General features: G+C 40.5%; 1 long non-coding RNA gene across 1 annotated transcript; it reads right to left on the reverse strand.

The window, feature by feature from the left end:
- Positions 1-12,840: 12,840 nt before the first annotated feature.
- Positions 12,841-56,314, reverse strand: LOC118674229. The gene is made up of 4 exons (XR_004973601.1): positions 56,227-56,314; positions 42,739-42,814; positions 41,877-42,057; positions 12,841-12,925 (listed from the first exon to the last, which is right to left on the reverse strand). It is a non-coding gene; the product is annotated as an uncharacterized LOC118674229 (long non-coding RNA).
- Positions 56,315-60,948: the final 4,634 nt, after the last annotated feature.

A 60,948-nucleotide genomic window follows, 5' to 3' on the forward strand; every position in this document is an offset into this window, starting at 1 on the left:
TGAAGGGTCCCAGGTTCGATTCCGGCCAAGGGCATGTACCTGGGTTGCAGGCACATCCCCAGTAAGAGATGTGCAGGAGACAGCTGATAGATGTTTCTTTCTCATCGATGTTTCTAACTCTCTATCTCTCTCCCTTCCTCTCTGTAAAAAAATCAATAAAATATAGAAAAAAAAAGGAAATGTTTTGAGCAATAGGATGATTTTTAAAAAGCCGCACATCTAAGACCTAATAAAAATCATGACCATCACTCCTGCTGAAATCTCTGCATTGATTTGGTGGTGCCCATTCAATGCTTTTAGTTGGACAAAGTGACAGAGGGAAAGAAGTGATGATTGAACCACAACATGGCTAAGCTTCTGTTGGGAAGTTGTACCTATCATTTCTACCCACATTTCATTGGTAAAAGAAAGTCTTATGAGCAACTGTGACATCAAAGAGACAGTCATCCATATGGACAGATGCAAAAAATCAAATGAAAATGAGTGGTATGTATAATCATAAGAAAGGACAGAAAATAATCCACCAGAGTAATAAGATCTGCCACAGTTGATTCCTTTGGTGACAAATATCTGTTCCCCCTTTTATATGCACAATATTTTCATCTCTTCTCGAAAGAAAACACCTTAAATCTCATCCAATCACATTTCAAACCTAAAGCATTGGATCTCAGACGGCTCCTCTAGATCCAAACATTTATGAAGTAACAAGCCAGGTTACTTGCCCCACGTGCCCAACATACAGTGGTGGAAGAGGAACAGGGAAAGTAACTACAATCTCCCATTTAGAAAGGGAAAGGATGGAAATCATACAGCAGTCACTGATTCACAGCAATTCTGAAATCTTTGTGGGATTACATGGTGAAGGCCCCCAATGGGTAGGGACTGTTCTTTGATTGGACTATTGTTCTGCTCACCAGGGTGACTTCAGAGTTCTTTGTTCTCCTTGGCTCTGGGAGGTCCCTCTCCCCCTGCCCCCATTATCCTCCTTGGCCACATCTGAAAGGAGCATTGAAAAATATGCTCTCTACTATGGCTCAGCCTACTTTCTATGGGAGACTGGGGGTTTTCAGGTCACTTTTGTCTCAAATCTATATATATATATAAAAGCCTAAGTGACCGAACAACAGAATGACCAGGATGACCAGAAAGACTGGTCGCTATGACGTGCACTGACCACCAGGGGGCAGACGCTCAACACAGGAGCTGCCCCCTGGTAGTCAGTGTGCTCCCACAGCGGGAGCGCCGCTCAGCTGGCCAACCTGTCCCGGCAGCCCATCAGCCCGGTGGCAGTCACTCCCTCCCTCAGTAGTCCTGCAGGTCCAATCTCTGGAGAATGGGCCAGGCACTGATGGACCAGCACCGCTGGCATGATCCTGACAGTGCTGCTGGCCTCCTGGAAGTTGGCCTTGGGCACCACGGCTGCTTCCATTCTCTAGATGCTCCACAAGGAAGAAACAATATAGAAGTGGCTGCCAGATGACTCCTGACAACCAGTGCGAATGTCAGCTGGACAAATCTGGATCCTGGGTCGGGAAGGGCAACCCACTGCCCACCTGGAGGGCTGATCGCATCCCGTTACCCCCTCCCCCTCGCCCCGTGGGGACCCCACCTGTGCATGAATTCATGCACCCAGCCTCTAGTAGTCATATAAAAAAAATAGACTGGTGGCTCTTTGGGAAGTGTTAAAATCTTTACAAGATTACACTTTCCAATTCAATGACCATAGAATGTCTTTTCATATATTCTGGTCTTTAATTATTTCAAAATGTTTCATTGATAGTATGTCTTCTTCAGAAACATAGATGGCTTTGTATCTATTTGATCCTAGTCAACTCTAAATGTCAATAAACAATTGCTCACTCCTTTTTGAGACATCTCTCCCTGTAGACCAGACTACAGATCTGAGTTCTGTGTTAGTCAATCATGGGCAACATCAGGGACCATAAAGTACCTCTATGTTTTGAACAGATTGTTAGAAATGGGGGTCTTATTGTATAAATAAAGATCATCTCCAAAACTAAGTGGAAAGTGGTTTTTCAACCAGGGGTAATTTTGTTCTCAAGGGGCATTTGGCAATATCTGAAGATATCTGAGTTGTCAGAACTGGGGACAGGGAGGAGGGTGGTGTTATTAGAATCCTATGAATAGAGGCCAGAAATGATGCTACACATCCAAGACACACAGCACATACCCTTTCCCGACTCTTCTCCCTCCCCCAGCAAAGAATTATTCAGTCTAAAATATTAACAGTGCCGAGGTTGGGAAACTATTCCTAACAGTATAATTGAAACGGAATTCCCATTAACCCTCCCCATAGCTCTCCAGAGTGAAAATGTAAAACATGTTTCTGTGTTTACCCTACCAGCCAAATGTATGTTCTGCAATTTTTTCTTTCCCAGAAGCAAAAAGTTGGATCAGAGAGAATATGAAAGCCCACTTGTTTTGATACTTGAAGGAATCACAATTTCTTTTTTTAAAAAAACACTTGCATTGTCTTTTTTTCTGATGTAATTTATTATTTTTTAAAATTGTTGACCACATCTCCATTCTCCCTCTTATTTGTTAAGATTCCTTACACAATATATATCTTTTGACCCCTTCCTGTATCTACCAAAAATTCTCTATCATGCTAAAACATGTTCTCAATGTACATGGATTTTATTTCTCCTTTTTAATTCTTAGTGCAAGCCTTTCTAGAGGTTCTTTTGGAAGGAAAGCAGAGCTGGGAGGTCGTGCTCTGGTTCATAATAATGTCTGACTTATCATTATTATTACTTAGTGCCTCTAAGAATGTTCCTCCTGTCATTAAGTCTTTGTGAATAAAGTCTATCAGGTTTCACACAAAATAGGGGATATTCTTGAGGGTGCAGGGGTTTCACGCTCAGCCCCTTAGAGTCCTCAAAGCATGAAGGAGGTATTTTACTAAAAATGTGCAGAATATTTCAGACAGAGATTAGTCCAACAAGAGATGGAACATAGCAAAAGGGAAATGATAGATGCAAAAATACCTATCAGGTCAGGTAGACTTGTTCCCGGAGAGGATCTAGATTCTAGAAAAGCTGGCTCAGTTTGACTTTAACCTGTGTCACTAATAGAACCCAAGCAAGATCTCAATGATTACAGTGAGAATCCACGCCTGACTATGACTAGATTATTCTAATATTCCAGGTGAAAAAATATAGAGAGAAATAAAGCAGTGTGACTTTTGTAAGCAGTGCGAGCTTTCTTGGCTAGTCTAAAATGTCTCTACCGCTTTCCCCAAAAAGGACAATTCTGCCTTCTAATAGAATTCCCGACAAGGCAGATCGTTTTATTAGATAGATGTTCTATTAACATTTTGCTTTCCTTCATTTCATACCATTTTCCATTTTATTCCTTTGTATCATGGTTGAAAAAATATATATGATTCTTATCTCTTCCTCAGGTTTTTCTTTTTTCCATTGTGACATCTGTGCATTAATCACTGTGGAGCCAAGCTGCAGGGACCTGATTCTTTCAATGGGAAGAAAGCATGCTGCGTGGAAAGCAAGCCAGCCTGTCGGTCAGATGCCTGGACGCTGGCCCGGAGTCTGCCCTTCTCTGACGAGTGTCCCAGGACAAGTCACTTCTCTAGTTCCAGCCCAATTAGGGTTTTACCCAAAGATCTCTAAGGGGTCACTTTCATCTCATATATTCTCTATGTCTAATCTTCTTTTGTATACATGAGAACAGTAGCATGGTAGCTAAATGTTTTCTTATTTTGCAACTGTCAATTAAGTATAGTGTGTGTGTGTGTGTGTGTGTGTGTGTGTGTGTGTGTCTGTATGTGTGTGTGTGTGGCAGTGGCAAAGGTAGGGGTGGAGAATAAGGAGAGACTGGACTAATAACCTTGGTAGACAATAAAAAAGCATAATAAGCTGTAAACATCACTTATGTTAAAGAAGATGTGCAGGTATTTAAATAACTTCTGTTAGAGGAAATATGTAAGCATTCACCATGGTTACAAAATAGCATTCTCAGAAATGCCATCACCTCCCTCCCCCAGGACTCTGCAGGCTCTGACCGGCTATGAGACATCCATGAAAACCCTGGTGCTTTTATAAAGCAGGACAAGGCTTTGAAGCTTCAGCTTTAAATCGCCCCAGCATCTCCCAGCTGTAATGAGGACAGCATTTCCCTAGTCAAAACATCCTGGCTCTATTTATAGGCATTCACTTCTCTGAATAATAAACAGAAGTAGCAGGCTATTCTTCTATCATTTTCCTTCAACTGCACTACTATTCAACACAATGCTGAAAATTTAAAAAAAAAAAAATTTCCAGAGCCACAATACATAACAGTGGGCTTAGTTAATTACCTTAGAGAAGACACCGTCCAATATATATTTGAATAGTCAAAGTCTTACAAGAATATTTGATTGACTTTTGTTTACCTGGGGTTTCCAATATCTCCCTCACTATTTCATGGAGGGGAAAAGGTTCCAATCCTTTAAATGATTCCAGAAATATCCAGTCTCCCGAGTTGAAGGAAGGCTGAATTCATCTGCTAGATAAACTCCCTTAGCTGATGTTGCTTTAAATAAGGAAGGCAGACAATACAGCATCCACAGAGATAGCCTCAATTCACTTCTATTCTTTTTCCAATGTAAGTCTGTATTAGGTTATTTAATGGACCACATTATTATATTCAGTAGGTACAGAATCTATACCCCCACATGGCTGGTTCTTAATTTCATCCTGCCAGTCTGTTTTAACTAAGATGTTTTCTCCTGTGCATATAATCTTCATTATCATAGAAGTTATTTTTAATTTATAATTAACATATTTTCCTTCTCATTATGGACGCCTTGATAGATTTAGACCCTCCAGACACATAGTTTATCTGGCGCGATGATAGCTGGTGTCCTGCAGTTCTCTGAATGTGCAGTAGGTGTCTATCTTAGCCTTTCCTTCACCCTTCCTCCTCCTCGTCCCTGACACTGTGATATAGTGCATAATTCCAAAATGGCAGCTTTTTGAAAATTCACCTTGATTATCAGACATTAAAAGTGACTCATCCCGCAGTGACTGTCTGGCAGAAGGGATGGGATCAGACAGCAAGACAATGAGGGGACTGGGCGCATTAGCGCACTAGATTACAGAGCCCATCAAAAATACCTTTGTTCTGTCAAAGATCTGATCATTTGCTGGTTGTGTGCTGCAGAGGAGAAAGAATGAGAAGGAAAAAATCCACGAAACAAACAAACAAAATCCATCCAAGAATTTAAATCCTCCTCAAATTGCTTTATTCTAAGAATGAAGAGAAGTGTCTGATCAACCATCTCAAGGGGAGGAAAAATGGGGATTGTGTTTCTGAAAAGGGAATCTATAGAACCCTTTCTTTTGGTGGCTATCCAATTTTCTACACTAGCTTTGTCCTTTGGGTTACGGTAAGAGAGAAATCAGCAAGGTATCAGAATTTGGTCTTGCCCATGGCTGCACTCAGCCTGATTTACAGCAGTACACTTAGAAGACAAAAGATTTCACAATTAGAACATTCATTTTCATTAGAAGCAAAGCTTCTGATTTCCATAATATATAATGCTAACCAAGACATGTGTGATGGGTGAAAGAGGAAAATATGTGTAAGGGCTATTTTTGATAAATACTTTATAAGCATCTAAAGTGGCACATGTAAAAAGGCAGTAGGAATCTTTGAAAAGATAGAGCATGTGAATTCTTGCACCGAGCATGTGTGTGCTTGTGTGCAAAAGGGAGGAGGGAGCTGGAGAGGGGGAGCCGAGAGCTGAGGGCGTTCATATTGAACCCTGTGTGGGTGCAGAGCTGGGTGAAATGTGTGCTGAGCTGTTGCATGACTGCAAAGCCTGGCCGGCTTGTCTGACTCTCCAAGGAGACAAAATACCCAAATGGGAGGTTGGTGGCTGGCTTTCTCCTTCTTCTTTTTCTTTTTCTCATTTTTATCATTTGCTTATGAACTCAGAGGAGCAGTTTATCAGTCCTGGAAAATGCCCCAAAGGGGCCCAGATCAAAGGCAGGCTTTGAATTGTATACTTAGGTGGATCTTCCTGCCAAATACATTAATGAGATTAAAACACAAATTCCATAAACAATTATTTTCCATCTGTTTAGCAATAGTATTAGCGATTCTATGCGCCATCGACAGCATCCCTTTAAAAAAAAATGTACCAAATGAGCCCAAATGCTCTTCTGCACCTGGATGCTGTATCATTTGGGGAAGATTTGGAAGGTCTTATCCGACATCAGGACTGGAGAGTGGCTACTGTCACCATACAGGCCATCTCTTGATAATAATGGTTGTATTTTAACTGACTGTCACTCAGCAGATGGAGTCATTAAAACAACTCATTGCCTCCCAGCAATTGTGCCCCATGCTTGGAGGTTTTTCATTTCTCTCCCCCACGTTCATATTTATTTGTCCTGTCAGGTACAGAAAACATATCCCTCTTTTAACCCCTCTTAATTACCCTAAAGGACTCTTCCTTTCTTGATGAAGGAAGACAGAGTCAGCAGGATAGTATGACCAGAGTGGCTCAGTAACAGTTACACATTCAGAGATCCATTCATATTTATTTGGATTCACAACACATACCCTGAGTAGAGAGAAAGAGAAATCTATAAGCTATAAAAATCCCTGGCTAAACCCAACCAAGAGATTAAAGGGGAGGGCAAAAGGGGAGGGCTCAGACCAATTTCCACACACCAGTACTCCTAGCACAGGGATGGATTCATGAAAGAGAGACCAGTGTGAGAGTTTTCATCGGTGGAATTTTAATGAGCCCTAAAGGTTAGGCTTCAACTTCGTTAACAAACAGCTCTAGAGATAATTTCCAATTTTCAGTGTTTATAGAATAGTGGTTCCTTAGTCCTAATCAAATTCTGAGACTGTCGGCAGCCTGTTTTGCATGTCCAGCTGATGCTGAAACACAAACCATCAGAAATTATTAAATGCATGCTCAAGATCAAATGTGGAAGAACTAAAAAGAGGAAGAAATTTTGCAAATTAAAATGATCGCATTGACCGCCTCTGATGAGATCAGTTCAGTCAAATGCAAAATACTTATTAAGAAGAAAACCTGCACAGATATTTTAGCTGTTAGAAGGGTAATGATTACCCTAATATTTAAATAGAGACAAAAAAGAGAGAGACTAAAGAAAAGAGGAAAGCTTTGTTCCCAGGAGTGAGAGACCAGAGTCTCTGTGACATGTGGGTTTTAAAAGTGTAGGAAAGAATACAGATGCAAAATTTACCAAAATTGACACTAGAGGATCAGTCTGTTTGCTGGGAATGTCCCCTCTCCCCTCCCTTTATCCCTGTTTCCTCTGCTTCCCTCTGTCTTCACTGAGCCCTTGCAAAATTGCCATAATTGTACCAGAAGGGGGAATGAATAATTTTTTTTTTTTTTTAGGATTCCAGCCACATAAAATAAGAGCAAACAGTAGTCAAACAAAGGGTAGAGAAGCCAAAGATTTGGCTTTTCTGCAAACTGACTGTAGTGTTGGATGGAAAGCCCACCGCTTGCCCTGAAAGGCTGACCAATCTAATGGCATGGGGACCAACAGCAGGTGCTTGGGCTGTGAATAGTAGGAGGAATATTCTTAAGCTTATTTAATGCTATGCTAAGTTTTATTTCCTCCAATGCAAGAAATCCCCTCTCACTCCCCAGGCTTGCCACTTCCCTTCCTGATTTGCAGAGGAATGAAAGGGATTAAAATGAAATGGCCTGAGGTTCTTCCACAGCCAGGGTACAGGAGGTTAAGGAGGGAAAGGCCCAGCTGAGTGATGCTTTGGTCAGTTTTTGGAATGTCAAAGGGCACAAAGGGTATGGGACTAGGGGCTGGCAGACCTGAGTTCCCATTCCTGATTTGCATCTTTTACTCCTTACTCCCCATGTAACCGTGGCAGGGGTGGTCAGACCCTCTGAGTTATAGTTTTCTCCCAGGATAAAAGGAATTTTCTCCCAGGTAATGTTAGAACTGAGAGGGATTATTTAGTCAATTTTCCTCATTTTACAGAGAAACAAATAAATACCAATAGCAGTGGTAATGAGAATAATAAGAGCTAAGAGCTTCAAGCATTTAGTAGGTGCTAGGCACTATTCTAAGCTCTTTACAGATATTATTCTATTTTCATAACAACCTCATTTGGTAGTAATATTTTTACTCCCATTTTATAGATAGGGAAACTGAGGTGTGGAGAGGTTTAGTATCCAAGGTGATAAAGCTGGTAGATGGTAGAGCTGGGTTTCAAACCCAGATAGCTTGGCTCCAGAGGTAATACTCTAATAAGCAGCAGAGTCCCCCTTTACCCTCTTTTGTTCAGAGTGCACCCAATTTCAGGAAAGGGGTACACTGCCTGCATTAGTGCTACACATGGTCCTCAAGTTTCCTTCAGCCAGATTTTCACAGGTGTGCTGCAGTCCTCCTGGGGTGCCCTGCTCTACATGGTACCCTTCCCAAAGTCACTAGCACTTGCACACCTTTTGTTAGCAATATGGATCACAACTGCTTCCCTGAGCAGAAATAAACTGCAGAAAGAGAGATGGTGGTAGAACAAACACTACCATTGCAATGGAGACACTCAACTCCAGATAAGTGTGGTAGAGCTCATTGATAAGACTGGCTGCAGAGTGGGACACCGATGCTCATTGGTGGAGAGAAGATACCAGTTTGCCACATCAGCTTTCATTAGCTAATATCACCTAGTGCCTGGGAAAAATATATTAATAGTATGTGGTAATGGACTATTGCTCAAAGGACAGTAGCATAAATATCAAATTATTGCTATGTGGAGAAGTGTCAAATAGGCTTATGTATCCTAAGCTCTAAAAAGTTTGATGGTCTGTAAGGACAGCTGGACAAGGCTGTTCAGGAAAACTCTCCTGTGTTTTCCTCGATCACACTCACAACACTTCTTAAACACTTCTGGCATCAGATGTGTGGGTTTCCCACATCAAACAATTCTTCAATCACAGCTGGGTGTCCTACAATTTAATTCAATTCTGAGAGTAACCAGAGTTAGCAAAGACCCCACAGGTTAAGGGCTCATTCCCATAAGACTGCCCCCACTTCAGACATCAGTCACAAGTGGTGTGTCCCCAGGTACCTGCAACTTCTGTTTGACTTGGCTACAAACTGAAGGTCCAGATGACCTCCTCTGTGGATCCATCAGGGAAACACATTTATGTAATAAAGAATAGCCTATCTAATAAAAGAGTAATATGCAAATTGACCATCACTCCAACACAAATGGCCGCCCCCATGTGGACAGACGATGGCTGCTACAAGATGGCCAGCAGGGGAGGGCAGTTGGGGCAATCAGGCCAGCAGGGGAGCAGTTAGGCATCGATCAGGCTAGCTGGGGAGTGGTTAGGGGCAATCAGGCAGGCAGACAGGTGAGTGGTTGGGAGCCAGCAGTCCTGGATTGTGAGAGGATGTCCGACTGCCCGTTTAGGCCCGATCTCAGTGGGACCGGGCCTAAACGGGCAGTCGGACATCCCTTGAGGGGTCCCAGATTGGAGAGGGTGCAGGCTGGGCTGAGGGACACACCGCCCCCATGAACAAATTTCATGCACTGGGCCTCTAGTAGATGTATAACCTAATGAAGAGATGTGATGAAGAAATGATAAAGAATATAGTTGTAACCAGATGAAGAGATGCATAGGGTGAGGTCTGGAAAGGTCCTGAACCTGGAGTTGGCATGTGCCACCTTCCTGGCACACAGAAGTGTTCACCAACGCAGAAGCAATCTAAACCCAATAGTTCTGTGTGTGTGTGTGTATGTGTGTGTATGTGTCTGTGTCTCTGTGTGTGTCTGTGTGTGTGTGTGTCTCTCTCTGTGTGTGTCTGTGTGTGTCTGTGTGAGTGTGTCTGTCTCTGTGTGTGTGTGTCTGTGTGTGTCTCTGTGTGTGTGTGTGTCTCTGTGTGTGTGTCTGTGTGTGTGTTTATGGAGGCTTCATCACCGGTCATTAACTCAGTGTCCAGCCCCTCTCCTCTTCCCAGAGGATGGTGCTGAAAGCTTCAAGCTTCTAATCAGAGCTTATTCTTTCTGGTGACCGGCCCACATCCTGAAATTGTCCAAAAGCCCACCAATTTGTGCCTCATTAGAACAAAAGATCCTCCTATCACCCAGGAAATTCCAAGGGATTTAGGAGTTCTGTGCAGGAACTGGGGGAAGAGACCAATATATATGTTTCCTATTATTTTACAAAGGTGCATATGGTTCTTGCTGATCTGGCCTCCACCTGCCATTTCAGCCACTTGTTTTATACCTTGATGTCCTCACACTGGCCATCCCTTCTTCTTAAGGTAACCAAGCCCCTAACCCCCACTTATTGCTCCCCCTTCTCTAGTTGTAAACACTGATCATCTTTCAAGATTCCCCCAACGTTACTTTCTCTTCGAAGCTTCCTGATTTCTAGGCATTTTCTGAAGTAAACATGGTTAGAGCACTCATCACACAGGATTATAATTAATTATTTATTCCTCTTTCTTCCCTTCTTAACCAGGGATCTTCTTGAAGACATATCTTGAAGATCCTCCTGAAACTATGTAGCATTATAGAAATACAAAGAAATACTAACAAGAGAAAGATGCCCACTATCTGACACCCTCCTACCGTGCAGGAATGAGCTTACTCCTTTCACAGGCAGGATGCTCAGGCACATAATGCAGGACAATGACAATGCTAGCAGGAAGCAGATTTCTTCCTCCCCATTTACCTGCCTGATGAAGAGGTAGGCACACAATTTCCCCAAGGCAGAAAGAGTGCCCTTAACTAATGTCATTCAATAGCAGTGATTTGGTTAGCTGAATAAGCACAGAACCTAAAGAATGCAGACTTAAGGAACGGTTTAATTTGTGGTACTAAGATATTTTATCAGGCGGCATGTAGTTAAGTGCCCTTAAACACAATCACGTAGCATTTTGTTTGGTCATCCCCATGTGGGAGCGCTCGAAGAGCCAGGAGAGAAAAGAAGCGTCCTCAGGGATTTTTTCCTTACAGTACAATTTTTACAAAAAGCTGAGTGTACAACTTGCAAAATAATAAGCTTGGGTGATAACACAAGCTTCAGCTACAATTATCCCAAAGAACAAGTCTGCTGCTCAAGCTTCTAACTTATCCTTGTGACTACAGAACAGTCCAAAATGTCACATTAGAGTTAAAGTGACTGCAGCCAATTAGGTAATTTCCACCAAATTGGGTCCATTAATATTTGGACATTATCTTGAGGGAGAAATAGGACTCCCCAGGTGCAATGTGGCTTGTGAAATATTAGTTTTGGACCATCACAAATCAAGATCCAAGGGTATGTTAAATTATTCAGCATTCTTGACCTCATTATTAAGTGACTTCATATAGGCTTTTGCTCATATTCATATAATCTTCGGCTCCAAGGAGCTTCATTGTGTTTCCTTCCCACAGCCATTTCCCTATTTCATCTTCTGTTTGCCTTCTCCACTCTTTATGTATTACAGATTTAGTGTATATCTCTTTTTATTTTTTCATCCTACTTAATTTTATAATTTAAAGGGCAAGGCATATGGTTTTGGTCGAGGAACACACAATAAGAACACTTGCTAATACAATGACACATATCAGAAATATGACTATTAGTTAGAATAGTTTGGTTCCTATACCTCTCTTTACTAGCACACAACCTCAGGTAATACAAAAATTTCCCAGCTTAACATCTTGCTTGGCCCACTGTGTGGAACAGAGAGCTGTGATTTGCAACATGTGGCTTTTTAAACGAGTCAGAACTTAACACCAAGTCTGCTTCTGGAAGTACTAGTATTCTAAAATGATAGCAATAATATTACTTTCTAAAATAAGGGGGGAAAGACAGAAAAACACCCCAGGAAGATCATGTACCAAAGATGTTCGTTAATTTCATTTTGTTCCAAAGATGCGTAGAACAATGGTTAGTTAATACTGACAGGCTAGTTAACACAACCAATAAATGTATTGGATTGTTAAAACTTTCAACCGGTGCTACTATAGGTTCTAGAGAACTTTAGCTAATGGCACAATTATCCTAAGAATATTAGCAGCAGATACCATTGAAATTTACGAGTTAAAATGCATCATTGTGGCAAAGCAATGGAATGGATCTAGAATGTGAACATCACGTCACCGAATTAGTGAACACCTGCCCCCCAAAAAGCTCTTACGATGGTGTTCCTTATGAGAGTAACAAAAGAAATTGGGGTAACATTAAGTACGGTTCTTCTTTCATATTGGTGTGTTTTTTCTATAATGTTGCTCAGTATTCAAATCATAACAAATACTTTGAAAGCAGAGACACAGAACTCCATTTCATCACACCCCAACTGGATGGGACCAGAGCAGGTGCATTCACTTTAAAGTGTTCATCCTTATAAATCAACTTCTGATTCACTCCAGAGTGAAGCTGTCAGCCCTTAGGTGCCCACTGACATTGAGAATTTTTAGCCACCTAAACCCAGACATTAAAATAATGTTTGAATTAGTTTAATCGAAGTGGCCTAGATTCTCATGCTCCCCAGGACACTGCTGTATCTCTTCAATGTGTGAGATGCATGGGAGGGCTGCACCTGGGCCAGGCTCACCGGAGTGCAGGGCAGGAAGGAGAATTTAGGTCAATTACCTTTTGAAGTGTGATCCCTTTAAATAGCTACTCAAGGCAGCATCTTGCTAACTGAGCTGTATATAATAAAAGTGACCTGTGCTGTTTCTTTAAATACAATGTTTTGGTTAAAAGTGATCCAAGTATTACATTTGTGCAAGAAAAAACAAAGATCAAGAGAAGTTTCAGCCATGTTCTTTCTGGAATCTACTAGGAAGGATTAGGTAGGTGGTTTACCTCTCTGAAAGCCTGGGCTTGAAAGTAGGTATCTTCATTTCAGAAAGTAGGTGCCTCTCCAAGCTGGGCCTTTGCTTTCTCCATCTGTAAGTTGAGAAGACAAGTAGTTTAGATGTCACCTCCAGACCTTTAGTAAATATATTAAGAAAAATTTTAAAAATGAAGTAGATGAATGTATAGGGGGTGGGATATAGAGGCAGAGAGCATTTGCTATGGATCCATTCTCCAAAGTTAAAAAAAATGTATTTTGTGTGTAGGTGTGTGTTTTCATTAGATTTTTTGACTTTTAAAATATATTTTTATTGATTTCAGAGAGGAAGGGAGAGGGAGAGAGAGATAGCAACATCAGTGTGAGAGAGAACCATTGATTGGATGCCTCTTGCATGTCCCACACTGGGGATTGAGCCTACAACCCGGGCATGTGCCCTGACCAGGAATCGAACTGTGACCTCCTACTTCATAGGCTGACACTCAACCACTGAGCCACACCAGCCGGGCTCCTTAGCTCTTGAAGAAGAAACAATTGCATAAATAAATTATGTGGTTAAAAAATTAAAAAAATATATATATATTTAGTGAAGAAAAATATGACAGTGCCTTTTAATTAATAAAATGATTTTATTGCTTTTACTATCATGGCAGGGCTTTAAAAAAACAAATATATCCAAAGCAACGTAATAAATATAGGGATGAATATATCTTTTAAAGATCTTTTTAAAAAAAGATGCAAAATTTCTAAACATTACCGAGAAAATTAATTGCTCTTACAGTTATAAAAATAATACACATTGATGGTAGAAAATTTGAATGCTATGGCGACATATACAGAAAATAAAAATTCCCATGAATTTTACTATTCAGAAATAACAACTTACTGAATTTCCTTCCAGTATATATGCATGCACACAAACACATGTGTGTACACACACACACTGAAAAAAGTTCTGAGGAAAATAGGTAGCTGCACCTCATTCATTCATTCATTCATTCAACTGGTTACAAGGCTTTGTATCCACCTACTTTCTCTTATTATATATTGAGTCAGCTAAAACATTTTTTTTAATAAAGTGAAAAAAGTAAGTTTCTTTCAGACCTACAAAGAACTATACCAGTGAAATGATAAGAACCTATTTTCTGTCATTGCCTTTCTTTCATCAGGCATATGGGTTATTAGAAAGTTAAGATGGCTTTCAAAGATGAATTAGTTACACGTTGAATTTCAACAAATATCCAACGGTGAGAGCAAAGCACACAATCCATTAAGCCCTGTGACTGTTCATTATGAAATTCTGAATTTTTAACCACCTAGAAATGTAATCCAAGCTCAGATTTATTTTTCATCCCTCAAGACTGCAAATGCTAAATAGAGCACGGGCCTCCTCTTAGGGCCTCGGTGATGACAAGTGGGCAGAGGAGGAAAGTGCCCTGTCCTTCCCCTGGGTCTGTAGTCGCCATACTTGCCCAGCACCATGTCTCACTCACCAAGGTTGCTGGTGGCTAGCAGAGAGAGCTATCGCTCTCTTTCCTGGGAAACTAGAAGGATGGCAGATCTAGCCCTTTGCACACCCCCCGCCCCCTCGACCCCCCGTTCACATACCCCAGGTCATATTCCCATAAACACAAGCCAAACAGTTGAGGGAAGGATTTGTTCTCCATGCATGGATGGGTGAAACGAGAGAAAATGGGGAGCAGAAGGAGAGATTTAGATTAAAAGTATTTTAAAATATCCCTGGATGTCCATTTCAAGGCCATTGAGGAAAAAGCAAGGCTTTGGGATCATTAATCTTTTCTTTATTCATCAACAAATACTTAATGAGATCCTACTATATTCTAGGCACAAGTCTAGTTGCCGAGGAAGCATTAAAGAACAAAACAGACAAAAATCAAGAGAAGCCTCACTTAGAAGTTGACATTTAAATCAAAAAGTGAGAAGATTAGAAAATGAGTCATCTAGCTATGAGAGGAGGGCATTACAGGCTGAAGGAAAAGCCAGTATCAAGGCCCTACAGTGGGAGCAGGCCTGCAGGGTTGGAAGAGAGAGAGAGAGAGAGAGAGAGAGAGAGAGAGAGAGAGAGAGAGAGAGAGAGAGAGAGAGAAATGAGATTCAAAATCTAAGGTGTAAGGAAGAATGTGAATGTATGACCTTTAGCATTATAAGGATTTTAGTTTTCTATTTTGATTTGAATCCTTATACCACCATTTGTCAAGGTCACAGGTTGGCTGAGTGACTCTGAACTTCTCCTTGTCTGTAAAATGGAAATCTCATTGACTGTACACAGGTATTTTGAAGGTTATAATGAAACTAAAGGCCCTGTGCATGAAACTTCACCAACCCCCTGCCGGCCTGATCGCCCCATGCAGCCTGGTGCTCAATTGTTTGGTTGTTCCTCACTACCCCTCTGCCGGCCTGGTCGCCCCATGCAGCCTGGTGCTCAATTGTTTGGTCGTTCCTCACTACCCCTCTGCCGGCCTGGTCGCCCCATGCAGCCTGGTGCTCAATTGTTTGGTTGTTCCTCACTACCCCCCTGCCGGCCTGGTCGCCCCATGCAGCCTGGTGCTCAATTGTTTGGTCGTTCCTCACTACCCCCCTGCCGGCCTGGTCGCCCCATGCAGCCTGGTGCTCAATTGTTTGGTTGTTCCTCACTACCCCTCTGCCGGCCTGGTCGCCCCATGCAGCCTGGTGCTCAATTGTTTGGTCGTTCCTCACTAACCCCCCTGCCAGCCTCGTTGTCCCACTCAGCCTGTTCGGTCATCCATTCGGTTGCGATGGCCCCTGGCTCTTTATATATATATATAGATAGATACCACCTGGCCAGCATGGCTCAGTGATTGAGCATCAACCAAGAGGTCACGGTTCGATTTCCGGTCAGGGCATAGGCCCGGGTTTTGGGCTCAATCCTCAGTGGGGTCATATACAAGGCAGCCAATCAATGATTCTCTCATCATTAATGTTTCTGTCTCTCTCTCCCTCTTCCTTTTTCTCCGAAATCAATAAAAATATATTAAAAAAAATGAAATACCAAGTATAATATCTGGCATGTGGTATGTTTGTAACAAATCTTGGTTCCTTTATTCCTCTGGAATCTACATCTATTTTATAAATGTATACATAAACATAAAAGTGTGATGTACTTGACCAATAGTTACCCAGAGGTAGGAATCCAGGTAGACTTTAACTTTGTAAATAAATAATAATTTCCTCCCTCACCCTCCAGAAAAAGAAAAGACACACTATCACCGACACAAACTAATGGCTTTGGAAGGTAGGTAGGGGATTCAAGTTGATCAAGGAACTAAATCTGGAATGTATCAGCCATTAGTGAGGACTGATATATACAGGTAAATCTCATTATTTCCCATTTTCATTGAGTGTCTCTTTCAGGGTTAGAAAAAATGATAGCTGTCCTTCTGAGGGACATCTGAACATTCAAACAATAGCAGATAAAATGGTCAGCTTGCAAACTTTTGAAAACACCACTGCCTGCAGGGTTTAAAGGGCCTCTCTGCGATATCAGTGTGCTCTGCGTTAACTTTTTTTTGTATGATGGTGGCAGTTTTTCTCTTATGTGGTGGTATCATTAGAGTTTCACTTCAGTTCACAGAAATCATTTTCAGCTAAGTTTCCACTCGAACTCAGTTGCTATAAAGTGGAACATCAGTGGGAAGGCAATTAGTTATCTAGTTATGATGACTTTACTTACTTAGTACATTTTTAGCAGAAGGAAAAATGACAAAAACCTAAAATAATTCCATAGAAATATACAAGTGACTTCTTCTATCCGCAGATCATTAGCACAGTGGACAGGATTTCAAAAAAGGCATCAACACCTATAACATCCTCTCCTGTTGTATTATTATTCAGTTGTCAAGAGTGAATAGGGCTACGAGGGACCATGTTACTAAAAGTTAGAGTGTTTAGTGTTGGAAGGCCTGAGACTATGGGAAGAACTGAAGATGGATGCCTCTTTGTAGGTCAACAGCAACTGCACCTAAGTTATAGCCAGGACAATTAGCTGTATCACCTTTGAATATTCTGCTGGTCAAAGGCACTTTTAGGAGCTTAAAAATTATTTGCCAAAGAACTCTCTAGGGGAACACTAGTGTCTGTTTGCTTGGTATGAACACTATCATATAAAGTTTGCTTTTAAGCACTAAAGCATTATTTGGTCGCTACCCTCTGGACTTAATTTGGGAGTTTACAAAAAGTCTGGATTAGAAAAAAAATCATTTCCATTTCCTTCTAACTTGTCCTATTACAAATCAAAGTTCAATACACACACACACACACAGTCCATTTTACCTTCTTCCAAATTATCTATAATAATCCTATAAAATAAAAGCATAATATGCAAATCGACCAAACAGCGGAACGACTGGTCGTTATGACACACACTGACCATGAGGGGGCAGATGCTCAATGCAGGAGCTGCCCACTGGTGGTCATTGCACTCCACAGGGGGAGCACCACTCAGCCAGAAGCTGGGCTCATGGCTGGTGAGCACAGTGGCGGTGGCGGGAACCTCTCCTGCCTCCGCTGAAGGTGGGAGGTAAGGAGCGAGGTGTCCCGGACTGTGAGAGGGATGTCTGCCTGCCAGCTTACAGATATCCCCTGAGGGGTCCCAGACTGAGAGAGGGCACAGGCTGGGCTGAGGGGGACCTCCCCCCGGCCAGTGCATGAATCCCATGCACCAGGCCTCTAGTAAAAGCATAATATGCTAATTAGACCAGACGTCCTTCCTTCTGGACAAAGTTGCAGCAGGCAGGGGCTGTGGCAGAGGCACCTGGCTGCGGTGGCAGCAGTAGGCAGGGGGCAGGGGCCAAGGCTCTTGCACGAATTTCGTGTATTGGACATCTAGCGCATATATATATATATATGTGTGTGTGTGTATATATATATATATATATATATATATGTATATGTGTGTATATATATATATATATATATATATATATATATATATATATGAAGTATGACTTTAAAAACCACACACACCATAATTTATAGCTCCAAATGAGAATTGGCCTTTCTGAAGTCATCTAAAGAGATAATTCATCTTTTTTTCACAGATACAGGTAAAAAATTTGGGAATTCTTCTCTGGGTAGTGTTTTCATGACCTCTGGGCATTATTTTGAATATTATCATTATCAGCAAATGTCATCACTTGACATTGACAGTAGATTGTATTTCTAAAAATAGCTAAAAATTAGTTGGAATCAAACTTCTGTAATAAGTAAGTCAAACTCTAGGTAGGACCATAAAGTAATGAGTTAATACTTTCTTTTAGGATGGCTTATAAATTGCCTTCCTTTTTCATAAAACAGATTTATTTGAAAATGATTCACAAAATTTACTCATTTAAAGTCTACAATTCAATGATTTTTGTTACATGCACTGATATGTGTAACCATCATCACAGGTAACTTAAAAAATATTTTCATAACCACCAAAGAGAAATCCTGTATACTTTAGCCATCACCCTTCTTCTTCCCTCTCACCCTACCTGGGGTCACTAAGCTGAAGTGTAACACTCATTTGACTATAAGAGTAAAGACTCAATGAATCAACCACATTAGTTTAAGGTGATTCTTTTGTCTTGTTTTTTGTTAATCCTCACCTGAGGATATTTCTTCCATTGATTTTTTTTTTGAAGTGACAGAGTGGGAGAGAAACATCGATGTGAGAGAGACACATCCATGTGAGAGGGCTGGGGATTGAGCCTATAACTGAGGTACGTGCCCTTGCTTGGAATTGAACCCGGGATCCTTCAGTCCAAGGGCTGATGCTCTAACCACGGAGAAAACCAGCTAAGGCTATTTGTTGTTCTACACTTAGTTTTTACAAAAAATATTTACACATGTATTGGACACCCATAGATCAGATTCTGCTTTGTATACAGTAGGGACTTACTAAGTAACTTAAGTATAGTGGCTATAGAATTTCATTGAGAGACGAGGTTAGAGGCAGCAAGTTGGAAGGTGGCGTACCCTGAAGCTCTGTGTGCACAGCACAGAGGTATGACTGACACAATGCGATTCATCTACAACAAGAATAGGGGAAGCTGGGGGAGATTATAGGGACCCTAAAGCTTCTCCTTTTCTCCAGTGGCTTGGCATTTCCACTGAGAATCTGAGGAACTGTAATCTGAGAATAAAACATGCTTTCTCAGATTTACCCGTGACCAGTCACACAAATACAGGCACAGGACCATTCCTTCTCTTTGTTTCAAGCTTGGATACAGATGAGCAAGTTGATGGACGGCTGTGTGGATTTGTGGTAGGAGGGGTAACCAAGCAGATAAATGAATAGGAGATAGTAGTGTCTTGATGGGAGAAAATGGACTAATACGTGGATAAAAGTATGGCTAGTAGTAAAGAGGACTTCTGCTTAGTGCAGCAATGCAGGCTACCAGCAAATAGTAATCCAATATATATCTTAATAGTCCAAGAGATTAGTCAGCCAAACCACAAAACCAGGTTCTGATGGAATACTTTTAAAACATCCAATTTCATCCACTCTGGCACCTCTGAAAGTTAAAAATTGCCTCACTGGGTTCAAGCAGCTCTGACTAATTTTCCCCATCCAGTTCCCTCCAGATCTTTGGTGTGGATCAACAGCCCAGGAGAAAAAAATGAGCGAGGGGTCACATGCATTCCTGGCAATCAATTACCCAAAGGCTTTAAAATGGGGACACAAAATGGTGGCGGCTTTCCCTAGGGCTGCCCTCGGAAGAAAGGACAATCCATGAGACAGGATAAAAACACACTGAAAGAAGAGGGAGTTTGGGACTGGCTTAGGGATTTTCTCACCCCTTTCTAGGGTCCTCTGTTAGAAAACAAAATAAAAACTATGCAATACAATTCCTTCCCTGCCTTTCTCTTGCTTGGAATTAAAAATCATCTACTGAAGACGTTCTCAGTTCAAAACCCAGTCAGGTGCTTTCCACTATCATGGAAGGCGTCCGAAGAATAAATTGCTCCTATCAGAAGGGAAGTATTTTAGTTCTGCCACAAGCAGTAAAATCTATGTGTATGTCTCTCCAAAGGCAACTCCATTTTTGCTGCTCTCCTCTCATTTTCTTTTTGATGCATAAAACCTGTAGACTGGAGCACTGTGATTGCATTGGCTCTGGAGCAGTGAAATTGTAAATATTCATTGGAATTCAAGTTAGCTCTCCCAGGTCTCTCCTAGGGCTGTGCAGCTATGCAAACCGCGGTGCTGCATTAGCGCACAGCCTGCAGGCCACCTACTTCCCCACAGCCCCTAGGACCCTTTCTGTAGAGTGAACTCATGCAGAGAGACTGGCCCTTAAACACCATTTCAATCTACTATTTCACTTGTTTTTCCTTAACTCCCCATGACTGCTGATCCTTACTAATTCTTTCAGTCCCAAATATGCATTAAAAAGAGAGCCATGTCTTTGACTAAAAACACAGAGTCTGAATGCTCTCACTGTGCATATGCTCAAGCTATTTAGGTTATTAATCAGATTCCAGCCATTTCATGAATATATATACAAATACACACACAAAGACAAACACGCATGCTCATATATAGATGCAGCAACTCTAGATGAAAACTAGAACAGATACCCACTCTAATTAGGATACAAAAGCACTCATGAGTTTATTCCACCTTTTTCCAAGTTAAAATCTGCAGGAATCAAAAGAAATTAATAGGGGATTGGGAATACAATAAAGAATGACTTATATATTTAGAACATAAAAATTCAGCCAGAAGGAAATTGTGTTCTCAATTGAAGGTGAAGGTTCAAGCCAGCCCCCCCGCCCCTATCCCCCAGACCACTCCCTGATATATCTTCTGAATGCCAGATGATTAGATTCCAACAGAATTCAGGGCACCTGCAATATTAACTTCAAAATAATCCAGGGAAGAAATCGATGCATAGAAAAATGACCTATAGAAAGCAATTTATAGAGGTATTTTTTTTTTTTTTTTAAAGAGAGAGAGAGATGTTATTAATGTTGAAACATTTCAATGCAAAAGAAAGTCTAGATTGAAAATCTTTGGATCTGGCCAACATTTAGATTTAATGAGGAAGTGAAAAATTACTTTTAGTAACAAAAATATAGGAATGGTCAAAATTTAATATCTACAAGGAAATTTTAAAATTTGATTTAACGAGGTGAGTTCATGAGCAAAAGGCACTCTGCTAGGCATTTCGAGGGACACAAAGATGAATGATATTTGTGTTCTATACCTTGAAGGGTTTAGAATTCAGCAGCAGAGAGAAGATGTGCAGAAATAGCCAGCTATAAAAGGGGCCAAAATACCGTTACCTTGAGGGGGGTGTTTAAAAGGGAATTATGAGCAACTTCTTGACAGAGGAAAATCAACCAACTCTGGAGCAGGAGAAGGCTCTGACAGATGGAGCTGGATGGAAGGAAATGCCCATCTCTGCAGAGAGGTGTTTGGATTGAATTGTGTCCCCCTCTCCCCCAAATATGTTGAAGTTCTAGTCACCAGAAGCCGGGAGCATGACTTAATTTGGAAATAGGGTTTACAGATGCAATCAAGTTAAGAGGAGGTTGTACTGGATTAAGGATAGCCCTAATTCAATGACTGGTATCCTTCTAAGAAGAGGGAAATTTGAACACATATACGCAGGGGAGAAATCCATGTGAAGACGGAGGCAGAGATTAAAGTGATGCATTTACAAGCTAAAGGAACACCAAGGATTGCTAGCAACCCAGAGGTTAGAAGAGGCTGGGAGGATTCTTCCCCCAGAGCAGTGGTTCTCAACCTTCCTAATGCTGCAACCCTTTGATACAGTTCCTCATGTTGTGGTGACCCCCAACCATAAAATTATTTTCGTTGCTACTTCATAACTGTCATTTTGCTACTGTTATGAATTGTAATGTAAATATCTGATATGCAGGATGTATTTTCATTGTTACAAATTGAACATAATTAAAGCATAGTGATTAATCACAAAAACAATATGCAATTATATATGTGTTTTTCGATGGTCTTAGGCGACCCCTGTGAAAGGGTCGTTTGACCCCAAAAGGGGTTGCAACCCACAGTGAGAACCGCTGCCCTAGAGCCTTCGGAGAGAATAGGGCCCTGCCAACACCTTGATTTTGTATTTCTAGCTTCCAGAACTGTGAAGAGAATAAATTTCTGTTGTTTTAAACCACCCACTATGTGGTGCTTTGTATGGAAGCCCTAGGTAACTAATACAAGAAGAAAGAAGACATGGCTTAGAGGTGGGAAGTGTAGAACTTATTCTAAAAGGTGAAGTTTGGCTTGGCTAGAGAGCAGTGTGTAAAGACCAATAGTAGGAATTATGTCTGGGAAAATGAGAGGACCTCCACGGCACAAAAAACTGGATTATCATGTCGCAATAGCGAACACCATTAACTGTTATTGCCTGAGCAGCCGCATTTCAGTCATGGAAAATTTCAACAAAAGAGTGCGTATGTGCCAGCAAAGCCATGGAGGCCATTTACCCGATATGCTATTCCATACATAACCTTATACTATATACTTTATGAATCAATACAAAATTTACAATTTTTAATTATAAACCTGTGTTTTCTATCAAAATTACTTCTTGTGTGAATTTTGGGACACCCTTTATGAGCATAAAGGGAAGAGTTGAAAATTGGGAGCACCTCTATTATGGGGTGGGAGTAGGAAGAGGCAAAGACAAATTAGAGGCAAGAGGGTAACCGAGATCAAACCAAGTCAAGGAAGCCTAGGAACATTATTAACATTATTTCATGAAAAAGATGGAGATCAATGACTTAAAATGCTGCAGGGAGATTGAGGAGGACAAGGACAAGTTCAAATGACTGGTATGGGAGGTCATTTTTAAAGGGTTTAGAAATGACTAAGGGGTTACAGGGGCTAATATGTATAGATCAGTGATGGTGAACCTATGACACACGTGTCAGAGGTGACACGCGAACTCATTTTTTTGGTTGATTTTTCTTTGGTAAATGGCATTTAAATATATAAAATAAATATCAAAAATATAAGTCTTTGTTTTACTATGGTTGCAAATATCAAAAAATTTCTATATGTGACACAGCACCAGAGTTAGGGTTTTTCAAAATGCTGACACGCCGAGTTCACTGATATAGATTATTCTTTTGATAAGTTTGATAATGAATAGAAAGAGAAAGATGAGGGAATTTTTTTGTTCTTGATGTTTTAAGAGAAAAATACACGAGCATATCTACATATATAAAAGGTTAATATGCTAAGTGTCCCTCCAACTGTCCGACCTGTTGCTATGAACACACTGATCACCAGGGGGCAGATGCTTAACACAGGAGCTGCCATGACGCGCACTAGTCATTTACAAAAAAATGGCACTGTGGACCTGGTGCCGACAAAGCAACACTCGGCTTCCCCCAAGTGGACACAGGCCCTGCCACTACTCTGAAGCGACACCCCACCAAATTACAGCCAACGCTGCTGAGACCCCATGGCACAAAATGTGGCCCACAGCCCAGCCCAGCCCGGAAACAGTTGCTGTGGGCACCAGGTAATGATGTCATGTAGCAACGCCCAGCTTCCTCTCCCTAGCCGACTGGCCTCCTTGCAGTTTCTTAGCCCAGGATCACGACTTGCTTTATAGCCAGGTGCAAACATTTTACACTTTAATTAAATGTCTGTGAGCCTTTTCCCATGCCTTATCTCATTTGATCCTCACTGAAGTCCTGGAGTAGGTAGATAGGAAACTCAGTAGAATCCTATTTTCTTTTCATTAGCCGGAAAATGGAGATTTAGAAAGTTTAGAAACTTGACCCAACTGAAAAGAAGTAAGAAATGGTGGACCTTGAAAATGACTTCAGGTTCCTCACTGTGCAGAATATAGTCAAACACTGATGCAGTTGAATATTTTACCCTTTGTTCTCCCTGTGTGATCTACAATAATAATCTGCTTCGTGTTGATATTTACTGCTGTATTGCTGACAATTACCTGAAAGAGAAGTTGGGGTGCTTCACTGGGCTGGAAAAAGTTTAGCTACACCAGAAAGCAAGTCTAATTAAGCAAGTTTATTCTATATATATAAAAGGCTAAGTTGACTTGCACATGCGCAATACATATAAAGCTCTCGCTGGCACTAATTGCATGGGTGTGTTTCCACCTGTCATTGTCAATTGTGAATTTGGTTGGCACTTCTATTATAGTGCACTGGGCCACTAGTTAATATATAAAAGGGAAGAAATCAAGGTTTGGGAGACTTGTAAAAAACAAAATAGAGTCGGGTAACTAATGGAGCACAGCTCTGGAAGGAAGAGGGATGGATTTAAATCAAGGCAGGGAGGGAGAAGAATTAATTAGTTTTGGAAAGGAGATGGGGCACTTTCTCCTCTGAAATAGGCAAAGAGATAATAGGAGGGTCATAAACCACTTGGATGTGGGAAAAGGAAGTTGGAGGAATTCATGTAGAGAATCTCATTTCAAGAAAGCAAAGCAGGTCAACTCCTGAGACACAGGTGTGGCTAAATGGGCTTCGAACTTGAGGGATAGGAAAGATGATCTTTAGGGAATATGATCGAGTGAATAAAAGAATTGCTGCTAGGCCTACTTGATGTGGTAGCAACAATGCTAATTGATAAAATTACTTTAATTGACAAGATGTAGCTTTCTCCAGCAAGGTCTAACAGCTTGAGAGATGCAGGCAGGTGGAAAAGCAGATGGTGAGGAGAGGCCAGTGTTGGTTACAGGCCAGGTAAGGGCAAGAAAACTCAACACTAAGGGATCCCAGTGTATAGTAAAGGCTATGTTAGAACCAGCATTTGAAAGACTTTTCGAGTGGCTGTCAATATCTTTGTGCTTCAAAGTAACCTAAAAATACTGACAGAATTAAGAATCAAGAAAAAAAATGAAGGGAAAGGAATGAAATTGTGTTCCTTTCTTCTTTTATGATTTCTTCTTTCTTCTAATTTATTCATTCAACACACCCTTGCTGAATGCCTCTCCATGTGAAGGCATGGGGCAAGAAGGCAGGTGTCAGCTCTGTAAGATAAGATCCCTATCCTTAATAGTCCGAAATAACAAAAACAATAAATACTTTGCTCACACTATCCTCCAGGAACTACCTAAGTGCCTGTTTACATAATAACTCAGTACTTCAACCCTCTCATGTAGGAACAATGATCATGTTTCATTTCACCAATGAGAACACTGAACTTCAGAGAAGTTAAAAGACTTGTCAAGGTCACACAGCTAGTTTCCCTCTGAGCTGGGATTTGAACTAAGTGAGTCTGGCTCCAGAGTTTGTGCCCTTAACCACACTATGCCATAAGGAATAAAAAGATTTTGAAATGGGTTATAAGGAGGATGCTTACATATTCCAATTAGTCTGAGATAGACTAACTAACTTAATGCCTGTTGTCCCAGCAAACATATTCTTTGTACTTCCTTTCAATAGAAGGCTTGGAGGGTAAATTATATGATCACTCTAATTATAAGAGAAAAGGAAAGATTGCTGGGCTCTTCTTCAAACAATTATTTTTGGCTCATGTGACGAATAGAGATAAAGGACTGGAAGGCTGAGAAAAATGAATGAAAGGCTGCCTCTTGTTATGATATACAGCCTCAAGACCTGAAAGACCAGCTTCTTTGATCCTTTTAGTAAGATCACAGCTCCCTCCCCATCCCTAGTGGTCTCTGTCCCTCTGAGCACTTTAACCCTACTGTTCTAAACGAAACGAGAAATACAGAAAGGTACATTCACCAACCTGCCACCAAATGGAGTTCCACACACATTCTTTAAGCGGTAATGGAAATTGAATGCACAAAACCCTACAGCAAATCTGTCCTCCCATTTCTCTCTTCCTTATCTCCTTTCCTTATCTTCACCCTCTGGGCCAGCACTCCACCATTCACTACAAGCCTCAGGAATAATAATACTAGGAGTCATACACTCATGCAGCCTCAGCCAGATGACAGACCATTTACAGCAATGTTGGCTGATTTGTGGTTGTTGGTAATGGTTTCACTTCCTTAGCTCCTTCTTATTGTTTTCAGCCTCCAGTGTGAAACAAGGAAATTGGTACCAGCCAACTGGATCTAGTACCCCAGGGGAAAAATGTGCTTGTCATTGCCAAATTAGTCACCTTGGAAGATGCAGAGATGTACACTTAATTCCCCGTGGATGAAAAATGTATCACTTAGTTTTCTAATGCTTACTGATGACAGGCACTTATGCAACATTGTGATTGGCTCTTACTCCATTTAAAATGCTGAAATGTGCAAAAATGATGGTAGTGTCTAGGCCACAGCAAGCAGAGAACCAACTCAGCAAACTGAACAGAAGACATCCGCCCAGGGTTTCCAATATCCTGCCGAGCAGCCATTGTTTTGTGAGGCTTTATTAGTGCCTGAGGTTTTAGTATGTTGACCCACAGGATTCTCTTATTATTTCTCTGACTGCTTTGCCTATTGTCTCCTCTGTCTGTCCTGTTTTTCCTTCCTCTGAACTCATTGGTGCAGTGAATTTATGCATTTATAGTGATTTCAATACAATTTAGATTACAAACGGTTTCAAATATATATTGAAGCTGCCCGAGGGCACTTTATCCCTTCTCCCTTCCTTACTTGATAAGCTCATCGTCTAATATGATTTCAATAACAGCTAACATTTATCATGTGTCAGGCGCAAAATTGATGCTTCTACAAGGTAAGTACTATTATTATCTTTGTCTTCCAGAGAGGGAGCTAATAAGTGGAAGAACTGAGATTTGAACCCAGGAAGTCTTGCTTTAGCATTTAAGGTATGCTCTTAGCCATCGCACTGTGACACCTATTCACAGTCAATACCATGGTTCCCACATTGTGACTAGATTATGCTAACAGCTTCCTAATATTTTTTTTCTGGCATTGGCTAAACTCCACACCATTTTTCACATGAAAGGTTTACTGTGTTGTCTACTGATTACTTTTAAAGTCCTCTATTAGTCTTCCAAAGTTTTCGCCTTGCTTTTCTGTCACCCAAGCCCATCCAAACTCCCAATTCCAGCTAAGGAAATTTGCTTGTCCTGTGCCAATCCAATTAGAACCACGTGGTGAGCAAACAGGACAGGTGTCATCTATGTTTGAGGCATACTTGCTCTGCCATTCACCCATAGTGTCCACCTTCCCTGTCCCTAGCTCATTTCTCAACTATGTCATCTTGAGTGATCCTTGAGATAAGATTTTCAGTTTCTGTCTAGATAGAACTTCTCTGATATGGAGGAAAGAAAATAATCAACTTAATTATCTGTATATTCGGTCACTTAATAAACATTCATTGATCAGCTCCTCTGTGCCTACACACCTAAAATGAGAAAAACTGTCTATGGAAGACACTGTGGAGTGGCCATCCCAAAGCTCCTCTCAATGCTTTTGTCTCTCTCAGCATCCCCCCCATAGAGGCTGGAAAAGCAAGTACTTTTCCACTCAACAGTATCTTCCATAGGCAGTAGGGTTGGTTTTGTGACTGGTCTGGCTGTGAGATGTAAGCAGACATATGCTGAAGGGGTAGGAGGGGGCTTCTGGGAAAACCTCTCATTTCCAGGTAGGAAGGAATAGGCAGAGGGCATCATCCTTCTTCCTTCTTCCATCCTCTTCCTTTTTTGAACATAGACATGATTACTGATGCCATAGCACCCATCTTACAACCAATAGGAAGCACAACCATGAATCTAAGCATCTTTGGTTCTGAGACACAGATAGAAAAGGCCTGACTCTTTGGTGAGACCTCTGAGTGCTGAATCAATGCCTGCAGTGACCTAGACTTCTTATGAGAGGGAAATAAAATCTATTTCTTTAGGCCACTATTGTTGTTTCTATTACTTGCAACTGATCAGAGTCCTGATGGGTATAAAGGTATTTTCTATATATTATAAATATATTAAACTCTATTATAACTGTTGGTTTCTGAAGCAATTTGTAATCAGCTCTTTATTCAAACTGTGCTTTCATTTGTATTTCTCATCTCTTTACTCAGGGTTTATGATCTTAACAGGGGTCAAAAGATTTTTTCTGTAAAAGGTCAATTAGTAAATATTTTAGGTTTTATACATCAGCTAATCTCTGTCACAACAACTCAGCTCTGCCATTGTATCATGAAAATACATACAGACAATACATAATTGAATGGATGTGTCTGGGCTCCAATAAAACTTTATTTATAAAAAATAGGCGTTGGCCCATGTGCTTGTGAACTCCTGCTCTTAATAAAGCCCAAATGAGAAAGTGAAAACAATTCCAAATTCCTGCAGGTTCACTCCAAGAGTATCAGTCAATTTTCTTTTTCTTCCGTGGAATACTTCATAAGTTCCTTATTGGGTGTGGAAATGTGAATCATCTGTGGTCAAAGTTTCTTTTTGTAATATGGAACAGAGGTTAGACAAAGCCAGTTTCAAAAATATGAATGTATTGTGAACACATTTTTATAATGTTCAATGGAGAGATACTTCTGAGCTGAGGAGTTTCCCTCTGACTAATAAGTTGATGGTCAATGTAATGTTTGGACATGCAAATATTGGCCAAATTCTCCCGAATTTAATCATGATATTCAAGTTGAAAAAAACCTAGAATTTTCCTTTGGGTGGGTTCAAAAACAAACCACGTCCTATGATCAATGTTACTCCTTTAAGAGTGAAATAGAATATCTTTAGTCCTTACATCTGTTTCTGGCATTTGGGAAGCAATTTTGGGTTCTCTAAATCTCCACTTTTAGAAATATAAAACTGCAAAGTAGCTGTGAAGCTCTGATTCACTATCAGTAAAGAGTCAGAAATAAAACTAATGTGATCCCAATTCCAGCGGACTTATTAGGAGAAAACACCCTTTGGGTATCTCCAAATCATTGCAAATACCATTTAGTTAGTCACAAGTACAAAAAAAGACTTGAAAATTATTTTCTACCCTGGTCAGTCTTTAAACAGAAGCCAAGGGGAATGAGAAGCTGTTGTGAACCTTCAAACTTCAACACGAAGCCTAAGAAAATAGATCTTTGTCATTGCCAGATTATGTGGAACTGAGACAAAAATCACCTGACCACTTCATTTTGCCAGAGAGTAAATGATACTTAATTCAACAAACATTTATAAGGTCCCTGCCACTTCTCAGCTACCATGATAGGTGTGGGGGAATGCGGAGGTGAATAGGTTCTCATGAAATTCACAGCCTATATGGAAAAGACCCATGAACAAATAAATTCTAATCGGAGGGATATGTGCAACTACAGAGGTATGTTCAAAGTTATGATGTAGCAGGAGGAAAGGCATGGTTAATTTATCTGGGGAGGTCAGGGAAGGCTAGTGGAAGGCGTGATTTCATGGTAGTGAGTGGGTGGTACCTGGGCCTGGGTAAACAAAAGTGAAAAGCAGACCTGGAAATAAAGGCTGCTGTCTTTAGTACTACTTAATGGTCATTGTTTTTGTCTTTTCTTCGAAACTGTCAAGTGGGACTTTCAACAAAGCAAGGGAACACCACTGGACCACCTCAGATGTCATGAAAAATGTTGACTTCCCACCAGAAGATCTGCATTCAAGTTCTAATTGTTCAACTAACAAGATTTGTGACCTTGGGCAAATTGGTTAACCCTTCAGAGACTCAGTTTTTACTTTTATAAAATGATGCAGTTGTACCCTTATGGAGGCACTCAAACTTTAAAAAATCTTGTATGGTCCCATCAATAATTAAAATCTGTCAATACAAACCAGTTTCCTTCCCACTCTGGTCCTTCCTTCCAACCTAAGACTGGTAGGAGCAAGCAAGGAAGCTTCTGTTCTAAGCATAACACTTCAACACCTATGGGCATTCTATTGCCATTTAAAAAAATAATTTGTACTTTTGTTTGTAGGATGTAAGAAATTTAGAGAAGAAAATTTTACCATAAATCCTAAATATTCCTAAAGCCTTGCAGCTCACTTGACCTACTTTGCTTCCTGCTGATTGAGAAGGCTTCTGGTGTTTTGCTCCATGCTTCTCTGGAACATTCAACATCATGGGCCTTACCTCGGTCATCTAACCTCTTCTAGTTCAGACAGCTCAGGCAGGGGAAGTGAAAGGGGAATAACATGTGCACTGGAGCTAATGAGAGCAGTTGTACAGTTGATTGTAAATACCAAAGGCTAAAGATGTGTATGTAGTAATCAAATAGCTTTCCCGTTGGGACAGCCAGAGGAGGAAGCAGCCAAGAGCCTTCAGGGAAAAAAGGCACAAGCTTGGGTCCTAAGCCTTTTGTTTGCACTGGATCGTTAGGGAAAAGAATTCCAGCACCACATCTGGCCACCAATGATTATACAGCAGCTACTGACTGAGGAACATAGGACAGAAGTTCTGGGTTTGACCCTAAGAACTGCCACTCCCTTAACTTCTGTGTAACCGGTTTATCCAAATGTAAAAACAGAAATAATGACTCTTGCTTCACAAGGTTGATGTGAGGATTTTGTATAGATGTTGCTTGATTTTGAACCATGGAAAAATATTCAAGAAGTAGTAGGGAATAGAGAATCCCCAGTTGGCTGACCATAGCTACTCTGGCAGTTAAGACCAGGTTTTCAGTTGTGATTTCATGCATATAGTTAATATTTACATATCTCTTATATAATATGTTATATATGACTATAAGATAATGTTATTTATATTATTCGTACATATTTATACATGCATATGCATTTATATAGGGTGGGGCAAAAGTAGGTTTACAGAAAACAGATTTTATTCTTGTATTATTATTTATTAATTATTATATTATTTTTCCATACAAACAATTGTAAACCTAATTTTGCCCCACAATATACACATATACTATAATGTAGTTATATATAAATAATTTTGGAGACTTCACTTAAGAAGAGATCAAAGGCTTGGTAAAAAGGATAATATATGCTATCCAACTGAGTCAAATTATTCAAAATCATTTCAGAATACCTAAATCAACAGGGAGGGAAAGCCCTGGCCAGCTACCTCAGTTGATAGATCATTGTCCTGATATGCAAGGAGAAGTAATATTTACTTTTCTTTCTTTTTTATTTTATTTTATTTATTTTTATTGCTTAAAGTATTACAAAGGGTATTACATATGTCTCCTTTTTTCCTCCACCCTTGACAATCCCCTGGCCCTCCCCAGTGTCTTATGTCCATTGGTTATGCTTATATGCATGCATACAAGTCCTTCAGTTGATCTCTTACCCCCCACCTTCTGCCCCCCTATACTTTCCTTTTTAAAGGAAGATAAAAATCCTTATTTAGTTTCGTGAGATTTGAAGGCCCCTTCCATCAGCTTCTCCACAACCCTGGCTCTCATTCCCCAAAGCAGTAAGAACAGAGTTCTCAGCCTCTACATTGATGATTTATCCCGGTCACAGAGGGGACACTTGGATAACTGAGGTTAACAGCTTTCTCGGTTTCATTTCAAAAAGACATTAGCATGGAGACTCTATGAAATGCTGATATGCCAAATACTGATTCATTCACCTGCAGAGTTCACTAGAAGGCAGGGACCTATTTGACAGGCAGGGCTGAGCTCCCAGCCTTTTCCTAAAGGGCAATCCCATAATTCATCTCCCAGTGCTAAATTACACCTGACACTTCACTGAAGACTTTAGGTGCACTCATACAACTGCAATAAGCCTAATGCAGAAGAAGAGGGTTGGAAATGACAAAGGTATTATTTTTGAAGATAATATAACTAATTCAATTGTGGGTGGAAATATCTGTGATGTAATACATTTCCAGGCATGGTTGAATTAAAGGCGGGAATTGAGCAGCTGTGTGTTTTGCTTTTGCCTAGAGGGGATGCAAATTAACCAAGGACACATCAGAAGTTGTCCCTGTCTTATGTATGATGTTCCATATTTTGCATCACTACCTAAATTACACACCCCTTGACATGTCCTTTGGGTTGGCCTATTCCCAAAGGAGAGCCAAGCTTTGCTATAATCTGGGCTTTCCATACTCTATTTCCTCCCAAATTTTCAAGAAAGCATATCATTAAAGAGCTGCTTGGAGAGTCTGGGCAATGGACACAAGCAGTATGTCTGCTTTGGTAAAGAGTGTCCCAGTAGCCCAGTGCTTTATCATGGTGGTTTACTTGTTATCATCATGGCTATACAGGCCTGAGGAGTAACTTGGTGAAAGAGAAGTAAAATCAACTTGACAAGTACATTCATCATGCTCCTATTCAAGACTTCTTCCACTCTTTCAGTGTGTGCAGGGGGTCATGGGCCATTTTATGTGATGCAGTGTGAAGGAACTAAGTGTGCAATGAGGTTTGGCCTGGCCAGAGCTCAGGGGAACTTAGGAGAAGTGAGGCTGGATGTTTTCTCCCTAAGTCAGGAAGTCCATTTGAGTATATGCTAGGTACTGGGGATTGCAGTGAATGGGCAAATACAAGGTCTTCTCTTAGGGAGCTTGTGGTCTAACTTGGGAGACCTGAACTTAATAGGAAGGACTAAGATGTGCACAGCTGGATAGTGCCAGCACCATTAGGTGGCTGATAACTGTTTGCCAAATGAAGAAATTATAATAGTAAAGTTGCTAAGCGATATTAAGTGCCCTCCCTGTCCCAGATTCCATGCTACACATGCTTCCCATTACCACATCTAACTCAGTAAAGGATAAACAGTCCAATTCAAGAACAGACCCTGGTATATGGATTCTGAGACAGTCTTTCATGGCATAAACATGGGAAACAGTGCTGTTTAGTGGAATGACCCCAAGACTCAGGTGTCCATAACCTTTGGGCTTTAGCATCAACTCTGTCATTTATTAATGATGTAGTCTTAGACAACTCTTTTATCTTCTCTAAACCTGCTTCCACATCTGTAATTGGGGATGATAATACCCCCTCACAGGGTGGCCAAGAGGACTGGATGGGATGATGAATCCAAAAGGACTATGATTGTAAATAAGATCATGTCCTCTGTAAAAGGAAAATCAAATTTTATCTAGTCCACTTTTTAAAGAGTTCATTCTGCTTCTAAGCAATGGAATTTTATATAGTTTCAAGAACATCAGAAAAAATAGTAAGGTTGTCATGGCAGTTATCATAGTGGTATTTGAGGACATTTATATCAGAAATTCATTCAAGGTGATTATTTATCCTGTACTTATCACACATTTGGGAAAATTACTGATACCCCAATGGTTATGCACTTAAGTAGACATAATTGAATTTTCTTTATAAATCAGCCACCTTTGCCCCTTCAGCATTTCTATGAATTCTTTAGAAGATTTCAAATTTGGAGCACACAGGAGCGTAACGTTTGATTTTAATGGGATAAATACCACCTATTCAATGACAGCATGGTTTTAAGTGCACTTTCCCCAATCAACATTTTAACTATTTTCCTAGTAATCCTTTTTTCTTTTAGTCTGGAAAAGGGATTAAGTATCACCTATGTTTAATTTTACTCTATCTTTATATATAACTCTTTTTGTGCTCTAATTGTATCTTGGTTTGTGACACCTCAAAGTATGTGAATCCTATAATTTACTTCCCTTACCCCAGATAAGTTCTGAGGTGGTTATATGATACCAAAGTGGGCATCGGTTCTCAGGGATGCGATGGCCACTGTCTCCCACCTAAATGTTCAGGACCACCATTTGTCATTACTCTTTGTTTATGGCCCTTCAGCCAATTTTCAGTATATGTGACTATGCACATATTCTACCCAATTTGAATTAATTTTGCAAGTGGAAATTCATGGAGCAGTGTATCAAATGCTTTAGTAAAATCCATATATATTACCTCTAGTGCATTCCCTTCATCCATTAATCTCGTAATGCGATTTAAAAGAGTGATCACATTTGTCGGGAATGATTTGTCCTTTGTCCATTTCCAAAGCTGCCTCCTGCACTTGGCTCCATTATCCTCCACATCTCAATTTTTCTCTCTTCACACCGGATTCATTATATTACTATGCACAGAAGTTATTTTAATAGACAATAAGTACTGGGAACACCCTTTTTCTGTATTGAAAATATTTACAATTTTCAAATACTCTTTAAAATGTAGATTATTGAAAACAATTTCTACTGATTATGAAATTTATAAGCGAATTGCTTTAATGTAATCTCTTTTATTTTAAGTTATGTTATGTTAATCTATTTGCCCTGATAGTTCTTGGTTTCTTTTAAAATAAGTTTTTGTTATGAAGTATAGTATGTTTAAGCTTTTCCTGTTCTGCTTGCTTGAATTGTGTTTCCAGAGCCATGTTTTCCTTTCTGCCTGGGAAAAAATATGTACTTCATTGCATAAACAGCAGATTCTTGATATACTACTATTCATTACTATGAATGCCTATGTTTATTGCAATAAAAATCTTAGCAAATGTTTCTCTATGTGTATCTAGATCAATTTTCCCGCCTGCTAAAAATATACCTCACCTTTTAGATTTAGGACGACTTTTCTCCTGAAGAGCTCAAGGATACCAAGTCAGTAAATTTAGGGTAATAGTTAACTCAAAAGTTGTTTCAAAGAGTAAGGAGAACAGAAACGAGAGGACTAACAAAAGAGAATAATAAAATTAGGAGGAAGCAGGTATACAATGGGTTAAAGAGCATTGCAATAAGTAACAGTCCTAGACACAAGAATACCAGTTAAGGCTATGCGGGGACTTCCTTTCAAAAGGTGAAGACTGGCTTAGCTGGTTCAAGCACCTGTCTAGTAGCAGAAGGCGAAGAGAATCAAATATGAATTGATGCTTTGAGATTAATTCTCTGAGCCATAGTTTCAGTGCAAAAGACTCCTCCCTACCATCATAGTCACTGTCCAATCTTTCTTCTTTGCTCCACCAACACTCCATTTAGGAATGGAGGCCTCAGAATACTGCCTTTTAAACTTTCTGCTTCAGAAGGTGAAGGGATGTAAATACAGAAACAAGAGTCAGGTACATAAATATATTTTGGCATCTGCTCCATGGACACTCACTAACAACCCTGATGAAATACCACTTCTAGGATATGTGCAGTGCATATGGGTCTTATTAAATGATGGGGTGAAATGAACTTTATCCAAGTCAAGATCTTAGGACTTTATATTAAATAAGATTCAATTTTGTAATCTAAATTTGTGGTTGATTAATATATTTTAATAAGATATTCTATAGGAGCACAATGAAAACCACTGAATTGCTGATCAACAACTTGTGTTCAACATATGCTCCTAGACAATAAAATGGCTATACATTTGCTTTCAATTTTATCTCCATTTTGATCTTGATCCTCTTCCTCCTGTAATAAACAAGTTCACTATAGATCAAAATCAACTTGTACCCAAGAAATATGCAACCTCACATTGATATGTGAATATCCATTCATTTGGATAGAAATGCCAAGTATTTATTACTGGGAAGGAAGAGATGCATATAAAATTAAGTCAATATGCATGAATAAATGCTAATTTTTATGTGACATTAATATTTAAGAAGTTGGGTGTATGTCTAAAAGGGGACCTTCCTGTGTATAAGCACCAATGCTACACAAAGCATTTGTACTGAGGACGTTAGAGGCTTTTATTATATTAGTGTTCTCTATTTCAAGAAAATCTTAAAAAATTAAAAAATCCTTACCCAAGGATATGCTTTTATTTCTTTTAGAGAAAGAGGAAGTGGGAGAGAGTGAGAGAAACATCAATGTGAGAGAGAAACATTGATCTCACACTCACCCTGACCGGGGATCGAACCCACAACCTAGGTATGTGCCCTGACTATATGTAGGTGTATGGGACAATGCTCCAACAACTGAGCCACCTGGCCAGAGCTCAACAAAATCTTCTTAATAATTATTTTCAAGGCCATAGGGCTTTAGAAAGAATTTACATATTTATGTATATCCCTTAGAATCAAAATAATCTTCATTGGCTTTATCAGTTAATTGATAAAGCCCTAAATCTCAAGATGTGAGGAAAGTACTCTATATCTATGCCCCTACTGCCTCTTTCCCCGTCTGTACTAATGAGAACCTAAAAAAAAAAAAAAAAAGAGAGAGAGACTGGGATATTATTATTATTAGGACCTTAATATAAAATTATGATTTTTTGGGAGGCTATAAATGGAGAGTTGCACTAAAAGGGAAGCAGAGCAGGGTCCACATGGCCATCTTTAGTGCCTGGGATATGAAGGTGCCATTGATGGGAAATGTGACTCAAGCAAACATTGAAGGTACTAACTTTAATTTTCTGCTAAATTTAATTTTCTGTGATTTATGGCTCCCTATTCTTTAAATTTTCCTTCCTCCTCATTTTCAATACCTAGTGAACCCCTGCTATGTATTAGATCAGTGATAGCGAACCTATGACACGCGTGTCAGAGGTGACATGCGAACTCATTTTTTTGGTTGATTTTTCTTTGGTAAATGGCATTTAAATATATAAAATAAATATCAAAAATATAAATCTTTGTTTTACTATGGTTGCAAAGATCAAAAGATTTCTATATGTGACACGGCACCAGAGTTAAGTTAGGGTTTTTCAAAATGCTGACACGCCGAGTTCAAAAGGTTCTTCATCACTGTACTGACACTGTGCTAGGTGGTGGAATATAAGTCATGACCCAAGACCTCAGGAATATACACTCTTTAGGAGGTACAGACAAGTACATTGATGCAGACCCTGTGCTGTGCTAAGTGTCAGGTTGGAGAGGTTGTGGGGGCCCTTGGGACACAGAAGAGTGGCAGCTAATTCCACCTGGGGAAATATTGCTTATGTTATTTAGAAGAAATGATGGTTCAGTTAAGTTTTGAAAAATGAGAAAGGAGCTAGAGTAGGGGTTCTTAACTTGGTATCCACTGATTCCCAAAGAGTCCATGGATATGTGTTTAGTGTGTCTGTGAACTTGGATGGGAAGAAAAATAATCTCACCTTTATCTTCACTAATACACATAAACATGTTAGCATTTCCTTCCATTTTAACCTTAGGAAACAAATCATAGTAATATTAACAGTACCAGTGACAATGTCACCAATAGGAGTCCCAGCTATTTTAATATTACATCCATATCACATATTGTAGGTAACCTAAAAATATCTCTTCTGCTCATCACTACCTTAAAATTACAGCATGTTATTAAGAAGTATACATTTTCACATCAGAAATTGGTTTTAGTATTTAGTTGATTTTGATATTTTAATAACTGAATTTCAATATAAATTGGTTTCCTTTATAATTCTATATATTCTGTTCCACACATTTAAAAGAATTATTTTGAGAAGATGTCCATAGGATTCAGGTCTATGGTAGACTGGCAATGGGATCCACAGCACAGAAAAGGTTAAGACCCTCTGAACTGATGAGAAGGTTGGGGGAAGGGGCGTAGTTATTTCAGAAGTGAAAAAGTTTATGCTTGACTTTAAGGACTACAATTGATACTTCTAATTAGACATAATGTTTCTTTAAAAGCAGATATTGGTAGGTATGAGGACTAAATATATGCACAATGATATTGTAAAATATAATATTATACTAGAGGCCCGGTGCATGAAATTCGTGCACGGCTGTGTGTGTGTGTGTGTGTGTGTGTGTGTGTGTCCCTCAGCCAGGCCTGCACCCTCTCCAATCTGGGACCCCTTGAGGGATTTCTGACTGCCCGTTTAGGCCTGATCCCACTGGGCTTAAACAGGCAGTCAGACATCCCTCTCACAATCCAGGACTGCTGGCTCCCAACTGCTCACCTGTTTGCCTGCCTGATTGCCCCTAACTGCTTCTGCCTGCCAGCCTGATCACCTCCTAACCACTCCTCTGCCAGCCTGATTGATGCCTAACTGCTCCCCTACCAGCCAGGTCGCCCCTACCTGCCCTCCCCTGCTGGCCCAGTCACCCCTAACTGCCCTCCCTTGCCAGCTGGGTTGCCCCTAACTGCCCTCCCCTGCAGGCCTGATCAGCCACAACTTCCCTCCCTTGTAGGCCTGGTCCCCCTTAACTGTCATCCCCTGCAGGCCTGGTCGCCCCCAACTGCCCTCCCCTGCCGGCCATCTTGTGCCCACATGGGGGTGGCCATCTTGTGTGTTGGAGTGATGGTCAATTTGCATATTACTCTTTTATTAGATAGGATACTCACTTTATTTTCACAGGGACATGTTCTTGGTGACCAAATTCATTTATTAGGCATATTAATAACTCAAAGAATTTTGGAGCCTAACAAAATGGCCTGTCATGTCATTGGATTCTGCAGCCATTTGTGGCATGCTAAAGGCCAAAGAAAGATGCCTAAAATACTTACATGCTATCTTTTCTTGCATGAGTAGAATTTAAGATCAACCAACACTGTCTTACTGGCATTTCAACGGTTGTGATAGTGCTGGACATGTAGAACATGCTGAAATTTTATCAAACATTAATGGAGGTAGCTGGTAGCTTTGGAAAAGCATTTGATTAGGAGTCAATAGGCTCAGGTTATAGACCAGTGATGGCAAACCTTTTGAGCTCGGCGTGTCAGCATTTTGAAAAACCCTAACTTAACTCTGGTGCCATGTCACATATAGAACTTTTTTGATATTTGCAACCATAGTAAAACAAAGATTTATATTTTTGATATTTATTTTATATATTTAAATGCCATTTACCAAAGAAAAATCAACCAAAAAAATGAGTTCGCGTGTCACCTCAGACACGCGTGGCATAGGTTCGCCATCACTGTTATAGACTCAAGTCTCACACTAATTAATGTGTCACCTTGTCCATGTTTATTACTGGCAAAATGGAGATAGTGACTCTTGCTCTAACTTATAAGTTTGCACTAAGGATTAAATGAATACGTCAAGATGTTCAGAAAACTTAATTTAAAACTTAATATATATATTATTAATAAAGATAACAGTGAAATATCAATATAATTACATTTTTATGTTATGACTATAAAAATAACAGTGAAATATTCTTATCTTTGCATTATAAAATACAGGGGTGGGCAAACATAGGTTTATAGTTGCATTGCGACATTCTTTTGAGTTAATGAAGCTATTGGAATAATCATAACCTGTATGTCTTTTTCTATACAAACAACTGTAAACCTACTTTTTCCCACCCCTGTATTTTGAATGTAAAAACTTTTGCATGCAAAAACTTTTAGACAAATGGGATTGAAAAATATACCTATTTTTCAATAGGTGTTGAAACTCTAACCAGTGTTTCTCAGTGGTTAGAGTTTGGCTTGTGCTCCGAAGGGTCGCAGGTTTGATTCCCAGTCAAGGGCATGCACTTGGGTTGCAGGTTCGATCTCTAACCTCAGTTGGGGTGTGTGCAGGAGGCAACCAATTAATCTCTCTCTCATATAAATGTTTCTCTCCTCTCTCTCTCTCTCTCTCTCTCTCTCTCTCTCTCTCTCTCTCTCTCCCCCCCTGCGCTTCCCTCCCTCCCCCCCCCCCGCTTGCTCCCTCCCTTCCACTCTCTTTAAAAAAAAATCAATGGAAAAAATATCTTGGGGTAAGGATTAACAATAACATATGTGTATATAGAATAAAAAAGACAAATGTAGCATATGAATATATCCATAACACAGGAATTAAATTTCTACAATACTGAAGACATTGAAGCTTGTTATCCTAAATCGTAGGTGATTCTATAATAAAACCATTTCCCTGTGGCTGGCAGCAAGCTTTCAAATAAGACTTGTAGAAATAGAAGCACAGGACAGCAATGAATTTATGTATGTGTTATTTAGATTTAGTGGCACTAAGATCACAAGAAAACACATTTATTAATGAAGTGCATTAAATTTTGAAATTTAGGTCACTTCCTCCAAATAAGCTTGTTCTTCAGATGAATCATGCAAGAAAATATTGCTAAATATTGCAAACAATGGGAGAAAGACACCAGTCAAGGTTTTTCTGCCTAAAAAATTGTTTTTTTAAAATTAATTATGCTTTTCATTATAACCTAGCAGAGAAGAAATTAAGTACCAGCCTGGGTTTTCCATTCTCTAGGTCAATGTTGAAAGTTTATTTCTACAGTAAAATATACCTTTCACATTCTGAGTGTCACCATATAAATCAAACAAAGAGAACTGCATTCCAATTCTTTCCATCACCACAGAAACATACAGTTACTAACCAGAACAGTCTTCCATTTTCAGCTTGAAGTGTTTTTCAGCCTCAAGTATGCTTAGAAACATTCTTAAGTCAAGGCTATTGTGATTATACCTGTTAGACTTTCATTCTATATAAATTATCAGAGCCAACTGGAGTCCAAAATACTGACCCTTAACTGCCAATTGGAATAGTCTCTAACCCTCAATCATTTTCTAACAGAGAAGAAAGCTAGATTTGAGTTCTAAAACTACCACCTCTGAATAAAAAGAAAAAAAACACAAAGCTTAATATGCATTTGGGAATGCATAGTTAATGCAATGGTAGAGAAATATGGGGTCACTACTCTAACCTGATTATATTAATTGCTTCTCAAGTACAGACACCTGCACAGAGATACACAGACATACATTTATTAACTCACACAAATGGCCCAGAGTGAATGAACAGTCTAAAACCAGGAGAAGCAAAACCCAATGAATTTTCCCCACATCCTACATACCCAATAACATACACACTAGACAAGTAAGATCCAGAAGTCCTTAAATAATTTTATAGGCATCAATTACAAATTAATGAAACCTGCTGAGGGCAGCAGGCAAAGACACACAGTTCAAGATGTAAGCACTGAAGCAAGGCAGACACTTGATTAAAAAAAGTCAGAAGTTCTAAAACTGAAAGACTGTATCCTGGATACCAAAGCAGATGATAGATTCAGGGGGAAAAGATTTGTATCCTGGACACCAAAGCCGATGATAGCTTTAGCGAGCACAGCAAATGATTTCAAAGACCATTCTTCCTAACAACTCAAATTTCTGAAAATTAAAGCTGATTGGTTTCAATCCCTTATAGGATTGTCCTTACAGTGGACAAAGCTTTGGCCAATGGTCTTGATCTGGCTGGCTGGCTTCAAGGGTTATGCCTGCAAACGAGTCCTCAGCATCCTTTCTTTTTCTATTCTCTAGGATAAGGGATGCTCTGTTCACTTCATGTGAGCTTATATTTATGAGGTGCTGAGAAACAGGAGTCTGGGGCCCTTCAAATTGTTCTCCTGGATTTAACACTGCTAGTGAGCCTGCAGTGTCTTGGCATTGGTTAAAACATTTGTGCGACAAAGCCTGTACGTTACTGGATCCAAACTGATGCCCCAATAAAAGCAAGAACAAAGCAACAACTAAAGAGGTCCCCATGCCCCCACCAAAAACAGCCCATTCCTTTCTGAGTCCAGGCTCCTGAATGCACATGAAACTGTGTAGCCTTGACCGGGGATGGGGGTGGGGGTGGGGGGAGTGGCACTCCCTCCTCTGCTGGAGGCTGCATTCAGAAAGAATGGATTTTCCCCAGCTTCTGGTAGTCAGCGGACATTGTGCCTGTCACTCAGAGGGTGAGCAAAATAGGGTTCAAAAGAGAGAACAGAGCGATGCAAGAGAGGGAGAAGCGTGTACAAATGAATTTCCCCCACATTGTAGACAGTACATACACTGATAGGAGGCTGATATCAAACCTTACCCTAGGATGGGCCACTCTCCCAAGCCTGTAAGAGGTGCCTAGGCTATTTTAATTATAAATATTTATATCCACAGAAGCAAATTCAGAAGGATTTATATCCCAGGGGAGCACAGATCAATAGATCTGAGCAAAACCTCATCTCCAAGCTGACCACTTAACACCGTTATCACTGATTAGAGCTGCACGGCCCTCTGGGAGGGTGTCGGTTCTTCTCTTGTCCTCTGAAGGTCCACCCCATTCTTGGCCCCAAGAGGAGATCGATAACAGGATGCAGGGATCGATACCCAGGACATCTGCCTGGCTGCAGCGGCTCACCTTAGGATCGGAGTTTGGTTAGCCCTCATCTATCCCCCAAACTCCCGTTCCTCCCTCACAACCCCTCCATTCTCCCAGATATGCTGGGGGCATCCTAATTTTGATCTTTAGCTCATTAACTGAAATCAGCAGAAATGCTGCCGACTCTCGGGTAAGAAAAGAAAGACTTGGTTATCATTTGCTTCACTTTCCAAAAGTGAGAAAACTTACCAGACCTCAAGGATTGGGTCATTCCCTGCCTCATGGCCCCTGGCACGCTTCCTGCGGCTGACCGTCCGGCCACCAAGTGCTGTTGGAGCCGCTGGAGCTGCTGGGTTTCTGTTCCAGGTCTGCCTGCGTCTCCCTATGCTTGGTCTGCAGTTGATAGATCCTCTGCTCCTGAAGCATCCAGCTATTGACCCGCCCAGGGAAAGAAAGAAAAAAATGGAAAAAAAATCAATTAATACTAAACAGCTTAACAAAACCCTGCATAGCACAGGCCTGAAGCTTACAGGGTAGGAGTTGGGGTGGTCTCAGTGGCAACAGTGGTTGTGGGGACAGGCTCAGCCAGCAAGAAAAGCTGATGTTCCAGGGACAGGAAGCCAATATGGTAGGCGTGATCACCCCCCCCCCCCATACACACACACACACACACACACACACACACACACACACACATGCAGCACAGTCTGACATACTCCCTAAGCTGGGAGCAAAGAGGACAGTGCAGGTACATGTTCATTGTGAGCTGAGAAGGGCGACACATTCACCAAAACAGAAGGGCTGCAACCAAACTCATAGAAGGGGTGGGTATTTTTCTGTGTCTCTTTCTTTCTTTCTTTCTTTCTTTCTTTCTTTCTTTCTTTCTTTCTTTCTTTCTTTCTTTCTTTCTTTCTTTCTTTCTTTCTATTTTTTGGTAGAGGGGGAGGAGTGGAAAGGGAGGAGATATTGTTTTGTTCTGAAAAGGTAATACCATTGACGTGTTGCAGGAGTGACCCCAGGCATTTCTTCGTGCGTCTCCCTCTCACATCACCACATGCAGACACACATGAAGCTTTTTTAAGGGGGACAAGAAAATGGGGGAGCACCATACCTCAGCTGCCAGGCCCTCTCTCTTCGGCAGGAGCTGGCTATGAAGACTCAGGATTTTTACATCTCGCTGTTCCAAGCTGTAAAGAGTTTACATAGGGAGGGAGCAAGGAAGGATCATGAATGTCAACCAATGAGCAATTAGCATGACAAGACTAAAGTATTGATCCACTAAAGCTCATTGCACTGCCGTAGCCCCCGAGGTAGACCGGCTCCCCTGTCACTAACTCCAATAGTGCATTTCAGAAGCCTGTAATGGAGGGCGGGTTACTTCTGTAGCCCCAGCCTCTTCTGGGGCAGAGTAGGGTGGCACCTTCATGTGCCCACCTGAGGCTCTCGGGGTAGTCCCCATGCCTACGCAGAAAGCTGCAGAGAAGAGCATGAAGAATGGAAAGATTTTGGCTGTCCTACTTCATTCATTTTTTAAAATACAGCTCCTTCCCGATGGCACTAGGCAGTTCTATGTATTGATTAGGCAAGGGCTAGGGCGAAATCCTGGCCTGACAGCTGGGGCTGGAACTAGCATGGTTTACCATTCTGTATGGTCAGGGGAAAAATGCCTTCTGTTGTACCAATTTCTGACTAACCAAATATATATTTCTGGGCACTTTTTACTCATTTTTGACATTAAAGGTCAAAATGGGAGGGGAAATGTGCTGTTTCACAAAAGAGGCACCATTATTCCTAAGTGTAAGGTATAATTCTTGATGTAAGTGTACATCAAGAGAGAAAATAATGGAGTCTGGGACCCACCAGACATGTTTAGGTGACACTAGCTGGGTGAGGTGTTACTCCTGTAAGTTTGCCATTGATTTCTTTCTTTTTACTTCAACCATATGCATACTAACTTTCTTCTACTTTTTTCCCTATCCATTCCATGCTTTCACACATTTACTTCTTATAATGCCTTTCCAATTTATTTCCATACCCTTCCATAAAGATCCACTCTCAGTGCATCTCCTCCATAAAAACTTCCAAGTAGTGGTGATCATTTATTCTTGTGGGAGCTTCTGCTATGTGCCTCAACTTCTCTATCCTGGTGAGCAACACAGATATGGCCTTCCTACTCGAAGAACTTACAGACTAACTGAATCAATGAGCTACCCATTGACAACAAACCCATCCATCCCTCCTCCATCCGTCCATACATCCATTTGTTGATTCACTCAATCTGTGCTTATTGAGAACTTCCTATTGTCAGGAACTGCTCTTTGCTAAAAATACAATGGTGAGTGCTTGCCGACAACCATTTTCTCCTCTTCTTCCTGGGCACACAGGTATTCTGTATTTCCCAGCTCTTTATAATAGGGCTTGTGACTGAGTTCTGGCCAATGGGAAGTGCCAGCCTAGTTCATAAAACCTCCCATGTGGTCTTCTGTCCTCTTTCCCTTTCACTGGGACCTAAATGGCAACATGCCGAAGAAGTGGTGGATTAGGATCTCTGGAGTTCAGTTGGAGAAGAGTTGCTTGACCTGCATTGGACTATGGCATGAGGAATAAGGTTTTATGGTGTTAAATTACTGAGATTTTAGAATTTTTTGTGTGAATGTGAGTGTAGCAGTTAGTGTTACTGACTAACAAAAATGGTGAATAAGAATAGACATGGCACCTGCCTTCACAGAGATTGTAGTCCAGCGAGTGAGAGATATATTTAAAAATAACGACAAAAATAAATGTAAAGTCACAACTGTATAATAAAGGAGAAGGTATCTGAGCCAATATACGAACATATGAGGAAACTTGTCTAGACAACTACCACTGCAATTATGTTGAGATCTGAATGATGAATGAACTGGGGGAACATGAAAGTGTTCCAGAAAGAGGGAACAGGATGTACAAAGTTGCTATTATCATAGGAGTGAGGTACGCTCTAGAAATCAAAAGAGTGAGTAGAAACTCAGTCTGAGTGAATGAGAAGGGATATGGTGCAACATGAGGATGGGGAAGTAGGGAAGGCCTTGTTGGTTATGGATTTTAGTTTCTATCCTAAGACCTTTGGGAAGTTAAATAAGACTAATAAATCATATTTACTTGTTGAAAAGTTCTTTCCAGCTGCAGTATGAAGACTGACTTGATAGCTCCATTTTTAGCCATGTGGTAGAACAGATAATTCAAAAAACCCTTCCACCAAAAATGTTAAGATATTCTGAATAAAACAGAACACACATTACTTTTAAATAAATGGCTAAACTTGCAAACACAGAACTCAAGTGCTAGGGCCCATGAAAATTAGGAAGTCGGAAGTTGGAACTGATATCACCACATGAAAATGAGACCCTGAAAAGGATGGCTTAGGGGGGAAAACCATCTGCTGTCACAAGGATGTTTGTCTTTTCCTGGGCCATGGATGGGGAAAAAGTCTCCCCTGAGGATCTGTGACTATGCCGTACAGGTTTGGGGATTTATATTTACTAACTATCACATTCAGAAACCTGTAAGCTGAAACATTAAAATCAAACTTGGTCTCAGGTTAGAAATACCCCTGCAGGATATGGCAGAAGCAAACCCCCAACTACTCTGCAGGGCCACAGCTTCAGATAGGTCACCGAGGATTCTTATAGCAAAAGCCCTGCTGAACATGGACTGTGAGTGATAGTCAACAAAGAAAACTACAGTTATACCTCTGGGAACTTCAGGTGATAGAACAATATGGTAGAGACGGTAACATAAGTATATAATGATTAAAGACATTAAAGGAGGCATCAAAAGCAGAGGGACAGCCGAAACCGGTTTGGCTCAGTGGATAGAGCGTCGGTCTGCGGACTGAAAGGTCCCCGGTTCGATTCCGGTCAAGGGCATGTACCTGGGTTGCTGGCACATCCCCAGTAGGAGATGTGCAGGAGGCAGCTGATCGATGTTTCTCTCTCATCGATGTTTCTAACTCTCTATCTCTCTCCCTTCCTCTCTCTAAAAAAATCAATAAAATATATTTCATAACCAATGGACATAAGACACTGGGGGATAGGGGAGGCTAGGGGACTGTCAAGGGCGGGGGGGAAAAAAGGACACATATGTAATACCCTTTGTAATACTTTAAGCAATAAAAAAAAATAAAGTAAAAAGCAGAGGGACAAGAAGAATGCATCAGGATCAAGAAGCATCTCTCTTACCAAATGTGCAAGGCTCAGGGTAGATATTAGGATTTAGGGAGCAGTCACTTTTATCTCTTTTTTCTCTCTCTCCTTATGTTAAATATGTTATTTATATAGGACAAACCACCTGCTTTGTTAGTGACATCTAAAAAAAAGGGCATAATGACTGCTCTAAAGTCAGGAGATATTTTCCATATTTAAAACTGATGGTCAGCTCATAAGACATTCTCTCTGTTATGCTTGTTGAAATGCCTCATGAAGGAAAATATCATCTCAGTGTGACGTCTTTGCTCCTTTGCACTCTTCAGCTCAATGTTCTCTTTCCAGCTGGGCACAAATTGAGGACACTGGCCTTTTCAATGGTGGACAAAGAGCCATAAGAAGAAGGAGGTGGCAAGCATCAAAGGAAAGCTCAAAATAAGGGAGGCTCATTATTTTATCAGAAACTTTTTTTCTTGCTACTGTTTCAAAAATTATTCCTATGCCTCACAAAAAAAACCTAGAAAGCCCGACTGGCATAGCTCAGTGATTGAGCATCGACCTATGAACCAGGAGGTCATGGTTTGATTCCCGGTCGGGGCATGTACCCGGGTTGTGGGCTCGATCCCCATTGGGGGGGTATGCAGGAGGCAGCTGATCAATGATTCTTTCTCATCATTGATGTTTCAATCTCTCTTTTCTTCTCTGAAATCAATAAAAATATTTTTTTTTGGTAAAAAGAACTAGGAATAAGTAATATAATAACATCAAAAGATTACCCAGTCAGCCCGAGCTGTTGCTCTGGACAAACCACTGTTGCTTGACAAATCCCAGCCATTTCTTTATGGACCTGGGCTTAAGTTACAGTAATGGTGTTTGGTAGTGGAGAGACTTAGATTGAACTAAATGATTCCAAGCTGATGGAACCAGGTCAATTTTACTCACTTCTGTCTTGTGAGTCACTTATCATCATCACTATTATTACCCTTTATTGAAGTTCAGCTAGTTGCCAGACCACGTGTTCTTTCATCTTATCACCAGAAAACCTCTGCAGAGTGGGCATTAATATCCCCATTTCTCAGATGACAGATACAGAATAATGAAATGATTCAAGTTCTCTCCGCTTATATTAGAACCAGGGGCAGGATAAACGTCCTTAGCCTCCCTCAGCAGGGTTAGACAGAGGCAAAGCCACACATGGCCCTACAAAGAGCAGGGGCCAATAGAGAATTTCTTTATGTGCTTCCAAACAAGGTTGTGTTCTGAGCAGCCAAGAGGAGATGACAACAAAATGAACTATTTGGACAACAATTATTTACAGAATTTGATGTACTTGTGGGGCTGCTTTTAATCAGGACTGTTTATGATGAAGAGTCAGGACTGTTTATGATGAAGAGTCAGGCCCTTTTCTTTCTCCCTCCCCCTAACATCCTACCTATCCACAAGGCCTGCTAGTTGCCCTTTCAGGTGTGTCCCAATCTGTCCACAGGTCTAAGCCATCATCATATTACCCACAGAAACCTCCTAATGAGCCTGCCTGACTCTACTCTTGCACTTTGAGATCCGTTCTCCCCACAGCAGCCAGGGCAATCTTTCAAAAATTTCATCAGAGAATGCTGCCCCTCTGTCACAGCCCTCCAAGGGCTTCCCATTGCATGTTCACAAAACCTCATCGTTTGCTATGGTCTGCCACACCTTACAGGATCTGGCTGTGCGCACTTCTTCCCTTGCTTCTCTCTGCTAGAGGCACTGGGTCACCTTTCTTTCTTTCTTTTTTAAATTTGTTTATTGATTAAGGTATTATATATGTGTCCTTATCTCCCCCATTACCCCCTCCATCCCCCTACTCATGCCTTCACCCCCCTGTTGTCTGTGTCCATTCGTGAGGCTTATATGCATGCATACAAGTCTTTTGGTTGATACTTTGCTTGGGGAGCTCTGTCCCCAGATCATCACATGGCTGCCCCTGTTGTTCTTTAGGTGTTAGCTCAAATATCACCTTCTCACAGACCACCCACCTCAGAGGCCACACCCCATCACCTCACCCTGTTTTGTTATCTTGTTTTTGAACATCAAATCTCAATTACTAAGCATAGGGCCTGACAAATGAATATTCAGTATTTTTTACAAGAATGAATAGATGAGTTTCACATCTTCATTTACACACATGACCTTCTAAGACAGAGGGAATAGAATACTCTATTAACTAAGAAAAGTTATTATTATTTAAATATATTTTTTTATTGATTTCAAAGAGGAAGGGAGAGGGAGAGCGAGATAGAAACATCAATGATGAGACAGAATCATTGATTGGTGGCCTCCTGCATGTCCCCTACTGGGAATCAAGCCGGCAACCCTGGCATATGCCCTGACTGGGAATTGAACCATGACCTCCTGGTTCATAGGTCAACGCTCAACCACTGAGCCACGCCAGTCAGGCAAGAAAAACTATTATTAATAAGTCAGCCTTGGAAAGAAAGTCTTTTGCCAATTTTCTCAATGTAGACAATTTATGTAGGGAAATCAGAAGTAATTTTTTTTTATTAGTATCATTGCTGTGGATAAAATTAGGCTAATAAAAATAAAAGTCTGGGCTAGTGATTATTTGGGCTTACTATTTACAAAATTGCAGTAATAATAACTAAGTATACATTTACATAGTATTTTCTAGTATACATAGCAGTTTTTCACATATTAACTCATTTTTTATAACAACTTTATGAAAGAGACAGGTATTTTTCTGCATTTTACAAATAAGAATATTGCTAAAGGCATTATAGATACTGATACATCAGGTCACAACATGGTCTGGTAAATCTAAAAACCCCAAGATCCACCTTAAGAGGATATTTTAATTCATAGCAACTTGAAAAAGGGACAGAGGGGATACCCAGAGGAAAAACTTTGGTTTAGAATATATATGAAGTTCTCGTAGGGCGCCCTGTGTTAGTATCCTAGGGCTGCTGTAACAAATTGCTACAAACTGGGTGGCTTATAACAACAGAAACTGATTTCTCTCACAATTCAGGAGGCTTGAAGTCCAAGCTCAAGGTGTTGGGGCAAGGCCATGCTCCCTCTGAAGACTCTAGGGGAGGGCCCCTCCTTGCCTCTTCCTAGCTTTTGGTGGCTCCTGACAATCCTTGGCATTCCTTGCTTTATAGCAACATCGATCCAATATCTGCCTCTGTCCTCACATCACCTTCTTCCCTCAGAATCCGAATCTTTTCTCCCTTTCTAACGAGGACCCTAGTCATTGGATTTAGGGCCCAGGCTAATCCAGTATGACCTCTTTTGAACTTAACTAATTATATCTGCAAAAATCCCATTTCCAAATAAGGTCACATTCTGAGATTCTGGGTGGGCATACATTTTCGGGGCACACTATTTCAACCCACTACAGATGGGCGGTATCAAATTGTAAATACCTCTACTTCCTGTTCAGCCTCAGTTTCTGTATGTTTTTAAATAGTGAGTACCCCTATATTGCATTTTGTTATCTCCCCCACCTCTGACTTATACCCACTGGCTCTTATTCCTGTTCCTTCCCCCACCAGGGATATTTCTTTAGCATTCTATGTGGGTAAATCACACTCACAAGTGCACAGTACGAATCTGTGCAACGGAGAGTACAACTTGGTTTTTATTTGAACCTTTTCTAGGGCATAGATTGTAATGATGTTCCCAAAGTCAGATAATTAGTAGATCTGGGCTAGAAGCATAATGGTTATTAGGTCAAAGAGTAAATAGTGATTCCAGGCTGTAGTAAATGAAGGGAGGAACAGTTCATCAATAGCTATCACAAATCATAGAGTTCCTGTTAATAGTTACATAACTAGGACGGTTTCAATACAGGATTTGAGGTTTACTGTCTTTATGGTGTTCTTTCTCATACTAAAAGGAAGTATGTAAAAGACAATGACTTATTTTAGAATCTGTTAGTACTGGCCCATTTTTAGCCCATAAGCTCTATTTCAAGGGAATGTATTCATAGTGCCTACTACCACTGTCTTTATGTAGCAGCATCACATGTTCATAGATAGAGTGGCATGTAAAAATCTCTCCTGTCATGTTTCATTTTCCTGACCTGTTATACAGGAGGACTCACACCCACAATGAACCATGCGTGTTTTCTTTGCTTGTAACTTGAACTAGCTCATTGTCTCACTGAATATGGCTATAACCAGTTCCTATTATAGCTAGAAACTTTATTGTTCAAGTTTTTTCTTTTATTTTTTTTACCTACTAAAATAAGCTTCGGGATATGAGGCCTTATGATCCTGTCCCCAATTCTTCTAAAAGGGAAAGTTAGAAAGAAAACATTATGAAATGATCCTTTGTGCATAGTGGGCATTCAATCAATATTGATTTCATTTAGAAATTCAAAGCAATATTTTGATTCAAGTTGAATTGGAGGAATAAACAAATGGCATTTGCTCAGTGAGGAAAAAATGGTGTTGGGAAAACATCCAACAAATGTACCAAAATAAATTCCAGATGAGTTAAAATGTACAACTAAAACCACAAAATTACTCAATTAAATGAGAGAATTAAAAATAACATTTGAGTGAGAGAAGTCCTTTCTAAACATGTCACAAAACTCAGAAGTCATGATATAAGAATTCATAGCTTCATCACAATAAAAAATAATTTTTTTATGGAAAAAATCATCATAATCAAAATAAAAAGTGAGATAGACTGGGAAGTTTTAAAATTCATATCACAAACAAATTGCTAATTTCAATAATACATGGAAAGCTCCTATAAATCAATGTATAAAAATTCAATAACCTAATTAAAATAGTTCATAGGAAAAAATAAAATGACTTTTAAACACACAATCTAACTCAAAGAGAAAAGCAAGTTAAATCCTCACTGAGATATAATTTATATTTAACTAGAGGCCCGGTGCATGAAATAACATCACTGAGGGTGTCCCTCAGCCCAGCCTGCACCCTCTCCAATCTGGGATCCCTCAGGGGATGTCCGACTGCTGGTTTAGGCCTGATCCCACAGGGACATCCCTCTCACAATCCAGGACCTCTGGCTCCTATCCGCTCGCCTGCCTGCCTGCCTGATTGCCCCTAACTGCTTCTGCCTGCCAGCCTGATTGCCCCCGAACTGCTCCCCTGCCGGCTCGATCGCCCCCAACTGCCCTTCCCTGCTGGCCCAATCGCTCACAACTGCCCTCCCCTGCTGCGATCTTTCTCCTTCCACCGGGACTGGCCTCCTCTATGCTGGCAGAGCCACAGGACCCCCAGGCCTCACTGCATGGAGGCCGCCTCTGCTGTGTGTGTGGCCATCTTGTGACGGTCATCTTGTGACGGCTATCTTGTGATGATGTGAGGGCATGATGCCACCTAGGCTATTATTAGTATAGCTGTATTGGCAAAACTCCGAATTATTGATACCATAATGTATGGTGAAAATTTGGCAAAACAAGTTTTTGTATACATTGCTGGTGGTGGTGGAAACTGGCACAACCTGTATGGGATACAATTTTCCAAGATCCATTAAAATGACATGCACATACCCTTTGACTTGGCAAGTCTACCTCTATGAATTTGCCCCCCAGATATCACTGCACATATGTGAAATAGCACATGTAAAAGGGTATACACTGCAGCCTTGTAATAGTAAAAGACTAGAAATGGCCAAAATATTTATCATGGTTTATCCAAGAATGGGATAGAAATGACTGAGGACTATCCTACATAGAAATTCCTTCACTAACAATTGCAGAAAAATGAAATAGATGGCAGGAGAGGTCCAGAAAGACCATCAATATATTGTTCAAAAAAGTGTTGAGCAAGGATTATAGTGTGCTATTTGTGTAAAAATGGGAGGGGAGTATATACCTCCATGAATTTGCTAGAACCTGCATAAAATATCACTAAAAGGAAACATAAAAACTGGATAACACAGATTGCCATTTGGGTAAGGGCACTGGGTAGGTCTAAGACACACAGAGAGAATTTTTACTGTGTACCTTTTGTACTTTCTTAATTCTAAGAATGTAGTTCCTATTTAATAAGTTATTTAAATAATAAATTAAAAATACACGTAGACAAATTAATAACCACATACACACAGATAAAACTCCATTTGCTATCAGGCCTCAGACCAGGATAAGAAAAAACATAAGAAGGATTAGTAAATCCCCAGCATGCTAGGTTCTTAGCATCATTTAAGGCTACTGGGCCTTGGGAGTTAATGACACAGGTTATAATTAGGGTAAATGGAACTCATCAGCCAAACAGGTCCATCTCCTACATTCCTAATACTTACCATGCATATTTGCTGAATGAAATAAAAATGAAAAATAAAGAATAAACTACCGGTTAAACAGCAAATGGCCTTTGTGCATCATCCTGACTTTTAATAAAGTAAAAATAAACATAGTTGTTATACCCAGTAAGTCTGTAGACTTGATCTCTACTAACCCTCTGTGAGTTTGGTAAAGTCACTTAAACTGGGAGAGCTGGCTGCCACATTAGCAAATAGGGAGCATGGACCAGATCATATCTTGTGCTCCTTCCAGTTGCATTTCTCCTTGAAGTGTCCTAATTGCAGCATTCTTTACAAGAGTGTAGGACCAAGCTCTTTACTACAGGGTCATGTCTAAGTCTCCAGCCTGGGAAGACACCAGAGAGTTCTGGAAGGGATTTTGTTTGAGTGCTCTGACATATTTGAAAGCCTGGCTTCTAGTTTTCGAATTCTGTGTTCACTTTCACAGCTTCCACATCATCTCTAGGCCCCAAACACAACTGTGTCCCAGGCATACTCCTTTTTTCCCAATTACCTACTGAATACTTTTAACTTATTTCTCAGCCTCAATTGAGCTCTTTCCTGAATTTTTTTTCCTGCAAACTTAGTATTTTAGGGCCTCCTTTGACCATTCTTTTCTTTAGATTGGTGACATCTAAACCATCAAAACATCAGTGTCTTCAACGTTTTTAGTCTTATCTCCTACACCAGAGAACCAACTGACATGGCTAGATTCCAAATATAGTAGAGTTAGCACATTGTGATCCGTAACAAATATGGCTGCTTCCTTCCTCACCATTGCCTATCCAAATTTTCCCAATACCTGTAGGAAGCCTTTACTGACCATTCTAGTCCACATTTATTTGTCTCTCATATAACCTCCTGAAGCCCATACTATCTGTACCCCTCATTTTGGTACTCAACAAATATGATCTTGTTTAAATGGAAATCTTTCACTGATTTATCCCAGTAGAACAGAAAAATTTTGAAATGTAAGCTATTTTAAAATTTTAAAAAAATATCCACAACATTGCATACAGACCTATATGTACATGGTATAGATATACGTACTGTCTTAATGAATAAGTAAATATGGGTATTGAGAAACAATGAGAAAATCTCTCATTGGCTAGGAACAGGTTTCCAGAGAAGCTAAAAGTAGAAATGATTTTTATATTTGCTTCCTATACATCTTTCTTGCAACAGTTCTCAACTCTAGCTGCACATTGGAATAACATGGGAAGCTTTACCAATGCTAGGGCCCCACTCAGAGATTCTGACTTACCTGGTCTGATTTGGAGAATTGGTGTTGTGTAAAAACTCCCTGTATAATCTCAGTGTATAGAATCACTGGGAAAGACTTCCAGAATCTATCATGTTTTATAAATTCCTAATTATATATTTCCATGGATGCTTTTTTTTAGCTTGTGGATTTTACATATAATAAATGTAGGTGTTATTTCAAGTTACCATATGGCTAACACAGCACAGAAGGAGGACTACTAAAATGTGAGCTTTTAGTTTAGAATAGCCTCAATATGGAGTGTTTGGGGGAAAACAGAGAAACATACCCATTGATAATACTGAGACAACAGAGAAGTGGTGGCAGACACTATCCATTCAATGACCATTCTGGCCCTTCTTCTTTGCTAACAAAGTCCAGATTTTTATTCAGGTGGCAGTGTGCCCATTCTCAGGGGATGGATCATGATTGGTCTAAGTCTACTTGGCAATCTTCTTTGTTTGGTAATCATCTTCCTAACCTCTGAAGCTAAGGTGGCATGTGACAGAATCACAGCCAATGATATTTATGGGCAAGTACACTGAGGGGCTCCTAGGAAATAGTTTTCTTCCTAAAAAAGAGACTGGGCTTATATATACCACCTATTCTCATTTCTCTTCCTGACTGGATACTTTATCAGTTATAACAATAGAGTAACAAGCACAGGGACAAAGGCCACCACACTCAGCAGAACAGAAGGACAAAAAGGTTTTGAGTTTGTGGGAGAACCAAGATGGCGGCATAGGTTAACGCCGAGTTTGCTGCTTTGAACAACTACTTCAAAAGTGAAACCAAAAAACGGAAGGGACATCACCCAGAACCACAGGAACGCTGGCTGAGTGGAAGTCCTACAACTAGGAGGAAAGAGAAACGCATACGGACACTCAGAGGAGGCGCAGTGCTGAAGTCAAATTCTGAGGTGCGGAGTGCGCGGAGCAGGCTGGCGGCGGAGGGCGCGGTTGGCTTTTTCAATCGGGAGGGAGTCGCAGACTCTGAGCTCCAGATACGGGCGAGTCTTTAGGGACCCGGACTCAAACGGGAGAAGCGGGACTGTCTGGCTTCGGTCAGAGCGAGTGCAGCTTTCTCTCTGAGCTTTACAGCGGGTGCTGGGACTCAGAGAGGCAGAGCCCCTGGGGACAGGACTGAGAGCCGCCATAACTGCTCTCTCCGGCCCACCCTGTTGATCCTGTGCGACCCGCCCCGCCCAAGCCCTGCACAGAGGCATTTGCCAGATAGCCTCAGGCAAAGGCTAGATTAGCACCTCCCTAGAGGACAGAAGTTCTCTCACTGCTGACACAGCTGATTCTCATAGCCACTTGGCCTGGAGGTCAAACCCTCCCTGGTATTAGCTACAACAATCAAGGCTTAACTATAAGACTGCGAACAAAGACCACTAGGGGGTGCACCAAGGAAGCATAACAAAATGCGGAGACAAAGAAACAGGACAAAATTGTCAATGGAAGATATAGAGTTCAGAACCACACTTTTAAGGTCTCTCAAGAACTGTTTAGAAGCCGCCGATAAACTTAATGAGATCTACAAGAAAACTAATGAGACCCTTGATCTTATATTGGGGAACCAACTAGAAATTAAGCATACACGGACTGAAATAACGAATATTATACAGACTCCCGACAGCAGACCAGAGGAGCGCAAGAATCAAGTCAATGATTTGAAATGCGAGGAAGCAAAAAACACCCAACCGGAAAAGCAAAATGAAAAAAGAATCCAAAAATGTGAGGATAGTGTAAGGAGCCTCTGGGACAGCTTCAAGCGTACCAACATCAGAATTATAGGGGTGCCAGAAGATGAGAGAGAGCAAGATATTGAAAACCTATTTGAAGAAATAATGACAGAAAACTTCCCCCACCTGGTGAAAGAAATGGACTTACAGGTCCAAGAAGCACGGAGAACCCCAAACAAAAGGAATCCAAAGAGGACCACACCAAGACACATCATAATTAAAATGCCAAGAGCAAAAGATAAAGAGAGAATCTTAAAAACAGCAAGAGAAAGAAACTCAGTTACCTACAAGGGAATACCCATACGACTGTCAGCTGATTTCTCAACAGAAACTTTGCAGGCCAGAAGGGAGTGGCAAGAAATATTCAAAGTGATGAATACCAAGAACCTACAACCAAGATTACTTTATCCAGCAAAGCTATCATTCAGAATTGAAGGCCAGATAAAGAGCTTCACAGATAAGGAAAAGCTAAAGGAGTTCATCACCACCAAACCAGGATTATATGAAATGCTGAAAGGTATCCTTTAAGAAGAGGAAGAGGAAGAAAAAGGTAAAGATACAAATTATGAACAACAAATATGCATCTATCAACAAGTGAATCTAAGAATCAAGTGAATAAATAATCTGATGAACAGAATGAACTGTTGATTATAATAGAATCAGGGACATAGAAAGGGAATGGACTGACTATTCCTGGGGGGGAAAGGGGTGTGGGAGATGCGGGAAGAGACTGGACAAAAATCGTGCACCTATGGATGAGGACAGTGGGTGGGGAGTGAGGGCGGAGGGTGGGGCGGGAACTGGGAGGAGGGGAGTTATGGGGGGGAAAAAAAGAGGAACAAATGTAATAATCTGAACAATAAAGATTTAATTTAAAAAAATAAAATAAAATAAATAAAATAAAAAAAAAAGGTTTTGAGTTTGTGATAATACTGTTGAGTGTTTGGAACTATAAACATCCTAACATCCTCTTATTGTGTGGGATAAAAATGTCTTTATTACATACTAACTAATAAAAGTTGACTTTTTTATTATGTGCTGCCAAAAGCATTCTCAACTGTCTTAGTCTTGTTAGGTTGTCATCACAAAATCATAGACTAGTGGCTTAAATAACAGAATTTATTTTCTCACAGTTTCAGAGGTTAGAAGTTCCAGATCAAAGGTCCAGAAGGGTCTGTTCCTGGTGAGGGCTCTCTCCCTGGCTTGCAGGTGGCTGCCTTCTCACTGTATCCTCACATGGCCTTTCCCTGGTGTGTGTGGAAAGAGGGACAATAACTCTCTTGTGTTTCTTCTTGAAAGGGCACAAATCTCATCATAAGGATCCCACCCCCATGATTTCATAGCAACACGTTGGGTTTCAGGACTTCAGCATATGAATTTTGGAGGGACACAAACTTTCAGTCATATATCAACCAATAGAAATTCCTCTGTTCACATATAGGAATACCTTTAGCCTTTGAACATGCTCCAAGTAAAAGAAAAGCGTTGTCTATGTGTGTGTGCGTGTGTGCGCGCATGTGTGTGTTTTTTTTAGTCCTCACCCAAGGATATGTTTTTATTGATTTGAGAGAGAGAGGGAGAGAGAGAAAAAAAGAAATGGAGAGAGAGAGACAGACAGACACGGAGACAGAGAAAAACACTGATGTGAGAGAGAAACATCCATCAGTTGCGGGGATTGAACCTGCAACCTTTTTGGTATATGGGATGACGTTCCAACCAACTGAGCTATTCGGTTGGGGCACCTTGTCTATGTTTTTAATGGCATTCTTCAGGGTTTGGTGAAAATAATGGAATTACCGTAGAGGAGATTGCACAACAGATAAATATGTAACAAAAAAGGGAAACCCCACAAAATAATGACAAAGGTAGGAATCATTTGTCTATGCAGTCACTTAATATTCATTGAATGCCTACTATGTGCGCTGCACATTTTGGTGATTTAAAGGTGAAAGTTACAGGTTTCCAGACCTATACAATCTATTACAAGATATAAGAGATACAATGACTAATGAAGAAAGAGCATATTTATGCCTTAGAGATTCAGACTGCTATGGAAGTTCAGTATTAGGAGAGAGACCTTCATGGAAGAAGTGAGATTTGGTGTGCCCCTTAGGTTAGCAAGGGGATCTCTATAGAAACCAGATGTGAGCTCCTAACTGAAGCCACATGACTAGATGATCTCATCTGTGTTGCACTGCCTTCTCACAGAATTGACTCTCCTTCTGATCAACGTAGTCATGAATCTGGGACAACGTTTTAATCTTTCTCTTGCCGCTGAGGAGGATTTAATAATTGCCTGGAGGAAATGTTTCACTATTATCCAGGGTACTAATACTTTGGGGCCAATATCATATTATTTAAAAACGTGGCAATGTAATTAACCAACAACTGTGTTAATACATTTATAAAACATAAAATCCTATTTACTTTGTCATTAGATTTATCATTAGTACCCTTAACTATTAGAGATATTGTTACTTCAACCTTTAATAAATTGTTGGGAAGACTGCTGTAATTATGACGGTCAATAGATTTTTGACCCCTTAAGGGAACTAATAAAAATTTATGCCAATCTAGATTATGTAATCTCTTCCAAATTTTCATTCATCTCTACCATGTACACCAATGACACTTCAACCAGCCTACCTCTAATATTTTGGGGTGAGAGCTTAAATGGAGGTCTACATACCATATGTATAAATATTTAAAAGTTACATATCAAATGGCAGCATAAGACATGTTCTATCTTCCTACTTTGACAAATATATACTTTCATAAAACACTGGAAGGCCACATTCTAGTTTAGGAGTCCTTGGACTTTAGACCATGGCTGTGAGGGGAGTTAGCTCACGGCCCCCAGACTGCAATCCATTTCCCTTCTCTTTCCTCCCTGGCTTTGTCTCTTACTATGAATGGTTTTATGCACACATGTGTGAGCCTTATACCATCACATCCAATATTCATTCCCCACGCCCACAAACAGTCATCCTTTGTCTAGCCCTTGGGTCTAGGGATGTAGACCAGAAGGATGGCCTGAAATCCTTCTGAAATCCTAGACAGGTTTCAGAAGCCCAGTTGAAATTCTGGAGTACTGGGTAGTGTAATGTTGTCCAGAGGTGGGGAGTGCTGGTAAGAAATGAGTGGATACCCTCCCTTAATCTCATGGACTCCTCAAGTCAGAATTGGATCCCTCTTGCTGAACCTAGGACTCCCTCCTCTGCTGCTTCTCAGCAATGAGAACTTGTGTGAGTTCTTTAAACTCTATGAGCCTCAGTTTCCTGACCTGTATAATGGAGTCATGAAGAAGCTGCTGCTACTGCTATAATGGAGTCATGGAGAAGCTGCTGCTACTGCTACTACACATGGTTGTTAAAAGGTATAAATAAATGTAACAATGTATGTGAGAGTTCTTTGTAACGGCACCACATACAAGTAATGCATTGTTATTAAGCCATTTTTTGTTTTGTTTTCCATTGTACCATGTACTAAATCCAAGGGCAAAGCAGCTGCCTGCTGTGCACATGCTTTCATGTTCTCATTGACATATGACCAAAAAAGGCAAATATGGAGAGCTGATGACAAAGGTGAAGGTTATTTAATATCTTTTAGATTTTATTTTTCCTAAATCTGCTGCCTGATTCCTCCAGGTCCAGATTGATTTCTTGAAGACCCTGAGTTTGTGTACATGTGCTAATTTGCATGGCTGACGTAGGCCCCCAGATAGATGCCCGGTAAGGGACATTACTCCTTAGCAGCTGTAAGGTGGGCTAACTCCTGCATTAAGCAGGAAGCTGACTGATATCTCACCAGTTCAGCTAGCAGAGAATATGCAGTGCACCTCGGTGGCAAAAGCAGGCGACTGAATGAGCGGGGTGTGCCGGGGAATGAATTACACTGTGAGCTTCTGCATCCATAAAAATGAGGCCGCTCTGGGGTCAGGCGGGTGGGTGATGTGCCACAGGGGCAGGTTAAATGGATTCGACCCTCCAGCTCGCTGATTTGAGGCTGACAAAAGGGGCCGTGCAATGGCTCTGGGCTCAGAATGAACTTCCTATTGTATCTGGCCATTTTGAAGCAGGGAATCTCAGGATTTTTCTTTTTTTTAGGATTGTATTTTCTTTCTTCTTCATTTTAAAATACCATTTCATTCCTATTTGCAGAGAAATCCAAATTAGTTTTATTCTCAGGGTAGGGATTTTGGTATACTTGGGGCAAGACCCTCATCTATTTATCCCTTTTTAGCATCTTGCTAAATAGAACAAATTGTGCTATTTCAGTTGTTGTTTTTTTCTTTTCAAAAGCAATTACTTTCCTATCATTTCTAGACATTCAGGCAGAAGAGTCAGCCTTGATTACCCATCCTTCCACTCCCCTCCCCCTTTCAAGTCCTTCGGCTCCTGCACTGCTGGGGAAGAATTCAATTAAATGAAGTGTCAGTGGAGCTACAATGGTTTCAGGTCAGACACGTCAGTAAAAAGCAGTGGAGTCGCGCTGCCCCCGTGTATGTAAATGTATATATTTATACCACGGATGTCAACTTCCGGGACTCTCCTCCTCTGCTCTTCCCTGATCAAAGATGATTGCTGTGGCAATTACTGCAAAGGAAAAGAAAATCAGGGCCTCCCCTTCATCCCTGTGCTGTCGGAGTTTAATTGCTTGGAATAATGGAACAGGAGTCTTTTTCCTTTTGCACACAGCCACATTTAGGCACACACAAACTTCCGTGCATGGCTGTGCTACGGCACAAACACACATGATGGCAGTGCAGGAAACAGTCATGTGCCCCTTAGTCCCGAGGCACATACATGTGCACAGAGCTGCCTGCGACACAAAGAAAAACACGCACTCTCTGGCTAGTTCAATAAAAGCAATGCATAGTATCTGGCTCACACTAAAAACTAGATATTTGTCTTCCTTTATAAAAGACTTAACAATTTTTAAACCTTTACCAAAGACATAGTTAACGTTAAAAAGAAAAGAAGAGGATATGGGGAGAAGTCACAACAACAAAATACACAAATACTTCAAATTGCTTTTGCTGTTTAATTCTTTTGTCCATGCAGTCTCAGAAGGCCTAGGTCTTTGCACAAACACTTCATGTTACGACCCCTTTCAGACCTTTTTTTGCTTTGTGTAGGCAGTTACAAGGACAGGTTGAGTATTCTACACACTTCACTGTGTTCTAGGAGATCTGTTTTTGTTCTCACAAGACATGAAGAGGGACTCTAACTTGCATCAACAAATATAAGGAGTGACATTCATATGCAGAGAATTCGAGCTCTCTTTCTAATTAGTTCCGCTAAGTCCAGGCACAGGAAGTGTGTGTGGCTTCAGGCAGGGGTGAGTCCCTGGTCATGGGTAGAATACAGGCTCTGAAGTGTCCACATGGCAGATTTAGGTTTTCCTTACAGGCTCCCGAGACTGTCAGATTTTAAATATTATTATTTGGTCTAATTGGTTCCTCCTTTGATGGCAACAGAATAAAGACAGGAAAAAAATACCCTCACAAACCCTATTATTAACACAAAGACACTTGGCTTTGTGTTACAAGCACTAGAAGTTTTCCTTTTTCTTCCTGTGAATGAAGTAGCTAAGGCTGTGTGAGTGAAGCACATGTCCATCCTTTCTAGGACAATGAAGAATAAACACAGCTTTTCAGAAAAAGATTATTAGATGTTTTCCTGCTGTTGTGATTGTTGAAATTAAAAAACATTTTTTTTCCTGAAAATTTCAGAAAATAGCGGTGGTAGGTAACCAAGAGCAAACCAAAGATCCCAAAGCACCTTATTTGAGATGTTTGGAGACAAATGTGGCTATGTGGGAGGGCTCCACAAATATGCCAAAATGTTACAA

The sequence above is a fragment of the Myotis myotis genome, unplaced genomic scaffold (assembly GCF_014108235.1).
Source record: "Myotis myotis isolate mMyoMyo1 unplaced genomic scaffold, mMyoMyo1.p scaffold_m19_p_19, whole genome shotgun sequence".
Taxonomy (NCBI): domain Eukaryota; kingdom Metazoa; phylum Chordata; class Mammalia; order Chiroptera; family Vespertilionidae; genus Myotis; species Myotis myotis.